The 72,089-nt window shown below is 37.5% G+C and overlaps 3 protein-coding genes across 5 annotated transcripts; 2 read left to right on the top strand and 1 right to left on the bottom strand.

Moving 5' to 3' along the window:
• Positions 1-29,412: 29,412 nt before the first annotated feature.
• Positions 29,413-40,984, top strand: lrrn1 (leucine rich repeat neuronal 1). 2 transcript variants are annotated; one of them, XM_067460178.1, is made up of 2 exons: positions 29,413-29,856; positions 37,801-40,984. In XM_067460178.1, exon 2 carries the CDS (start codon positions 38,032-38,034, stop codon positions 40,183-40,185), a length of 2,154 nt encoding a protein of 717 aa, XP_067316279.1. In that variant the 5' UTR covers positions 29,413-29,856; positions 37,801-38,031; the 3' UTR covers positions 40,186-40,984. The 2 variants fall into 2 exon arrangements, with proteins under 2 accessions (XP_067316279.1, XP_067316280.1); XM_067460179.1 differs by lacking the exon at positions 29,413-29,856 and adding an exon at positions 31,289-31,432.
• Positions 40,985-58,854: 17,870 nt separating this feature from the next.
• glyctk (glycerate kinase) lies at positions 58,855-65,559 on the top strand. 2 transcript variants are annotated; one of them, XM_067460174.1, is made up of 6 exons: positions 58,855-59,034; positions 59,159-59,209; positions 60,459-60,869; positions 61,990-62,141; positions 63,943-64,118; positions 64,457-65,559. In XM_067460174.1, the coding sequence occupies exons 3-6, from the start codon at positions 60,505-60,507 to the stop codon at positions 65,357-65,359; spliced, it is 1,596 nt and encodes a 531-aa protein (XP_067316275.1). In that variant the 5' UTR covers positions 58,855-59,034; positions 59,159-59,209; positions 60,459-60,504; the 3' UTR covers positions 65,360-65,559. The 2 variants fall into 2 exon arrangements, with proteins under 2 accessions (XP_067316275.1, XP_067316276.1); XM_067460175.1 differs by lacking the exons at positions 58,855-59,034; positions 59,159-59,209 and adding an exon at positions 59,258-59,548.
• On the bottom strand, positions 65,555-67,625 carry tcta (T cell leukemia translocation altered). Its single transcript, XM_067460177.1, has 3 exons — positions 67,242-67,625; positions 66,654-66,708; positions 65,555-66,070 (listed from the first exon to the last, which is right to left on the bottom strand). Exons 1-3 carry the CDS (start codon positions 67,450-67,452, stop codon positions 66,028-66,030), a joined length of 309 nt encoding a protein of 102 aa, XP_067316278.1. The 5' UTR covers positions 67,453-67,625; the 3' UTR covers positions 65,555-66,027.
• Positions 67,626-72,089: the final 4,464 nt, after the last annotated feature.

The following is a 72,089-nucleotide window of genomic DNA, read 5'->3' as shown; positions in this document are numbered from 1 at the left end:
CTTAAGTTTTTTGATCTTAAACTACATCATTCCTATCTTCTCTGAAAAAGTCATTCTCTTTTATTCATCATGTCTTGTTTTTAAATGTGTTCAGTGTTCTAGCAGTTGCGGTTGTTTAGTATTCTAAAGATCTAATCGCATTCACTCACAGTGGGAGGTCATATCATTGAGCTATGTCTATAGTCATTAATGCACAAAAACATGTTTATCATTACCATACTTCTGATGAATGGCAACATTTCATATTTCTCCCTGTAAAATCATTCAGATTGAAGTTGTTTTCCTGTTTAAAGCATGGAAACCTTTTTGGTGGCATATGAAACGAGAAACGGCATTTTAATTTCAAAGCACTGACACCAGAACCTGATATTGTCAAGGGTGGTTGAGTCCTCCTTTCTGACAAAAACCTTCAGAAGCTGTCATCACAGACGGGCGTGCTTTAGATGTGCCTTATTCTGAAGGTTTTGCAGAAGATCGTGCTAATCATAGAACGCTGAGAATGTTTCCATCACCATGACGACGCAGGTAAAGCCACTTCAGCAGTTTTTAGGTCATCTTTATGATTTTTAGCAATAGCACCAGGCATATTCTTTATAACAACAAGGCCTATTTTTTGATTTGCAATTTTGCGTGCTCATTACCTATGCATGCTTTACATATACATTATGTTTTATTCATGCACACATCATTTATTTGAATCCTTTGTGCCACAGGGAATCCAAAGATACAATGAAATGAGAGAAATGGTGATTGAACATGGTGATCTATGACCCTTCGATGTGCATCGACTGGTTGCCAACTTCGTTAAAAGATAATTAGCCATTTAATGTGGATCATCATGGCAAGATTTAGTAGCCTTTCTGTGGGAGTCGTCACCATAATACTAATAATAATTTTATAGAGAGATGCCAGACCTCATTCAGTCAGTAGAGCTTAATGGCTTTGATTTATCATCACCTCTTCAGTTTTTCTTAGTTGTATTCATATGTGCAAAATATATATAAATTAATGTTGTTAAAGAATGATAAACATTAACAAAAAGCAGGTACTGGAATAGAAAAATGATTGTCATCATAAAGTGTTATTGTCTTTAGAAGTATAGATGGTGAAATAGCAACACAATATTACACATTTTGTTTTGGCCAAAATATGCTAGTAGACAGTGTTGGTATGTTGTTGCTAAGGTGTTCTCTGAGTAGGGTATTGCTAGTTGTTCTAGCTGGTTTTCGTAGCACAACCAAGAATTGACAGTGAAAATATTAAGATTGCATGGTACGCTATCCACAGTATTATTTTAGAATTATTTAGTATTTATTTATACAGTAATTCTGTTTAAATTCATTTTAATTACTTTTCTTAATTTCTTATTTTCATTAAAAAAATATTAATTAGGATTAGTAATTTGTGCCATTGTCATTTGTATTAGTTTGTTTTGTAATATTTCTGTTTATCCTTAACTTATTTTTTACTACTTTATTACTTCTACTTATTTATTTCAGTTAGTTGCAGGGAACAATTCTAATATTTGTGTACTTTTATTTTCCCTGGAGTATCTGTTTACACAAAACTGCAAAGACCGCCTTGTTGGTTCCAGCATTTTTTGCTTGGGATTTCATAGAGTAAAATAATGTTGAAATTAAGTTTTATTTTATGTGTTTTTAAGCAAGATAAGAGACTTTTTTTGAGAACCATTTCAATTATTAAACCACTGAATTACCATTGTTAAGAAGAGTGGAGCATTTGCTTAGGTCAGAGGTCTTCAACCCTGCCCCTGGGGCAGGGGCGTGGGACTGGGGGGATAAAGGGTACTGAGTAACCAGGGCCCAAGGCAGGGAAGTCCGTTTTCTATACATACACATACATGGTACGGGGGCCCAGCAAGATGGTTTGTACCCAGGGCCCAAAATTTGGTGCTACGCCCCTGCCCTGGGGACCCACTGTCCTGCAAAGTTAATTTCTAACCTGCTTTAGCACACCTACCTGTGAATTTTCAACGGCTGCATCCGAAAACCTAGGCGGCTGACTGGTTGTCTTGCTGCCTTACGAGACCATGGCTTGTAAGGCAGCGTTTTGTGCATAAAGGTACCTAACTAAACTGATTTTGGACAGACTTCAAAGGCAGCTTTACAGTTTAATGATCTACAGCAAAATAGAAAGAGATTCGTTGAGAACTAAACAAATATTTAATTACTACATTAGTAATATCTTGCTAAAAATGACATGAGAAGTGCAAAATATACATTTATACACAAACTGACCAGCAAGCGCAACTTTCGGACGCCATCTTTTTCCCTCCAGCTCAACTGTCACTGAATGGAACGTACAGGATTGTGGGATATCAAAGGCAGCGAAGGATACATCAATGCTGCCTTCAAAAACTGATCAGATGAAAGTCTTTCAGGAGACAGGAAGTAAAGCAAACATTAGATTTGGGCATGGCTGGATGCCTTCCTGACTTGAAATATGACACACCAATTCGTATGCCATTTTGGTGTGCTATCAAGACGCATAATCGCTTTTTAGTGTGTTTATCAACGCTGTTTTATTCTATCCCCCTGTAGTGTTTTGTTAAGTCCAGGTTTATGTTCATGTTGATTCCATAATTCAAGCTTAGTTCATGTCAAGTTTGTTCATGTTTGTATTTAAATAAAACTGTACTTGAGTTCTCACTGCAAATAGCCTCGTGGATACATTACATCAGTGGTTTTCAAACCAGTCCTGGAGCACCCCCAACACTGCACATTTAGTCTCCCTCATCATACACGCACAATGATTCTCATCAGCTCATTAGTAGAGGCTGCAAGACCTAAAATGGGTGTGTCCGATTGGAGAGACACACAAAATGTGGAGCTTTAGGAGTGCTTTGAAAACCACTGCATTTCATGATTGAACAATTAAATTAAGACACAAATCATGTTATTTGTTCAAGCCAAGGCTATCAGATCAAAGCTATTTAAGGATGATATGCATGGGGCTGATAAAAATATAATTTTCCCTGACACCCATAACCCTCCATTCTGCCAGCTGATATAAATGTTGATCATTAGAGGACTGATTCAGATGTATGTGAGACTAGACCTCAGAATCCCACCCAGTAAAGCCTGACTGTAGCAGTGATGCATGATCAAGACCTCCATTTCACTCTGTGGCACAGACAGTGGAATCAATCTAGACTTCAATGACAGTGCAATAGATGATTTTTGCACCATTTCTCAGTCACATAAGCACACGCACACACTCAAGTTCATCATGTGAACGAGCTAATGCACACACAGAAGAACATGCTGTGGCTGTGACATTAAGTAGCCAACTGATGAGGGATCATGGCCCAATGAGGGGGAGGAGGAGAGGGGAGGAGGAGAGGGAAGGAGGGTTAGATTGCAGGTGAGTTTTCCTTTACAAGCAAATTCCTGTCAGCTCTTGTCTGGAGTTCCCTTTTCCTCGTGCTTTATCACCATCATCACCACCACAATCCTCCTGACAGCTTCTTACCAAAACACCTCTCCCCTTCTCTCCCTCTCTAAAGCTTTCATTATTCCCTTCAACGCTGTTGGAATGTCCTGATGCAAATTCAGTGTTGTAGTATCAGTGCTTTTCATTAATACAGAAAGTAATTTCAACTCATCCCTCAGTTTATAAAAATAAACAAAAACAAATATTTTATAGTGCAGACCTCCAATCAAAGTCTGGCATTTTAATTACAGTGTTTAATCATTCCAACTTGTGTTAATTGAGCTGGTTAATGGTGAACTTATGCTGATGATACAACATATGTTGTAATGCATGGCACTATTTCTACAATATACAGTGTATTTAAAGAAAGAATACAAATTTCCTGTATGCTACTTACTGAATATGTATGCCTGACTCATGGAGCTAAACGAATTGCACTGAGCAATAAACATGGCGAAGATAGCAAGATATTGTGCTGTTTCTGGTTGTGGAAGAACACAGTCCCTGCTTAAGCTTCCTTTGGATTCTAATTTTATGACTGTGTGGTTAATCTTTATTTTTAATGAAGTTCCAGCTCACGTGTAAGACATTACACTTTGTTTGCTTCATTTCACTGCAGAATCGTTTGTAAACAAGACACAGGTTGAATGTTTTTTGTAGGCCAATGTGATGTGAGGCCAATGAGTCTTGCATTGTTACAGATTGTTTTGCTTATGTGTACATGTCTAAAAAAACATACCTTAGCATGCTGTCACATGCTGGAGAATCCTTTATTTGCTGGTTTATTGTGATCCGGGATCAGACTCGGACATGCAACGTTATGGGCCAGGGCTCGCAAAGCCCAACGTCCCGTGGCTGTGTTTTTCAGACGGCTAGCAAAACGAAAGCCCGTCGGCAGGCCGGTGAATCTTAAATAGTGAAATAACATTCCTTTCTTGATCTGCGTTGTTCACTCTCTTGACTTGTATATTCAAAGGGCGCACACCTGCGTGCGTGTGGTGTGTGTGTGTGGTTAGTGCTTATATCCACTGATCGGGCAGGCCAAGTAATAAAAAACTAAAACTAAGAGATAAATCATTGTGTTTGATTGATAAAGATATTTTGTGAGCCCTGTGAGAGAATCATTCCTGTCGGTGTTTTCAAAACAATCCCTCCCTTGTGAACTGACAGGGGAGCAGAAGCTCAATAATTATGCAAATCTTATCCAATCCTATCCGTGGGCGTTTACTTCCAAATCTTCAGTGCAACACGCCCATCAAAATCGAGTGTTTCAATAGAGCCTCAAAACAAGTGTAGAAAATAGCCTATTACTTACAGTGCCCTGCGAAAGTATTCAGCCCCCTTGAACTTTGCAACCTTTTGCCACATTTCAGGCTTCAAACATAAACATATAGAACCGTAATTTTTTTGTGAAGAATAAACAACAAGTGGGATAATCATGAAGTGGAACGAAATTTATTGGATATTTCAAACTTTTTTAACAAATTAAAAACTGAAAAATTGGGCATGCAAAATTATTCAGCCCCCTTAAGTCAATACTTTGTAGCGCCACCTTTTGCTGCGATTACAGCTGTAAGTTGCTTGGGGTATGTCTCTATCAGTTTTGCACATCAAGAGACTGAAATTTAGTTTGAAACAGCTTCAGCTCAGTGAGGTTGGATGGAGAGCGTTTGTGAACAGCAGTTTTCAGTTCTTTCCACAGATTCTCGATTGGATTCAGGTCTGGACTTTGACTTGGCCATTCTAACACCTGGATATGTTTATTTTTGAACCATTCCATTGTAGATTTTGCTTTATGTTTTGGATCATTGTCTTGTTGGAAGACAAATCTCCGTCCCAGTCTCAGGTCTTTTGCAGACCCCATCAGGTTTTCTTCCAGAATGGTCCTGTATTTGGCTCCATCCATCTTTCCATCAATTTGAACAATCTTCCCTGTTCCTGCTGAAGAAAAGCAGGCCCAAACCATGATGCTGCCACCACCATGTTTGACAGTGGGGATGGTGTGTTCAGGGTGATGAGGTGTGTTGCTTTTACACCAAACATAACGTTTTGCATTGTTGCCAAAAGTTCAATTTTGGTTTCATCTGACCAGAGCACCTTCTTCCACATGTTTAGTGTGCCTCCCAGGTGGCTTGTGGCAATCTTTAAACTATACTTTTTATGGATATCTTTAAGAAATTGCTTTCTTCTTGCCACTCTTCCATAAAGGCCAGATTTGTGCAGTATACGACTGATTGTTGTCCTATGGACAGAGTCTCCCACCTCAGCTGTAGATCTCTGCAGTTCATCCAGAGTGATTATGGGCCTCTTGGCTGCATCTCAGTCTTCAGTCTTCTCCTTGTATGAGCTGAAAGTTTAGAGGGACGGCCAGGTCTTGGTAGATTTGCAGTGGTCTGATACTTCTTTCATTTCAATATTATTGCTTGCACAGTGTTCCTTGGGATGTTTAAAGCTTGGGAAATCTTTTTGTATCCAAATCCGGCTTTAAACTTCTCCACAACAGTATATCGGACCTGTCTGGTGTGTTCCTTGTTCTTCATGATGCTCTCTGCGCTTTAAACGGACCTCTGAGACTATCACAGTGCAGGTGCATTTATACGGAGACTTGATTACACACACGTGGATTCTATTTATCTTCATTAGTCATTTAGGTCAACATTGGATCATTCAGAGATCCTCACTGAACTTCTGGAGAGAGTTTGCGGCACTGAAAGTAATTCAAAGTTTTTGATTTGTTAAAAAAGTTTGAAATATCCAATAAATTTCATTCCACTTCATGATTGTGTCTCACTTGTTTTATATATTACAGTTTTATATCTTTATGTTTGAAGCCTGAAATGTGGCAAAAGGTCACAAAGATCAAGGGGGCCGAATACTTTAGCAAGGCACTGTATTAGTTATGATGTTTTTGAATGTTAAAAACCACGCAAACATCATAAGTTGACCTCAGACAACAGTATAAAAAATGTAAAAAGCCAGTTCATGACACATTTAAATATAATATAATACAGATACAAATGAAACAAAGTGCTTTAAAGCTGCAGTAGGGAGTTTTTAGAAAATGTTAACTTAGCCTAAATTTTTTTACAAGCAGAAGACACAGGTCACTCCCCCTCTCTCTCTGCTGCTACAGCCCTCCCTCCACAGCTCCTCCCCCATCACAACGGAGCCGGCCGTGAACGCGCTAGTAAGCAAACAGTTATGGCACATTCACTGGTACGGATGAAACATCAACAATATGATTTACATTAACTATGGCCTGCCCATACTTTGACTACAAACCTCAAAACATTATGCATATTACAAAAACATGTAATGTAACTATATGACGTTGCACTATTTCTATAAGTAATAAATATCTAGTAAGATAATATAACGGTAACTAATGTTACAGTATGCAAGTAATTATTCTATCAATATGTAATGCTAAATAAGGTTTGCTATTATTTCAGCAGCATGACAAGTCAGTGAATTAGTAGGTTTCAATAGTTGCTTTGCACACTCAAAGGGCGTGATATTTTATCTGTATGTTATGCAGCGATGAGTTTTGACACGGAATCACTGGGCTCCGACGAGGAATTCACACCCACAGCGACTTCGAGAAGCTAAAATAATAACATATCTTAGTTGTGTAGTTCTTAAAAAATTAAACAAATCAAGCAGGGATATTTGCTTGTCGGGCAGAAACAACTCTGCATCGTTTTTTTAATTCTTTCAGGACACATAAGTTAGCTCCCTCCACCTCGGTAAAGCTCCGATATTTACCCTCGTTTTATTTCGGGTTCTTTTTTTATCATCGTCATCTGTCTTTTTCCGTTTACCCGTCTTTATTTTATGAGCAGGTGCCACTCGAGAAATTGGAAGTTTGGATTGTTTGTCCGCCATAAGCAAAGCTGCGGCACACTGATAATTTGAACGCCTGTACACGCTGTGCGTGAGAGGGGTGTGATCAGCACACACAGGAGCTTGATTGACACTGCTAAGACACTCCTCCTGGCTCTGATTGGTTGTTTGCTACCGGGAGCGATGTATTTCTGCAAATAGCAATAGGACCACTGGCAGGAGCCAGAGGAGTTTGATTTAGTCACAGATTATTTGTCTCATATTCTACTGTCAGGACATAACGACAGGTTTAACAAATATGTACAAAATACATTTTTACAAAAGTTACCTACTGTAGATTTAAGTTTTTCAGGTAGGTCTAACAGCAGCATTAAATAATCAAATGTAAAATAACACTGCATAAAATGCATATTAATCTGAACAGTAAAAGGTACACAAGTTCATTAATCTATGTACCGATGCAAATTGCATACTGTGCATATCCTGCAGGTAGTAAGAATAGTATGCTATCCGGAACATAGCCAGAACCTGGATTACTACATCCCACAATGTTATGCACAAAACTTGACCTTCTATTCCCAGTGTGATGGATGAATGCTGTAATGGACAGCAGCACATCACAGATGTCAATAGATCTTAACTTGCATCAAACCCGTCTAATTCCTCTATGAAAGCTGGTTTTGCTGTGTAATGCAGTCTTTCTCTGCATCTTTCTGTCTCGGTTTCTCTCTCCTCAATTAAGTTGTATGTAATGAGAAAATGCTTAAAATTGCTCATGTAAATCTATTTTTTATCTCATGCAGTCAACTGGGAATTAAACCGTGTGTTTCTGTCACATACTTAATGGCCTGATATCAAATCTCATTTACTGCTAATTTGAATGACCTTTCTGTTCAGTCAGACATGCTTACATTAGTCATCTCACAAGCACAGGTGTCCAAGCCTACATCAAGCAAAGAAAAACACTTTTTGAAATATTAGTGTTTATGAAATATTTGCAGGCTTACAGTCTGTCCGTTGCTTGGCGACAGGCTTGATGCCTAGGCTTCTTTTGGAAGTATTTTCATGGTAGTGAAAAAAAAAAATGCAATGAATATCAGCATGGCTGTGATTCGACTGTATGCAGCTGATATTCACAAATGTAGCAACTTAATGTAATATTGCTTAAATGAAACGAGTCCATCAAAGCAAGAAGTGATGAAAGGTAATATTATCAACATTGAGTGGGATTTTATTTATATTCCTTCAAAGTTTTTTGCCCTTTCATAGCTCATTTAATTACAAACAGGTTTCATTTGAAAAACACACAATACACTTTGTTGTCATAAATAAGAGTATACATAAAATTAATGTGAATATCTTATTTGTTTCTAGACTAATTTGATGAGAAAAAGTTCACATTGAAATCTCTGGCTTTTGATTGTAGATCTGTAATCTGAGCAAAGTTTGAGAAATGAAATGGATTTAGAGATTTGAATAGAATTGAGAAAAAATATTCTAAACAGGCCAATGCACATGTCTCATGATTTTATTTCTAAACATCATGTTTACTATAAAGTGTATGTAAAACAGTCCTACTAACCAGTCTTAACATAACCTCTACAAGCAGATTGCATGCGTTTTTTGCCATTATTCCCTATTGCTATCCTTCCCATCCCCCCAACCCCCCTTCCATCAATACTGAGAACATGTGAGGAGATTGTAACCATGTCAACGCTAAGTCACCATAGATTGGCTTCTGGAGTTTGTGGCTATGACAACAATCTATTGAGTCCAAAAGACATAGGATACGGGTACATTGTGTATATGGGGGTGATAGATGTGGTAAAAATAGCTTCAGTAAAGTGGGATATGAGAAGGTGTGGCCTGGTCATGTGAAAAACATCAGTCTTATTGATTGGCAGGAGCTGCAGGTGGAAGTCTGGAAGCCCATCTGGCAGCACAAAAACACCAGAAAATATTCATCCATAAAGACTATACTTCTCTTCACGTGTGTGTGTGTGTGTGTGTGTGTGTGTGTGTGTGTGTGTGTGTGTGTGTGTGTGTGTGTGTGTGTGTCCTTGTTTATATTACATTATGGGGACCAGAGTTTTTTTGAGAAAGTAAAAATGCAGAATGTTTCCTGTCATGAGCAGGTTTAGGGGTAGGGGCAGTGTAGGGGGATAGAATGTACAACTTGTACGGTATAAAAACCATTACGTCTATGGAGAGTCTCCACAAAGATAGTGAACCAGACATGTGTGTGTGTGTGTGTGTGTGTGTGTGTTCCTTGTTTGGCAACACTTGTGAGGGCACAAATGTCCTCACTTTTATATAGTAAAATATGAAAACAACTCACTAGTGAGGACATTTGACTTGTCCTTACTAGTTAAAAAGGCTTATAAATTGGCCAAAACAAGTTTTTATTTAAATCTATTGTTTTGCACATGTTTCTGTGATGGGTTGGGTTAGAGGATAGAAACTAGCATTAGCCTGATATAAAATCAATGGTAGTCTATGTAATGTCCTCACTAATATAGTGAAACAAACATCAAAACAACAAAAACACCAGAAAATATTCATCCATAAAGACTATACTGTGTGTGTGTGTGTGTGTGTGTGTGTGTGTGTGTGTGTGTGTGTGTGTGTGTGTGTGTGTTTAGTTTACGACCACTAATGGATAAAACAGCAACCATAACTTGTATATTTAGATTAAATATGTATCAATTATCAAGTCCTGAAAGTGTATCTGTAGGAAAGGAATGCATTATATATCTGTACCATATTTCAGAAATCAAGTGTTTGTGTGTGTCATTTATCAGTATTGGCTGATAATCAAAATTTAATTGTGCAAGTCTATTTCTCCCTATTTTTACATTTAGATTACTTCACACTCATTTACTGTTAAGTCTTTAAAAACACAAATAATTTAACACATATCATTTAATATTTTTAGATAATTTAGACTAAATAGAATACATTTTAATATTTACATTTTAATTTCTGCATTGTATTGGTTATATTAGATTATTATATATTATAGTGGTTTATCGGCCATAACATGAAAATATTTTGAGAATAAAATGAAAAGATAAAATTAATAATACATTTAATAATAAGATTCAGTCTGGTTTTGATAGGGCTAACTGCTGACCAACTTGCAGTTGACTGGTCAACTGAATTTACTTTTATGTACAGAAAGTGGAACTAAGGTTAGTCTTGATAGATCAGCATTTCCCTGAGACACTGCTGAGGTAAAAGCCCTTGATCAGATGAAGTAGCGGGATACTTCCCCGGATTCACTGCGGGATGCTTGTGTCTCAGGGGACACTCAGTGCAGCAGAAGGCTGGCCTAATTTAAGGTCTGCTTAAGATCATCAACCCTAATACACCAACACCATTTGCTATTCCTTCATTTCTTTTAAGAAGTTTAGGATTTTTGTGCTTTTTGGTGCCATTTTCATTTTGTTAAATACCTGACATGCTTTCAGAATGTGCTTATCTGAGCTGCATGTGTATAGAGATTCATATTGCACTACAGATAAATGTTAAAAGCAACAATGGCATCATCAACAACAGCAACAATAAGAAACATGTCAACAACAGTAGCAGCTTTCTTGGAGGTTGCAGTAAGCACTTCTGGAGTGGATGTGTATAAATATTAAAGTGTGCTTGGCAAATGCTATTGCATTCTCTTCAAGGTGTGTATCAAAAGTGGCAATGTGCCAGTACTAATATGAATGTGAATGATGACGGGTGTGTGCATAGAAGAATAAAATCCAGGCTGAATGCATCAGGGACATTCTCTGTTATTCCAGAAAGCAGCAGTTTACTTAGAGGTGACCTCGAGAAATCCTGTCAGTGTTACGATTTTAAAAACTTTTTGATGAAAAGTGGCTTTGATGGGAAAAAAACAGACTGTCATATTTAATGGTGAAGTTTTTAGTACTTCAGCAAAGCAGAGTCTTTTAATGCTGACTAGCGCAAACGACTTTTTATTTTGCTGCTGCTTTGTCTCTATGGTTGAAAGAAAGTATTTTATTATGAAAAAAATGACCTTTAAGATGAGGTAAAAACTCAAAATGCTGCTATAAGTGAGTATGCCTTTTCTAATAATAGTATCCTTCTATTGATATTCATACTATATTGGAAGATGTTCGTATTTGCCTTCCATGAGTTAATTCTTTAAATTAATAATTACATGATGCTTCTGATCATATTTCTTCTCTACAACTTTTCACTGACAGGACGGACAGACAAATTGCAGTGAGAGACACAGTTTTAATCCTGTCACAACACATCACTGACGTTCTGTCCGTTGTCTGTTATTACTCACAATAAAGCGTCACAACTGACTGCAGAGCCAGATAATTCATTGTGAATGGTGTTGTCTCCTGAATGAGAGTCTTATTTGACATGACAAGTCAAATCATCTCATTTCCCATCCAAGACTACTTGTAAGTGCCATTTAATATAATTGTGGAGCAAACTAAGCTAGTCATGGTATAAGGAGTGGTGTAACAAAAGCAATATATTGGACATTTCATTGAATTTTATTATCATTATAAGATTGTAATATATAATTTTGAATCTTACACAGTACAGATTTCCCTTTCCTGCCATAGGTGGCCCAAAATCAATTGTGGATACTCAGAAGGACTGAAATAGGCTATGTAGAATAGCACTATGTTGAAAACCTTGCTTTGATTGCCCTTTTCACAGCATGACTTAAAACTTACCTGCTGTAGTGCAGCAGCAATCACATATTAACTCCCTGGGTACAGAATGCTTTCATTCCTGACAGTGTTTATTATTTTTATTTTTTACTTCACAGCCTCAACATTTACCTGTTGTGGAATATTGCGACATCCAGACCAGGATATAAAATAGACAGCCTTACAAGGTGATTGTAGCCTTATTTTCAACAAATTAATGTTAGCACACCTAAATGTATCTGCCCTTTATGAATTTTTATTCATCAGAGATAATTCAGTCATGTCGTTGTTTGAAGTAAAATAGTGAAAAGCATTTTCTCCACTTCACTCTGACTTGTTCCCTCTGTTAATATGTTTAGGCATAATGATTTTCTGGTAATTATATTCTAGATGAAACATGAGCTGGTGACAGCAGAATATTTACTATGTGGAAAAAGGTTGAGATGTTCCCTGTGGATGTCGCATGCTCTGGAGATTTGTTTTAAATTATTCAAAATAGCTTGGTCAGTTAATTAGTCAGCCAGCTCCCAGGAGAGTAAGGTTTCTAAATTGTCTTGATTTCAGCCAGGAGACCGAATGGTGTCCCATAATGCCTTTGAGAACTTGCCCAGCACACATTCAAGCAAATAGGCACATTTTAATATGCAGACACCTTTTACATTTGCAGGAACAAATTTGTGATATTTTTTTTTTTTTGTATTAATTTTTGTTCCATATTTTGTTGATATGGAAGATTGTTTCCGCCACATAATAAAAAAGATAATTAATGTGGACTTTTTATCTCACCATTTCTACATATATGTACTCAGAATTCCCTGATATAAAGTTGCAATTGTGAGAAAAAAGTCAGAACTGTGAGATATAAAGTCACACCTTTTATTTTTTATTACCAGATATTGTTGTATGCCATTAAAAGTAAAGTCAGAGTTGTGCATTTTATTTTTAGTTGCTATTATTCAGCACTGAAGTGGATCTAAGCACACTAGCACAACTCAAAATACGCTTTTGGTCTTTTTGGATAGAGAAAAGCTTGTTCATAGATGTTTTTCATAGTTCATACACTGTTAATTTATTCATAAGGCTTCTGTAACATTTCCGTTTTATGTTCTTGTTCAATTGTGCTAACAATGAAAGATGCAGTGAACAGATTTGTCCTTATTTCACTGTTACTCTGTTACTTTATTTCAGCCTGTCACCAGTTTCATCAATGAGATGCTTTATGCACCTCAAAGTGTTTTTTGTGTATGTGTGCTTGTTTTTGTGAAATGTCAGGACACAAATGTGTATAATGGCATAGGTATTAAAAGGAGAGGGTGAAATATGAGGACATTACCCATGTCCCCACTTTTCAGAGTTTTTTTGAGAAAGTAAAAATGCAGAGTGTTGCCTGTGATGTGGTTTAGGGACAGTGGCAGTGTAGCGGGATAGAAAATACGGTTTGCATACGGCATAAAAACCATTACGCCTATGGAATGTCCCCACATTTCACAAAAACAAGCGTGTGTGTGTGGTGTGAAGAACAATTATCAGAAATAAGTCAGTGATGGAGGAATACTATAATTCTTTATGATTTCTTTAGTGTTACACAAATTTCCAGTTAATCAATCAGAATCAAGAGCCAGGTTTGAGGAGTTACATCAAATTTAGAAGGAGTTTTTGAAAAGCTAAAGAAAGGGCTGTTTAAACTGAAATGATCAGTGTTTCCCACCATTTCCAACTATTTTTTTATATTTTGTAAAAAAAAAAAAAAAAAAAAAAAAAAAAAAAAAAATATATATATATATATATATATATATATATATATTAGCCTAATATATAAATAAATCTAAATTATATACATATTTTGAAATGATTTGTTAAAGTAATCAAAAAGTGACAGTAAAGACATTTATAATGTTTCATAAAAATTGTATTTTTAAAGAGATGCTGTTATTTTGAACTGTATTTATAATTCTGAAACCAAAAATCTAGCAGTTTAAAAAAAATGTAATCAGCGCAACTGTTTTCAACATAGATAAAATAAAAAACGTTTTACTATACATTGTATAATACAGCTTTACCATCACAGGAATAAATTACTTATAAATTATTTTAAAATATATTAAAATAAAAAAATGGTATAGTACACTCTAACAAAAACGGTGCTGTATAGTACTAAAAGTGGTTATTTGGCTTGTAATCATAGGGGAACCGCTTTAAGTGCTGAACAGCACCAAATCTTGGTGATTCAGTGGTTCTCCAGTGGTTCTTCACCAGTTCTTTGGGATGACTGAGGTGCTATATAGCACCATTACCATATACAGAACCTGTTAAAGGTCTCGTTCTTCGCGATTCCATCTTTCAAACTTTAGTTAGTGTGAAATGTTGCTGTTAGAGCATAAATAATACCTGTAAAATTATAAAGCTCAAAGTTCAATGCCAAGCGAGATATTTTATTTAACAGAAGTTCCCTTTCAAAGCCTACAGCAAACGGCCGGTTTGGGCTACAGCAGGAAGTGCAGGGATGTAATGACGTCACTAGAACCGTTTGTTGACTAACCCTCCGCCGACAAGAACACGCAAAATAGGGGGCGTGGTCTCGTTGCTCTCCCACGTGGAGAAGAGCGCGCATTGAGTGCTTGCTTCTCCCCGGTATGGTAAGAGGCGGGACCTTTCCGGGCAAAGAGCGTTAAGCTGCTGTCCAATCACATCACGGGAAGCGCTGGCCCAATCAGAACTCGTTACGTATTTCTGAAGGAGGGACGTAATAGAACAAGGAAATCCTCAGGCCGTTTTTAGGACAGAGGAAACAGCGCTGTACAGATAAGTACATTTGTTTGAAAAATACTGTGTTTTTTTACACGCGAAACATGAACTCATGTTAAATTGCACACTGTAAACATAATCAAAGCTTCCAAAACACGCGAAGAACAGGACCTTTAAGGCCCTGTATTGTTCTTCGGGGTTTTTGAGCAGTTCTTTTGGGGTAGTAAAGGTGCTATATACCCGAGAACCACTTTTTTTAGAGTGCAATATTTCATGGTGCTACTGTAAATTCAAATAAATGCAGCCTTTGTGAGGAAAAGAGACTTTTCACATAAAAAAAAAAACCTTTTAAATGGTATGTCTTCATTCACTAATAAAATTTGTTCACTCATTTTGAAATATATTGCATATCTTTGAGTTGATATTATACTGTGAGTAAAAAAAGACTGATTTGCTGAGACATTTGATGAGATAAAAATAGGAAAGAGCACTGTATTGTTGTGGAGATGAGAAGATCACTGTTGCGTGTCTGGAGTCTATATGTTCTATAACGTCGTTCACACAAATAGACAACTTAAATAATATCTTGTTTTCTTTACTTGACAAGTTAATTCCATTTTTTGTAAACATTGTAATCTTTTGATAGACCTATTATGAATTTATTTTAAAGCTGCCTTTTATAGTTGTTTTAGATAAAGCAAAATGTCAGACTTCTTTTATGGCACAACGGTAGCTCATTGCTTTATTTAGTTCATTCCTCTGTGGGGAAAGTACTGAAACTCTGTTTAAGCTCTGATTTCACCACTTAACACGCCAGTTTTCAAGGTTATGTCCTCTGTGCCATCCAGGCAGGTTCATCCACTTCATTATATGATGCATGTAACAATGACACTGTGCTCCCCTTTGCCCTATACGAGCACCCACTGGCGAGCACTTCGTGGTGCAAAAACAATGAAAGACGTATTTATGGCATGAGAGGGAGAGACATCCTTTCACATGGCAGTTCATTAAGATGACGTCTCCCACTAGGGGACCTCATAGTCACTGAGACTAATGTGTTTCCTGTAGCACACATAGGAAATACAAACCTGGGGTTGATGCTGCAGCATAGCCTGAAACCTTCCTAGTTTACTAATAAATGCTTTAGTGTGATCTCCAGGGTTTAGTCCTGGTCTTCATTAGGCAGGTCTGGCCTGGTTAGAAGCAACTGGACAGGACATCACATGAGGAAACTGTACTTCTGCTGTTCTATCCAGTGCCTGTGAATTATTTTTGGTTCACGCAACCTTCCTCACCGGTGTCATCTCAGTACTTGTGGGTGTGTTTTATTTTCTCAATGATTTATGGCTTTCATTATATACACTTGATGCAAATTAGCATGGACTTGTCTTAGTTTATGGCGTTGCATTCATTCATTTTGGCAGGAACATCATGGGTCATCTTTTCCCCACTTCTGTTATCGGAGAGGTTAATTGTCTCATTGTAAAGGATATTTTACTGCAGATTCTGGGAGTAAATCTGTCGTCCTCATAAAAACCAAGAGTGCAAAACATAGGGGTTTATTTGAATTTAACTGTTGTAATTCAGTGCAACCAATGCATTATTTCCCCCCATCAAACTCCAGTATTCATCTGCATAAAGGGTCTGTTGCTCTCAGAGTTACATTAGGGCTATTGGTGCATGTTTTGGCATAGCTTTGGTTAGGATCAAATAAATGAATGTTCCTCTGTCCAAATTGCAAGCTGTGGGACTGCTATTGCCTCGCTGCTCTCACAAACCTTCCAATTGATTATGCTGACCAAGACTCTCCATTGAGCTCTCACTGGTGTCACACTATTGTCTGCTTTTCCTTTTCTTCATTCATCAACTTAGGAAACCCCCATTACTGGGCAGATGTTCCATTCTCAACAGCGTTCCTTGAGAGCCCGAGTTTCGGAATGCAGATTTGAGGCGTGGGGGTGGCAAGAAGAGGCTTCTTCTCCATCTTTCCCAGCCTCGTCTATAATGGGCCTTTCCTGGGGTTGTGCAGCAGCCATGAGTGTCTCTATTGAACCCTCACAGAGCGCAGGGCAAGAGCCTGGCGTCAGGGTCAAGGTGACAGCGCTTAGGTCGATGAATATGGATGACGTTGCTCCATCTGCTCTCGCTGCAGTGTGTAAACAAACACAGGCGTGTGAATAAGAGGCAGACGGCGTGCTCCCACAAAGTGACTCTCGTGCAGCAAGTAATAGCAAAGAGACAACTTTCCCAGCCTTTGGTGGGTAAGTGTATGTGCAATGAAAAACATCGATGAAAGAAAGATGAGTCTGCTTTGCTTTAGAGGTGTTGTGAAATGTTATAAATAAAGATAAATTTATCAGGGCTGCAGACTAAAATGACTAAATTGTGACAACACAATCTTTGCTTTGTGTACATCCATATTTTTTCAGATATAATCTGTGGTTTTAGATAAATTCTATTTTTAGGTTTTTAGTATTGTGCATGCAAAAGCCAACACGAACAAATGACTTATTCTTGAGAATAAGGGGGCTTTCACACTGGGCACATTTGCTGCAGTCTGAGTCACAGGAGCTATTATGCACAGCAGAGTGAGCGACGCTTTGGTTTAATGTATGTGCGTCGCATGAAGGGGTCTTTCTGCATCAGCACTGCCATCTCTTACACATGTTGTCCTTTTATGGAGTGCCTATTAACACTAAGTGCAAATAGTGCGCCTTGTTGGCAAGTGCTATTAACACTAGTCGTCATCGGCTAAAATGCATGTACATACTACTTTCTTCCTGAACAAGTGCTTACCCGAGTACAAGTTGCTTTCCCATTCAAATAAATTGTGCCACAGTTCCAGTGCACCTAAACTCAGACCACCTCCTACAGGTAGTCTCGGCTTCGGTACTGCAGAACCCCTGGGTCTGCATGACAGCTTTCACACAGCCTTTTCATGCAAACTGTGCAATATTTTGAATTTAACTGCCAGTGTGAGCCAGCACCCTAAAATGATCTCTAACTGGTATTTTATTCTTATTTTCTAACTTAATCATGTTAATTATATTTTATATTGCCAGAAACATTTTTTTAGACTTTGTTTTAAGACAAAAATTTAATAGGTTATTCTTTCAGGAATTAATTCTCTTTAAGTTAGAATAACTGCCAACTTGTCTTAAATCCCCAAAGGTAAGATGTTTAATACATTTATTCTTGTTTAAGCAAGAATAAATTAAGCATTACAAAAAACCTGATATAATCAATATTTCAAGGGATATGCTCAAGAACTCCGAAGTGACACCAATGATGATCATGTAAAAAAAATGCTCATGATTATGACTTTTTGCTGAATTCAAATTCAGGAACTTGCTTATGAATATTCTTAGAAACATTTTTGTTTGTGATTCGAAATGAACCAGGAAACCATACTGTGATGTACAAGTTAGTGTGGGTTACATTTAGTATATTTAGTGAATTTAAAGATCCATAGTCATAGATTTTTTTAATACTATATTTGAATAAAATAATTTATTTGGCAATAAGACTGTTGGAAATGGTAAAACCATAAACAACAACAGTGATGTTTAATTTTTTTTTACATTTTGCTAAACAGAAATAAACAGATTTACACAATCAAAATTACCAGTGAGAGCTTCAAATTAGAGTCTGTTATCTACCCACAAATAAAACTGACAAAGTGCCTGAGAATGTGCTTATATTGTTTTACAGCTCTCAGGGGGAACTTGCGCCTGTCTGCAAATTTAATTTACTCATCTGATATGTCTACGGTTTTATCCTCTTTCATGTGTTACGCTGATAAGAGTCCCAGAGGAGTCTCACAGCGGACAGCAAATGTCACATTTGTATAAAGCCAGGTCATAATGGCCCTGTATGAAGATTGTGCTTGCATGATATTTTAGAACACAAAAGATAACCACAAAAACAGTGTGTTTGATAATCATAATAAATCAGTGAAGATCACTGAAAAAAGAACCCAAAAAGAAGCATTTGAGTCATATTAAGACCGAGATTGCAGATGGCACTTAATCAAGATTAAACAGGAGGCAAAATGGATTATAAACTAAAAAGTTGAGAAGAAGCCAATCACGGCACTGTTGTACAGGCGACCATTATAAGTATCTTAAGCTCTTTGCGGTGGGGGGTTTTAACATTGGCTGGTAGTTTGGTCTAGTGTTTGTAAGCCCCATGTGGTCCAACTTTAAGCTCCTTCTGTCTGAAATGCCAATCAGCTGTGCAAAGTGAATGCGTGCAGAATTCACGCATACTGAATGGCAGTATAGAGAGTTTAAAGAGGACTATTGTTCCCTGATTCTTTCTGCCTCAAACTAGCAGGTGTAATCCACAATATGCATGTAGTTTAGTTTGAATCATCTGAAACTAGGGAGTGTGTGCAAACAATAGCTAAGTGATGCCCATATGTCGGTATATTTTAAGAAACAAGACATCTTGATGGCACTAGGAGCCGTTTGATAATTATTAAATTTGCGTCATTTTGGTCATAGTTACTGCCACAAGTGTTGTTCTGTACCTTGTTTATGTATTGAAATCATAAGAAAATGTTGTTTGAAAAGATATTTTGTGTTTAGTATTATAAGAAGCAAATACATGTTAAATACATTTTGTTAACAATACTTGTGTACAGCAAACAGAGACTACCATCTGTTACAATTCTTAAAATCCTTATTTGATATTGGTTAGCTGCTTTGCACATGTTGAGAATTCTTCTCTTTGTGAATTACCTGAAATTTATTTAACATAGTTTTCCAGGCATTCACTCTTCTTTGGTGGCCTAGTTAACACAGCTGTGCTGGAGAAAATAAATAAATAATGGGAATCTCCAAACAGCTATGGCTTTGCGACAAGACGCCCCATATCTGCTGAAAGCTTGTGTTCCCAGTTTTAGCCCTATATTGTATTAACAAACACTAGGCACAGTGAGAGGAAGCGATAATGTGAGGGATCCAAGATAAACGATCGTCTGGATCTCAATCTGTGATAATTTAATTCTACATAGTGTACATGAGGAAAATGTCAATATTGAGCATTTAACGTTTCCTCATTCACACAAATTGAAATGACTGAGCTGCTTTCACATGGAGTGTTAAAGCCTGACCCAAATTATAAAAGCAGCACGGTAATGGAAGTTGAATAATCCTAATCATCGTTTACAACATGTATGCTTACTTCACTGAGCCCATTGTCTTTGCCTTAAAATATTACATTGCTCAATAATACAATGCTAGCTAACTGTGTGCTTTGTATATGTACATTTCTGAAATACATATTTGGTCACAGTCTCCTCTGATAACAAATCACTTTTAATTGTTTAGACACGTGCATTTTCTGTGAAGCTGCTTTGAAATCATATGTATTGCAAAAAAGCGCTATACAAATAAATGTGAATCAAACTGAAAAATGTGAATTGAAATTTTGTTTTATATATTTTTAAAGGATAAAACAAAGTGTTGAATTGTTTTTAAAATGTAATGGTTACTGGCTAAACAAGGCCAGTAAGTAAATCAATAAACACTTTTCAGTTTTGCTATTTTTGTAGCAGAGTTACATTGTCTTTGTGGCCTAAAGTGAGCCACAAGCACGCAATGTCAGCATTTCTGAGTGCCTTAAGGTGTATTGTAAAACATTTATCCAGAATGATTGTGTCATTTCATTTTAGGATAGGGAATAATACATAGTTTAGAAACTGGCAGCTGACTCTCTTCTGCCATGTTGAAAGGTAATAAAAAGATTCTTAATCCATGGACAGATTGTTTATTTAAAGCTACAGTAACTTTTTTTTTGGTTCAAAAATTATCCAAACTCAATTTTTGAGCAAGTATATAACCAGCCAGTCTCCTTATCTTAGCCTGATTCACAACGGTAAGCTTGTGATAATGTGTTATCATTTGAGTGACAAAGAGGCAACACTTACAAACTGCAGCTTTAATTAATAAAATGGAAAATAAGGAAGAAACAAACAAAAAAAAAATTTGTGCAGATGTCCTAAAAACCTGTAGTCCTTATACTGTGTTTTACTGATTTCATGCATTAGAATTGTAGTCAGTGGTTCTTCTCTTCTTATTTCTTTCTCCTTTTCCTTCATAAATATTCTTTATTATATTATTATATTGAGCAAAGAACAAAGGTCCTAGTTAAAATATGAAATGTAAGCCTCTATCCAAATATAATCTCTCAGTGCATTGGATTATACAGATTAACCTCATGTTTGTACATCAGTTTTGTGTTTTGCCAGGGGCAGTAGGGGATCAGTGGTTGAAAGTGGCACACAATCTGATTTGAAACCTATGAGAAAAGTTTGTAGGAAATGTTAACTTCTTCACTTTTTAACTCTCTTTTTTTTTCTTGCTGTCTTTCAAATTCACAGGGGCTTAGAGCTCTTCACAAAATGTTTTTATTACCACTATCCATGGTGCTGAAATCCCGAGGGATAAACTGCCTCCGATTTAGAGCACCAAAAAAAAAGGACAGTTAATGAATGCAGATACTGCAGATATAGATATCTGGTAAGGTTCTATATATTCATCTTACATATTCATACATATTTGCATTGCTTATCAAATAGCTTTAATTTCTTATTTAATAAATTATATTAAATTCTATCCATTTGCATAAGATGTTGTTCATTTCAAAGACTAGAGTGAAAAGGGGATTTTAAATCTCACTAAAAGATGAACCTCTTAGAACATTCTATAAAATATTCACTTTGACCTGAATTTGACTGGACTCTCTTGCAGCATATTCAGAGACAGAAATGTCCGTACTTTGAATAAACAGCTTGCAAAATATTTATTTGTAAAAAGTAGCAATTATAAAATATACTGAAAAAAAAGTTATATATATAATATATACTCACCTAAAGGATTATTAGGAACACCATACTAATACTGTGTTTGACCCCCTTTCGCCTTCTGAACTGCCTTAATTCTATGTTGCATTGATTCAACAAGGCGCTGAAAGCGTTCCTTAGAAATGTTGGCCCGTATTGATAGGATAGCATCTTGCAGTTGATGGAGATTTGTGTGATGCACATCCAGGGCATGAAGCTCCCGTTCCACCACATCCCAAAGATGCTCTATTGGGTTGAGATCTGGTGACTGTGGGGGCCATTTTAGTACAGTGAACTCATTGTCATGTTCAAGAAACCAATTTGAAATGATTCGAGCTTTGTGACATGGTGCATTATCCTGCTGGAAGTAGCCATCAGAGGATGGGTACATGGTGGTCATAAAGGGATGGACATGGTCAGAAACAATGCTCAGGTAGGCCGTGGCATTTAAACGATGCCCAATTGGCACTAAGGGGCCTAAAGTGTGCCAAAAAAACATCCCCCACACCATTACACCACCACCAGCAGCCTGCAGTGGTAACAAGGCATGATGGATCCATGCTCTCATTCTGTTTACGGCAAATTCTGACTCTACCATCTGAGTGTCTCAACAGAATTTGAGACTTATCAGACCAGGCAACATTTTTCCAGTCTTCAACTGTCCAATTTTGGTGAGCTTGTGCAAATTGTAGCCTCTTTTTCCTATTTGTAGTGGAGATGAGTGGTACCCTGTGGGGTCTTCTGCTGTTGTAGCCCATCCGCCTCAAGGTTGTGCGTGTTGTGGCTTCACAAATGCTTTGCTGCATACCTCGGTTGTAACGCATGGTTATTTCAGTCAAAGTTGCTCTTCTATCAGCTTGAATCAGTCGGTCCATTCTCCTCTGACCTCTAGCATCAACAAGGCATTTTCGCATACTAGATGTTTTTCCCTTTTCACTCCATTCTTTGTAAACCCTAGAAATGGTTGTGTGTGAAAATTCCAGTAACTGAGCAGATTGTAAAATATACAGACTGGCCCGTCTGGCACCCACAACCATGATACACTTAAAATTGCTTAAATCACCTTTCGTTCCCATTCTGACATTCAGTTTGGAGTTCAGGAGATTGTCTTGACCAGGACCACGCCCCTAAATGTATTGAAGCAACTGCCATATGATTGGTTGATTAGATAATGGCATTAATGAGAAATTGAACAGATGTTCCTAACAATTCTTTAGGCGAGTGTGTGATATAGATATGAAATTATTGCATTTCAATTTTAATATCAACATTTATACTTACGTTTATAATAAATTAATTTGTATGCATATATTTTGTTACCAGGCAGGGCTGCTTAATATTTAAACTACATGTGGGTCAAAGTTAATCGCCTCTTTGACGTGATGTGGCGAAGACACTGCTTCCGTTGTGAGAGGACTACATTTCAAGAGTTGGCTTTAAATTTTAAATGTGAGTCTATGGGAGTGTCTCTCAAATATTTAAGCTTTTTGCATCCATTAAAGCACATTAAAACAAAATTTGATTTCTACAAATCCCTTTTTGGTCTTGATTAATAGTACATTAGGCTCTTTGATATATTAAACAATTTGTTTTTGAAAAGCAAGACCATTAACTCTTGATCAATTCATCCAATTACTTTTTTTTTATTCTACTCAATCCACAAAATATGTCTTTTTGTGTTAGTCAGGCTGAAAAATCAAGTGTTTTGTTATTGCATTTTCCTGAATGGAGGAACAATGTCTGTAAGTGTGTGGATGTGATTTGTAGCTCTGCATTGCACCAATTGCACTAATTCATTTTGTACATTTATGATTATGGACCTGGACCTCCATTTTGAAGAAAGTAAGAGGAATAATTCTGTTTGTAATGGAGGAAATTGCAGTCTGACTTTGCATTTCATAAAAAGGAGAGAGGTACTTGACATGATGTGAACATGCTTTGCTATAGGGGATTAGATTCCACCATCAGAGGAAGAACTCATGCTAGCCAGTATCAAGGCATCCAATCTGCCTGGCAACCGTTGCCGTGCAAGCATGAGCTCTCTCTCTCTCTCTCTCTCTCTCTCTCTCTCTCTCTCTCTCTCTCTCTCTCTCTCTCTCTCTCTCTCTCTCTCTCTCTCTCTCTGCTGTATGTGGGAGAATTTCTTGCACTGAAAGGGCCGTTCCTATATCTCCTCCACCCTTTCTCTTGTTCTTATCCATTCTCTGTGCCAGGGGTCATAACCCTGACCCTAAACAAGGTCGGCATTGTGACCCGGAGACAAGAGATTTTGCCCTCAAGTCTCTCTCTCTTTGTTTTGTAGGAGGAGGGGCACATATGAAGGCACTGTCATCCATCTCTGAGTTTCATGAGACACAATGTCACGGTTTATCATTTTGAAATGCACCATGGTACGGAGTGTTTCTTCAAAAGTTTTTCAAAGAATACAATTTTTGCCATTTTTCTTTGTTAACATTGAATGATGCAACATTTGAGTTTTACTACTTCTACTTTGAGTACTTTACTACCTCACATTTGGGTATAAATCTTATTGCTATTAAACAATAAATCAGTCATAGTGTCAAAAGAAACCACTATAATCAATCATATAACCTTGTAGAGAAGAGACCACAGTAGTTCTGTCACCTCCCACCCATGAGAAAGAGCAATACAGCTGGTGCTCTCATGCTTTGGATTCAATCTGCTCCTTCACTGATTCTTGAGCCAACACATAATTCCCCATGACCATTAATCCCCTGGTTAAAGTTACTGATAGAACTGTATAAAAATGAAATGAGGGTGTTATTCATTCTCTTCTCCTAATCCACGCCTCATTCAAATGAGTCCTTATTTGCTCCTCTCTAATGTTACATTTTTCATCCCACACTCTAAAAAATGCTGGGTTAAAAACAACCCAAGTTGGGTTGAAACTGCACCAACCCAACAATTGGGTTGTTTTAACCCAATGGTTGAGTTGTTCTTACCCAGAAATTGGGTTGTCTTGAGCAACATTTAACCCAACCACTGGGTTAAAACAACTCAACCATTGGGTTAAAACAACCCAATTGTTGGGTTGGTGCATTTTCAACCCAACTTGGGTTGTTTTTAACCCAGCATTTTTTAGAGTGCACATTCACCTGAAAGTGTTGTTCCTGCATGAGCTCTTAACCAGGCTAGAACGGTAGGCATGGAGACTAGGCTATTGGCAGTGATGGTTCTCTGCATGTAGAGACTGAGAGGTGAGGTGTGGAAAAGAAATGCATTATGGAGGTGGTCTTGGAGTGGGCTGGAGAGATGAGAATGCCATAGAGAAAAACATTTCTTGTATTTGGAACATGCTGTCTGCTGTCCTGTCAGCTTTGGATCATGTAGCTCTGTGTATGAGTGGATGTGGAGGTTTTTGTTTAGGAGAGTGTGTGAGATTTTAAAAGCTGATCATTTGATCAGGGATGCACAAAATGAGCTGACATATTTACACTGAACCTATTATTTCCTATACTCACTGCTGATTGGAGGTTAACCCTTTAGCAGTGAACTTTAAATAAACCTGCATGCAGCGGCTTCTCAATTGTAACGATATTAAGAATATACATTATACAAACTCAGTCTGCAAAGGCAGGTCAGAGGAGCATATGAGTGTCTGTTTGAATATGGGGGTTTCTGGTCCTGTGAACTTAGTTATTTCTATAGTAATAAAACAAATATATATTAATAATTATTTTCATTAATTATAATAATAATAATAATCTCTGAACCAACAAATGTAATTTCCACCACTTTTTTGTTATTGTGGTGAAAATCACATTTAAATGGAATGGCTGGCTCTCATATCCTCATTTTATTTTTGGTCGTGATGGAAATGTCACAAGTGAAAGACAATCAAAATACATAATTTTTACACAAAACAACATTTACATTTTTTCCAACATTTTAAAAAAATGTTAAGATTATTTTACTCTTTATTTAGAACATTGTTGTTGTAAAAATGTATAATATTAACGCAATACTTTTTATGATGGATAAAGAATAAAGTCTGGGTTTGTGACAAGAGTAAACAAAAACACACTTTTTAAAGGTTTGGTTCACTTTTGTGAAACATTTCACAACCATTTACAAGCACTGAATGAATAGGGCCATGTACTCTTGTCTCTCTTCTACAGAACACCCAGGCTTTAATGTGGCCTTATTGATGGACTGACCTCTGCCAGCACCTCATATCCACAGGTCCCATCTGACTCAGTGCTACTTTGAACCCTCTCACAACAAATTCATGATTTTAAAACTCATTGTGGCAGATAAGACCAACCCCAGGCTCCGATTTAACTTCTGTTAACCTCTGTGTCAGTCTGAAGGAGATGGAGCCATTCTAAAGCCAGCAGTGCTGGTTCAGAGATCTTGATTTTACCCAAAAAGTAGGAAACTATTTGATAGCATCAACATTGCATTATATTCATGCATTTTCTATATTATAATGGTAACATGTGTAATGAGAATGTATTCATATTAATATATTATACAATTGTAAAGAGCTGTTAAGGGGTAGATATTTGTCTGACTGAACCTTGCTGTATTAAGCATGGTTTAGCATGCTGAGGGAATCCTCTAAAGCAGACATATCTTACTCTGTTTGCTGTCTGCCTTAATGGAATAAATCAATATTTTCAACCAATGAGTGTGACCTGAATATTCCTGCAACTGAAGCAAGAAGAAAAGCAAAAAAGTAAAAATGTGCAGTTGTTGGCTTGCACAGCGGTTTCTACCTACTCTTGAAATTGTATTTGTTGGTGTAACCTAATGTGGTCACATGCATTTAGTCATATGAGATAATATCTTTGATTTAAATGATACCACATATAGCGTTGCAGAAAAACAGTGTTGTTTTGCTAATTATTTAGTTTTTCCAAAAATATTCTAAGATAAAGATTTAGTTATGTGGTTGTGGGTGCATGTGTTTGATCATCACCTTCATACCACAGTACAAATCTAGCCAAAGCACCTGATTCTGTTTACCTGCAAGCTAAGGCCTTCAAGGCATCAGTGACCTCAAAAAGTTCCCCTGTTATCTGCACCCACCCACGCACATGCAAACACACTGACAGCACTCCATCTGTCTGTATCTTTCAGTGGGGATAAAGCATACCATGGGGGAGGCAATGCAGGAGCTGTATTCTCCACTTGCCTCCAGTTCTCTATAAAGGCCTATGTCTGAAGGTGACTCAGAGAGTGCCCACGCATTTATCCAGCCAGTGGTTTAAACTCATTGACTCTCTGGGTAATTGTTGTATCGTTCTATTATCTTTCTCTGAGTAATTGTTGTATCTATTCAGTAGAGATCAGTAGATGATGTTGAGTTACACATACTTTTGAATGAATCAGTGTTTTATTATTTTTGCCTATATTAAAGCTTATTTACATCAAGGATGATAATGATAACTATGAAGTTTTAATAATCTTTCTAATTATATGATAATAGGGAAGTTACACCATAACTATATTAGTGACGCAATGGAAGCACACTATATCATCAAAAGTTTTGGGATGCATGTCTATACATGAACTTTAATAACATCCCATTCTTAATCCGTAGTCTTTAATATGGAGTTGGCCCATCCTTTGCAGCTATAAGAGCTTCAACTCTTCTGGTAAGGCTTTCCACAAGATGTAGGAGGGTATTTGTGAAGTCAGGCACTGATGTTGGGCCTGGCTCACAGTCTCCACTCTAATTCATCACAAAGGTGTTCTATAAGGTTGAGGTGTGCAGTCATGTTGGAACAGGAAGGGGCCATCCCTAAACTGTTCTCACAAAGTTGGCAGCATGAAATTGTCCAAAATGTCTTGGTATGCTGAAGCATTACGAGTTCCTTTCATAGGAACTAAGGGGCCAAACCCCACCCCTGAAAACAACCCCGCACCATAAACCCCCCCTCCCCCCCTCCACCAAACTTTACACTCGGCACAATGTAGTCACCGCTCTCTTGGCAATCGCCAAACCCAGACTCATCCATCGGATTGCCAGGCAGAGAAGTGTGATTAGTCACTCCAGAGATCATGTCTCCACTGTTCTAGAGGCCAGTGGCCGTGTGCTTTACACAACTGCTTCTGATACATTGCATTTGGTGATGTAAGGCTTGGATGCAGCTGCTTGGCCATAGAAACCCATTCCATGAAGCTCTTTACACACTATTCTTGAGCTAATCTGAAGGCCACATAAAGTTTGGAGGTCTGTAGCAAGCAGGCCACACAAGTCCTGAAAAGCTGGCTGGATGCAGTATAGGTCATAAAGCCCATCCTCTCCATGAAATGTAATGGGACCTAGACAAACTAAACAATCAAATTATACTTAAAAAAAGTTTTTTTTTTTTTTTTCAAATATTGTTTCTGTCATTTTAGGCAGTTTTTATCACGCAGTTGTAAGTTCAAGTGTTTGTTCTTTAAGTAAGTCTGTTTTTAGTTAGTTATTTGATGCTATAATAATGGAGGTGTGACTTCTGAGATTGGCTGCTTCTTCAAGTAAAGTAGTCACTGAGGCACTAACAGACAACATCAAGAGGAGCTTTAATTTTAATTTCTACATTTCCATAACTGTACTTCACAAAAAGTTGTTAATTATGCGTGTGGGCGGGTCCTTGATATCACGGCTCAACTTAGCGCTCACTACTGCGCAGACTTGAGACCCAAGATGTCAGTGTCATTTGAAGACTGGAAGGTGAAGGCATGTTGTCCATCTTTTATACAGTGTGTGGTCTGTAGTTATTTACTCTGGAGAAGGTTGGAGATTTCTACGCCTCAGCATGCTTTGTGATTTTATGTGGAGTTGCTGTTTTTCCCAATTGCTTCCAATTTGTTATAATACCGCTAACAGTTTGCCATGGAATAGTAGTGAGGAAATTTCACAAAGGGACTTATTGCACAGGTGGCAACCTATCTGTGGTAATGGAAGTCATTGGAACACCTGGCTGAATTCAATGATTTGGAATTGCGTCCCTGTACTTTAGGCTATATAGTGTATATATATTTGAAATAACTTTCAGAACGATTTTTCCCAGCAAAATCAAGATCCAGCCGACTTTAAAGAGCTTGAAAATTTTAAGTCAAAAGACAAAACATGCAGCATATGATCATAATAATTTAAATGCATTTAAACGTTATTGTTAATATAGTTGTCCTTCTTTGTGTGAACCTGAGTTTGCTCATTGCTTTAGAACAATGTATAACAACCAAAAAATAAATTAATTAAATATAGTCTATTTCTACAACCTTTCAAAATAGAATTATGAAATGAATTACCCCAAATCACCCATGAATCCCCCCCTCCCCCCATATCAAGTGTCTGCTTATTGTGAGCAAACTAATTAACAGGCGAATAAATTAGCGAGGAAATGTTTTCATCCACCACGTCTCAGTAGATCTATTTATTTATTTATTTATTTATTTATGCATGTTATTTAGAGCGCAAAGTTGTATAACACCCTATTCTCTTTTTCCATAAACACATTTTTTTTTAAATAAGTTATTAACAAATGTAGGCTATTCTTTGTTCTAAAACAGGAAATTTTGTCTGAAAATGTCATCTTAGCCTATACAATGCACAAAGATATATGGATTAGGAAGAAAAACTTTCCTGAAAGTGAGGAACCGAACAAAGGGACATTGTCTCATTGTAAATCTTTGGTGAGTGGGACACCATGCAGAGTCCTCCATCACACGTCAAAGAGGAGGAGGGAATCAGTGGAAGACGTTCTCATAAGAGAATATCACCTCCTTAGCATTTCAGCTTCCACGCCCCGCGTTATCCCCACCGCGCTCCCCCATGCCCGCCTTTGTTCGCATCACAACAATCCCTGAACAGATGGTGCTCTGCTTGGGAATCGAATGACAGCCACCGGCTAGCAACCAATCGCCTGCTCGGGAATCAGCTGACTCGCCTGGACAGCGCCAGGTGCTGTCATCATATTTTCCTTGGCGACGCAGCACGGGTTCCACAGTAACACGGAGACACGGCGGATGAGAGCCAGTCAGCGGATTCCTGCAAGGATCCATGCAAAACCTGACCATGCGCTTGGCGAAGGGTGCACATGCATATTCGCGGACTGGATGTAACGAAACGATGCCGCTGTAATCGTTACGGAACTTATGAACGATGTGATGGTGTTAATTATCTATGGATTTTCTTTAAGTGCTCATTCTTCTGTTCACAAGGACATAGATACTGTATCTAAATACTGTAAGTGCATGAACCAGTAAGTGCGGAGGGAGGACTTCAATACCATTCGGAACCTGCAGCAAGCCAAAGAGGTACGTTCAGATATATTTTAAAGCATCCAACTTGATATTCCCATTGCATGCTAAACCAGAACGATAGGCAACTAAATGGGGTATATTCTGCGCTGTGTAATAATAATAATCATTTAAAAAAGAAAACAATATAGTGGCTTACACTTTATACTTATTCTGTAGCAATGAGCTATGGTAACTCAGCCCAATATGAGCTTCTTTCGGGTTAGATGAAATTAGATGGTATCTGTGTTGCTTCGCTTTTTAGGCTTCTCTTATGGGTTGGTTGTATGGCAAGCCGGCTAAGCATTTATTAATTTAACTACTGCTCTTTTTCATATAAACAGTGCTTACTTATGAATAACAGGCTACTTATTTATAAACAGTATAATAAGAAATAGTACAGATTTTTTTTTAAATTAGCCTAAGTAAACAATATAATTGGTTACTGTTATCTTTTTCAGTTTCATTTTTAACTATTATATACTTATTCATTATATACTAAAAACTTTTGCAATAGTTAAATATTTAATAGATACAATTAAGTTACAACATTTAGCAAATTGTTACAAACAATAGAATAGTTGCATGTTACTAGGATAGCTGGATAGTAATAAATACTAGTTTGTAGGGGATTCAATGTGCATTGAGTAGATACTAGTCAATATTGGATAATGCATTGGTAATTAAAATATAACTACTAAAAATAAGTAGGCTAATAGTAATATAAAAAATGTATAATAGTTTAAAGAAATTACTGTTTACATGGCTTGCCATACGGCGTGATTTACTGCATTTAATAGCAAGGGCGCATCGGCTGTTGCTTGAGATGTTCAAGGGTAAAACGTGTGATTCTTTTTTTTTTCTCTCCCATAAATTAAGGTTTGTTAATGAGTACACACAACCCATGCAGTATTTGTAAGAACATAGTCTGGTAAAAGATAATGCCACAACGTGTGCTATAGCAGAACGGGAAGGGAATGGGATGCGGTCGACTTTTTAAAAGCTTTGTGTCAAACATGCAGGCATGCAGTGCTAAAACAGCATTGACTGAATTCATGAAGCAGTCGGTTGCGTCTTGTAACACAGTTTTACCTCTAATTCTACTTGATTATTTTGCATTGCATTGTTTAAATTTGTCACAGTGATAGGTCTGGTCTGTTATATTTAGCCCCATGAGAGTGATTTTACACTGTAATTGTGTTGGAAATCGATCGCAAACTTTGATCTGATCACGTTATTGCTGGCTTAGCGCAGGCGCGGGCATGAGGTCTGGTTGGCGATGCAGAAATGTGATTTGCATCTCAATGTCCAGGCACTCTAGCAGATGTTTCGTTGCTTACTCATTCGAAATAAGACGCCACAACTTCCATAGGAAAAACAATAAACACGGGAAGACGTCTTTTAGTCAGGGAAGGATGTATAATGAGGTTTGAGGAGGGGGGGTTGTATTGTCCCTGGGGACGCCACCCCTTGTTGCAGCTGTTGCGTCTGTTGCAGAAGTTGTTTTCTCACATTTGAAGAGAAGCGTCCTCATAAGCAACAACAACGCAAGGGAAAATGTCGGGCATATTATGGGTGGTTACATCTTTAAGAGGTATGTGGGAAAATGTAATATTTTGTGGAATTATATATATATATATATATATATATATATAATTTAGATTTATTTATTTATTAGCCTAATATATATATATATATATATATATATATATATATATATATATATATATATATATATATATATATATATATATATATATATATATATATATATAATGTGTTTTTATATAGCACACTGTTTTTAATCGAAGATATAAAAACATTTGACACAATAAATGAGTATGTAAATATATATATATTTGGTAATGTAAAGTAAAGTATGTACGATTTTGTTTGCTTCTTGAAATATTGTCCTATGGTAAGAGGGTTAGGCATAATAAGTTTAGACTTCAGCCTAGACCCTTTCGGTCTTTGTCCTTGTCTTTCAAATGTTGAAGGATTATATAGTTTAATTTAAAATACTTTGTTCTTTTTAAATTTTGTATTGTTTTTGTTTTATGTTGTTTTGCTTTTTTCCCCCCTCCTCTTTGGATGAATGACCGAATAAACTAATAAACGAACTAACTAACTAACTAATATATATATTAGTTAGTTATATAATATATATATATAATATTTTAAACTGATGTATAGCAATATATAATGGGACCTTTTCTTTGACCTTTACAGTATATAATGAATTTTGGTCACTTCCACTACCTTTGCAGAGCCACAGTTTGCTCTTTTTTTTCTGTCAATCAAAAATACTACAAGTCTACTGGGTCTTACTGTGGTTTACCCTGACATTAGATAAGGTGGTCTGGAGCTGTAACAGGCCTGTTATGTGTTTTCCCTCTAAATGTGCATGTCATTTGGTTTCTATCAGTCTGTTGGGATTAGAAGCAACAGTAGTGGTGAGAAATAACAAGTCTGGCTTTTGTGTTGGTCGCATAGATAAAGAGTGGAATAGCCCAAGCAGCTGTTTGACTAATTCTGCAACCATAATCTGGTTAAGAAATCACTCTGCAAAGGATATGTTTGGACAGCAGGTGAAGGAGGAAAATACATTCCTTACTGCTTTTTAATGCATTTTTAATTATGCATTTAGGTATTTCTTTTAAACAGCATTAGTAATGTAAAGATATAAACTCTAAGGAACAAATTTTTAACCAATTATTATTTTATTATTACTTTTTAGGTAATATAAGGGTAAATCTCACAGAATAAATTATGCATCATCTGTTCAAGAAGATTAAAATGGTTTGTTCACATGCCATTATTCTACAGGCTGTTTGAGGTTTTGAGTTTGAGATTATATACATTCTGGGATCCACTTAGTAACATTTATAAGTGCAAATAGTTTGAAACTGAAATGGGACCTTTGGGGTTTTCTGTGCATTTATTCCTCTGCACTTATCCTTGTGCAGGGAACACAGAGACTCAATTTGATCAGCAATCAATGTTTTTATGTCATTCACAGTAGTCCCCATCTCTGCAGCACTGTACCGCCCATGCCATTACCCCACAGTTCAACCCTGGGCAAAGCTATGATTCACCATGCAATTAATAATACCCCTCAGATTAAGAGTTGGCAGGCGTAAAGAGTCTTGAATGTTGGATGTTAAAAGATCTGCTCTCTTGGCCCTTTGCAAACCCGTTTTGATCCAAGAATAAAATTAATTACTATTAATTTCTCACTCACTTTCTGTGAAGGTTTTTAGGAAGTGAGTCCCTCGGTAAGATTAGCAGTGAATTGACCATGAAGTTAGAGACAAGATGGTCTTTTTTTCTTTTCTTTTTTGGATGACGTAAGCCATTTTAGCAGGGCCTTTTGAGTTTCTCCACTTGTTTATTTAGACTTTCGTATTGTATGCTGGGAATGCATTTCCAGTGTTTCCTCTGCCGCCGCAGTAAACTGTGTGCATATAGAGAGTTAGAAAAGCAAATACAGTTTATTTTAAGTCATGTAGACTGTGAGAAACAGTAACAAAATCAGCCCTGTTCATATCTGTAGCACAAGAGTTTTTTTCTTTTCTGTTTTTATTCAGTAAGTGCCTTGATGAATCACTGAATCAAATCATGAACAACAAATGATGTGTTCTAATGTTTGTGTGGATCCTGGCCATTAGTAGCTCGGGCTTGCGTACCAATCCAAATACCCTTATTTTTTTATACAAGCATCAACCCATTAGTGTTGTTTGTAGTAGTTAGAATATTGATTTTCTGCTAGGGAATTAAAAACTGCATTTTACCGTGCTCAAGTTAAGAGTTTGAAACCATAGTGAGGTTGCTTAGGAGACTGTGTCTTCATTATCTAAAAATCTTTAGGGTTTGTTTTTACTACTATTTCAGTTTCATTGATTTTTGTGGTTGTAATCACCTCACTTAGGAATTTCAGTTTAGCTTTTACTGTATATACTTCAATTAAAACTGCAGGCTAAAAGAAAATATTTTCCTCAAACTTAAAAAAAAAAAAAAAAAAACTGTCAGACACTAGCAGTTTCAGTGACCCACAGATCAGACATGCCTTCAAAACAGAAGTCTTCAATCTCTGCAGAGAACAGATCTGCATCTGTCGGTGATCTGAAATGGCAGGTGTTTCAAATAGGCTCCCATTGAATTTCACAGCTGTCATTTGTTATCAAAAACGAGAGGAAGTTCGGGATGACGGGCTGGACAACAGGAAGCAAGCTGGCTGCAGAAGTTCACCTAATGAGGTTGGAATGGCGTAAATAGCCATTAATTTGCCTGCAGATTTGGATTCAGATCCTGTTTACTTATAAAAGAGTGAATATTTATGAGGATCATCAGGATGTTCTAATTGTGGTCCTTAGGCAAATAGTACTGTGAGAAACATTGTGTTACATCATGTTTCTTCCATTCATAATTGCAGCTTTTGCACACTTTTCCCCAAATACTGAAATGTGAAAAGAGTAATTGTCTGTTGTTTGTATTAACTTCCTTATGAGGTTTTCATTTTTAACCATCATATTATAATAACTAGGGCCAGATTTACTAAACAGGGCAAATTAGCGTGGGAGTGCAATTCTAAAAAAAGCGCAGATGAGGGTGGAATGTTCTACACGTAATCTACTGACAACGTGCAAATGAAAGAACACAGAAGCAGCCAGATCATTTCCATAATGAACAACACAATCTACCAGTTAGCGTCTGGTTTAAGACGTGGGTTTTTTTTGGGGGCGGTAAATAATGGTGCAAATACCAGTAATTTGATGGGCATAAACCTTAATAAATCACCTTGCATTTAAATGAATTGTATGTAAAAAATGTATTTCAATTAATCATAAAATGGCCCTGATATGTCACTAGACATTAAAAAATCATGTTAATTTCAAATACTTATGTCACTGACAACAGTAGTCCGGCCAGGATATTGTCATTTAAAAGTTGTTGTTGCAGCCCTACACTGATGTTGATGCTGACTTGTGTTTTGACCTGAAGCTCCGCCCTCCACCTATCAACCAATCATGAAGTCAGTAGTGTTTGGGCATCCAGGTTGCCAGCTCTGCTCTAGTTACAACAGCTGCATAGCTTCTATCTGGCAACCTTGAGTCAGGGGGAGGGGGAGAGGGAGACACCGCTCTACAGCCACTTGAAAATGATCACAGTACCAGTTTTGGCCACAATCTTACATACACTTCCTTTAAATATTCTACTCCCATAAATTTTGCATCTGAGAGGGAAACTACAAATGCATATGCAATAAGTTCAGCCGCAAAAATAACTGTGTAAACACCTTTCTAGCATGAATTTTTCACCGTGTCTTTTGTAAATCCTGACAGTTTAACGCCAAAAGAGGGTTTGCCCTGGTGCAAGCTGCTAGGAAATCTGGCCCCTGATATTGCAATTTATAAGGCCATTATTTAAAGAGAACATAAGGCCTCTGGGTAATTCTAAGCTTGTTTGAACCCCAAAACACTTTGCATCAATATTAGTTTTATTTGGGAACAAGTTTGGCTGCCGAAAGATCAAAAGAATTCTCAGAGCAGACTTAATGAAACTGAAGTGATGTCTCTGAACTACAGGCAGACAACTAGACCTTAATCTAAAATCATAGAGCTGAAATGGTGGCTTAATTTTAAGCCCCAGTATTCAGTCTTAAATGAAATTGTGATCACTGGATTACTTAATCCTACTTACTGGAAAGGTTTTGGCCTCCACTTTGGTAAATACTGCTATTAAGAGCTGAATCTGAGATTGACCTCAATATTAGTAAAAATGAAACGTAATTTGTGTGAAAATTGCAGGATATAAGGGCACATTTGACCCATTGTTTACTGATTTTAAACAATGGAAACATTGATAGTAATAGTGTATATTTCAACAGATTGAAAAGTGGCATCATTTACTCACCCTCGTGTCGTTTCTTATAACTTTATTTCTTCTGTGATAAGATAAATTTAAAAAAAAGGATGAAGTAATTTTCATTTTTGGGTGAACTATCCCTTTAAGAGATTGCTTAGACATGTTGCAAACTGAGTGTCATTAAAAATCATGGATCATGTTCTGGTAAAAAAAAAAAAAAAAAAGTAATTAGTTGCTATTCCTGGAAAGTGATGTAACACTTTAGTCTTTCTATTTTTCTTTCATTTCATTAATCTGCCACTTTTTAAATTTTACAGATAAGTTTAATCTTCCATCTTAATTACCTTATTAAGATATTTCACATGTCATTGTGTGATAAATTGCATTACAAGCTAGATAATTAGATAATGTATATTTTCATTGAATCATTTTTCTTGTCCAAACCTGCATGATCAACTGAATGTAATTAATTCTCCCTCTGATTTATCTTTGCAGTGTTAAAATAGTGAATTGCCCTCAAAGTATTTAGTTGGTTTCGCTCCCATCTTTATTAGTTTAGTTCCGCTTTTAGTGTGAAGTGTCATTTTGTATTGCATTACGAAACACTTTACAGATAGGGCTGATATCTTTGCTAACACAGGCCGGGTCCATCTGTGTACTGCACTCTTTTATGAGAATTGCTGATACCGGCAGTTACAGTCAGCTTTCAGTCTAAATTGCCCTGATGCTCTTTTGGCCACAGGGGGGAGATCAGGGCTCTTATTGATTTCCACTCACACATTAAAGGACTCATTTACACCAGCTGTACCATGTTTCCTTCATTCATTTTCTTGGAGAGTTTGAGATTTACAGTTGTTCAAGGTGTCCAAGCTTGTATTTGTTGGTGGATTCAGCGTTGTGAGGGATTCCAAAGCGCTGAAGTTAAGTTGGCATATTGCTGCCTCTTGTATATCTACATATATGGAGGAGTATATGCTTTTAATGTAGGTGGTATTTGGCATGGACTAAATCCCCCTGGCTTGCGGTTTGTGTGATTGAATCAGCATTATCACCATATGGGATAACAGATGTCCCGTTCAGTGCACTGTCAAAGGCACAATAACATGCCCCCTTTCTGTGCCTATTACTTGCGATGGATGCTTAATGTGCTTGGATATTTAATTCCAAACTTCAACAAAACCCCTTATAGTGTTAAATTAGCCTCAGTAATCTAGGACAACACATTTCCTGCAGAATCAAGCAATGCTTACCTTTTATGATTGATTTGAAAGGATTTACATTTGCATAATATCTTGTTTTTATGCATTATTTTACAAGAATGCTGTAAAGATGTAGTACTGTAGTTATTTAACTTAGATGGAAAAACCTTTTGAATCAGGATATGGTAATATCTTTACAGTAAAGACTGTGAGTGTCATTTCCACACCTCACTAATGTTTGATTTGGGTTTACAATAGCAATTGTTTGATCACCTGAGAAATAATATGTCCTTCCTTTTTGGTCACCCTTTCTTTCTTCTTTGAATCACCCCTTTAAACATATCAGATTGCAGTAAACAAAAGCCTCTGGTTTTCACTTATTACCTTTAAATAAGTAATTCATATTTTGTTTTATTATGTTGTATGAGGGGGAAAAAAATAAAAAAATTCTTTGAAATAAATTGAGAAAAAATATGCAGGTGCATGTGTAAAACAATCTGCCAGTGCAGTAAAACGAAATATATACTAAAGGTAAATTAATCTTGTTTTAAGAATGTGTGTGTGTGTGTGTGTTTATATATATATATATATATATATATATATATATATATATATATATATATATATATATATATATATATATATATATATATATATATATATATATATATAATTACCTTGCAAATGAGACATGAATGCTATTTTTTAAATGCAATATTTGCTTCAGTCATGTGCATTTGTGTATTTGACATTTTTCCCATTGTTTGAATCTATAATTTCTGCTTTCATCCCATATCTTTTAAGTGTTTATTTGAATATGCTTATATAACTTTTTGTGTGATGGAATTTTCCCATTGATTATTGTAACAGAATCTTTTCTGTTTGTTATTTTTCCTAGGCCAACTCTCCAGTCTGAGGATCACTGAGGAAGTTTCAAACCTATATGAGCCCACAGGAACTACACCCTTTTAAATCTTTCGGAAGCTCTTTGACTTCGCTGTTCGAGCTTGCTGAGGGATAAAAGGACTATTCTGCAACACTTCTATTGAATGAGAATCTCACCTCTCCATCTCTTTGGCGCTATAGGAATTCCAGCGCAGATCTGAGAGGATAAACACACACAGTCAAAATGGCAAGAGAGACTTTCTTTTTTGTTGTGCAGGGCCAGATTTGTTTCTTCCTGCTTCTGGCTTTACTTGGCCTCTCTTCAGTTCAAAGTACAGAATGTCCGCAGCTTTGTGTGTGTGAGATCCGGCCTTGGTTCACACCCCAGTCCACCTACAGAGAAGCAATTACCGTTGATTGCAATGACCTTCACCTTACACGTATCCCTGGGAACCTTTCCGCTGACACGCAGGTGTTGCTTCTGCAAAGTAACTACATTGCCAGAACTAGTGAGGAACTGGAGCAGTTACTGAATCTTACAGAACTCGACCTGTCCCAGAACAACTTCAGCAACATCCGTGATATCGGCCTGACCAACATGTCACAACTCACAACGCTTCACCTGGAGGAAAACCAAATTGTCGAGATGCCTGACTTCAGTTTGCAAGACCTCACCAATCTACAGGAGCTGTACATTAATCACAATCAGATCAGCTCCATTGCACCCAATGCCTTCGCCGGATTGCGTAACCTTTTGAGACTCCATCTGAACTCCAACAGACTCAAGGCCATTGACAGTCGTTGGTTTGAATCAACCCCCAACCTGGAGATCCTGATGATTGGGGAAAATCCCGTTGTCGGCATACTGGATTTGAACTTCAAACCCCTTACCAACTTGAGAAGCCTGGTCCTGGCAGGAATGGAGCTCACTGATATCCCAGGCAATGCATTTGTTGGACTTGACAACCTGGAGAGTCTCTCCTTCTATGATAATAAACTAGTTCGGGTGCCACAGACTGCTCTCCAGAAGCTTTCAAACCTTAAATTCCTGGATTTGAACAAGAATCCAATACATAAAATTCAAAAGGGGGACTTTAAGAACATGCTAAGGCTGAAAGAACTTGGCATTAACAACATGGGAGAACTTGTGTCCATTGATCGCTTTGCCCTGGATAACCTCCCAGAGTTGACCAAACTGGAAGCCACCAACAACCCCAAGTTTTCCTATGTGAGCCGTTTAGCGTTCCGTGACTTGCCGTCACTAGAGAGTCTAATGCTCAATAACAATGCTCTTAACTCCCTCTACCAGGATACGGCAGAGTCCCTGCCCAACCTGAGGGAGATCAGTATCCACAGCAACCCGCTGCGCTGTGACTGTGTGATTCAGTGGATGAGCTCAAACAAGACAACCATTCGATTTATGGAGCCTCTTTCCATGTTTTGCACAATGCCACTTGAGGTTAGAGGTCAGCGTCTGAGAGACGTGCTTTCTCATGAAACTTCAGGCCAGTGTCTGCCCATGATCTCTCACGACACATTCCCCAATCACCTCAACCTAGACATCGGGATGACGGTAGACCTTGATTGTCGTGCGATGGCTGAACCTGAACCGGAAATATACTGGGTGACTCCGTCTGGTAACAAAGTCATGATGGATACAGTGTCCGATAAATACCAACTCAGCAGTGCAGGAACTCTGCGCATATCCCATATTCAGGTGGACGACTCTGGCCACTACACCTGTGTGGCCCAAAATACAGAAGGAGCGGACACTCGGGTGACTGCCATTCGAGTCAATGGAACTCTTCTGGATAGCACCCAGCTTATGAAGATCTATGTGAAACAAACCGAGTCCCACTCTATTTTAGTGTCCTGGAAAGTGAACTCCAATGTCATGACGTCCAATTTAAAGTGGTCGTCTGCCACCATGAAAATTGACAACCCTCACATCACCTATACAGCTAAAGTTCCTGTCGATGTTCATGAGTACAACCTCACTCACCTTCAGCCAGCCACTGAGTATGAGGTCTGTCTCTCAGTCTCCAATATCCACCAGCAGACCCAAAAGTCATGTGTCAACGTCACAACCAAGCACGCCACGTTTGCGGTGGAAATCTCTGAGCAAGGCACCAATACGGCTCTGGCAGGTGTCATGGGCACAATACTGGCCATCATCAGCCTAGGCTCCATCACGTTGTACATTGCAAAGAGATGGAAGAGGAAGAACTACCATCATTCCTTAAAGAAGTACATGCAGAAAACCTCCTCCATTCCCCTAAACGAACTGTATCCTCCCCTCATTAACTTATGGGAGGCAGACAGCGAAAAGGACAAGGATGGTTCTTCAGACACTAAGCCGACACAGGTGGACACAACAAGAAGTTATTACATGTGGTGAAGCTTACCAGACTTTTTTCTTCTTTAAAGCACAAAGACACATCTTTACGTATTTGTGCGAAAAAAGACATGGGTTTCTTTTTTTCTGCTTTGCTTACCTATGAGCAACTATTCAGACTGATATCTCTGACTTTTTAGTAGAGTGTATTGCCTTTTCATCTTCTTTGACTTTCAATATGGCAGCTTTGTTTAGCTTCCGAGACATGTTAGTAGCTGTGCTTTTTCTTTTTGTTCATTATATTTTCATAGCACAGCATAGATAATGTCAAGGATTGACTTTGGGTCGATTGATGCTGTAGTACTGTATCTGATCCAATATTGATATGTCTTTGGCAGTATTCATAGAGAATGCATTGTTTCTTTCTCTCTTGCGTAAGACAGTTTAACTGTTGTGCACTGAAATATATTAACAAATTTGTCTTTGGACTCCGGTGTAAGCTGACAAGGTGAGTTTAGACTTGATACACTGTCTATTGAAAAATGTTAGCAATTGTTCTGTAATGTTGTATCAACTATAATTTGAACATTTTGGATTTTCTCAAAAGTAATTTTTGATTTAGAACTTAACTTTGCAGATTTAAGAATTGTAAACCAGCAATAGAAATGTGAATGTTAAATAATAGGTAGTAGAAAAAAGCTTTTTTTTAATTACTCAGATTCTTCTTCTTTTTAATTGGCTAGAATCTGTTAATCATTTAATTTTGTTGTAATTTACACATGCAAAATATGTTGCAAAGTTGCATATTACAGTGCAAACAAAAATAAAATACAGTTTTGTTCTGATATTTTTTATACAATGATTTTCAAGTTGAGTGTCATTATTCTAATTTTCTATTCTATCTATTGTAATTTTAATTTCATCTTAATTAAGCTTGGTTTTAATCAGCCAAATGCCAGGTCTCTTGCTAAAATCAAACATTCTCAGGCTTCAGTATGTGAATTACCTAAGGAGAGTCATAAATCCAAAGAATTCCCCAAAACAACATTAAAGGAGTATATTGAGCCTTTGAAATATTGCTCATGCCTGCAGTTTGATTGCCTCTTTGCGATTCAGTAGCTCTCCAATGGGAAATCATGACTGCATCCATTAATTTTAATATCTGTCTTTGAGAGAATCCTCCCATTGGTTTATCTCGTGCTACTTAAATCTCATGTCACAATTAATAGTAAAATGTTGCTGCATGTTTGTGCCATATTTGCTTAGATCAGCTAAAATGTCTTTTCATATACGCAATTTTAAGAAGACATACTATTATGGACATCTTTGATCTAACAAATTTGAAACCAGTATATAAATTACTGGTATTAAAATGAAAAAATTGACTATGTTAAATATGGGGGCAAACCCATTCACATATCTGGCCTAGAGTCTAGAAACAGATGCAGTCAGTTTTATGTACTTAATATAATTATTCAGATAAAAAATCCCTTAGTATTCTCTGACTGAGAAGGTAATTTCTAGAAACATCTTTAATCAATGAAATAAGACTCCCACATTTGGTGTCAAAGATCTTTGCTATATACATTGTATGACATGTGGGTTGAAGTGTGAATCATTTAGCAGGATCCCAGGGCATTCTCCCTCGACGTGAAGTTTATTTGTTTGTGTGTTTGTTTATTTTAGCAAAATGGCCTTTTGTGGTATCATCCATATGTGTTGATGACATAACTGCAATAAAGTAAAAGCCTAGTTAAGAATTACTTGTTACAGTTTTACAGAATTTACCAAATCAAAGTGCCATGATAGGTCAAACTAAAAATGGTCTTATACTGAAAATGTAAATGTACTGCCACCTCTTGGAATATCTGAAAGCCAGTTTTGTCCAAATATCTGTCATTATTAGCAGAACACATTTAACACATGGGGAAAAACAATTGTTTAGTCAATATTTCAAGAAGGTCCAGACTTTAAAGCCTTATGAAAAAGTAGTAATTGTTTAACTGTAGCATTTGTTTACAATAAAGATACAATCACACATAAGACCATTGATGGCTCCTCATTTGCATGTTATGTCCAATGTTAACCTTCTTTTTTTCTATAGCATTTGTTATGAAAAATAGCAGTCTACAAATTTAGAAATTACAGCTACAATATGCTTGTCTGGCTATCACCAGACCAGGCTCAATCTTTTAAGATTGAACATTGGTCTGGGGAGTCTGCTCTGTATTTTCTACTGCACAAGAGGCGTCAACGAGCATTCAACCATTCAAATGGCTCACACATGAAGCGCAGGCTTAAAGGTGTCATAAACTGGCTTTTTAATTTTTTTATACTGTTGCCTGAGGTCAGCTTATAACGTTTGCATGGTTTTTACATTCAAAAACACCATTACTAATAAGTAATAAGCTATTTTCTGCACTGGTTTTGAGGCTCTCTCTAAAACGCTCTGTTGTGATGTGTGTCTCAAACTAAAGACTTAGAAGTAAACGCCCACGGCTAGGATTGGATAAGATTAGCATATTTAATCAGCTTCTGCTCCCGTCAGTTCACGTGAGGTAGGGATTGTTTTGGAAGCGGCCGGAATAATTATTTGACGGGGCTCAGTCTCAAAACATTTTTATCAAACAAACACAATGATTTATCTCTCATACACCCATGATTTATTGATTTTTTTTATTTTTATTTCTTGGCCCATCCGATCGGCAGATATAAGCATGAACCACACACATACACATGTGTTTGCACGCTCTTCAAACACAATGCTGATCAAGAAATTACTGTTATTTCACTATTTAAGATTCACCGGCATGCCGACGTGCTTACGTTTTGGTAGTCCGTCTGGAAAACACATAGCCCATAGTAGCTGAAACACAATGAACCAACAAATTAGGGATTCTCCAGCCTGTGGCAGCACTGGTATGCTCTGTTAGACACATCACATACACATAATCAATACGTACGTGGAAGCCTGTACATACTTTTATCCTGCTTCTGTTACAATTTAACACAAAGACAGATGGATCGTTGGTCTGATTGTTTGAAGGACTATCCAATTCTGTTCAGAGTCATTTGAATCATGCTCATTGACCACGCTTCTTGTGCAGTAGAAAATACACAGCAGACTTCCCAGACCAAAAGATTGAGCTTTGTCTGTTCAAAGTTTTTCAGGCTAGCAATATGTGAATGAGCTTCTTACCCCAGATGGTGGATACCATTTAACAATATTTTTTAAAGAAAAACACTCAAAAAATCAATCAGTCAAATCATTCAGCTGTCTGGTAAAGTTAAGGCAAGTCAGGTAGTCTTAGTTTCTTGTAATTTCTTCCTGACCAAAGAAACTTTTATCAGCAATTACCAGTTCATTTCATCACAGAGAGAACATTACTTCTTTCTAATGAAGCTCTTTTGCCTCTTCAGGGACATAACCTATACCTCTTTCATGAGCCAAGACGAAAAGATTGCTAGAGACTCAATACGTTGAGCCAGGTGAAAATAACTCTGAGGAATAATTAAGAATCACCCACACAGAGCTAAGGATTTGCCAAAGAATTAAACTGGAGGAGGTTCCTCCTAGGGCTGTTCAGGTATTTAATTGCTTTCTGTCAGCTACCCTTGACTTCATGCCAAGTGTTCTCATACTGACAGGACGCAATAGTAAAACAAAAACAAAAAACACCTTAATTGGTAAAATACCCAACAATATTGGCCTAAGTGTGATACAAAGTCATCTAAAGTTGATATATGACTTTATATTTTGTTAATTTTTAAACAACAAATAATAATTCACATATAAATCTGCATTGCTTGGCTTGTAATAATGATAATAAAATGTCAAATGTTCTTTTCTTTAGAAATGATTTTTAAGTATAAATGTTTTGTACCTTTTAGTACCAAATTCAGGAGTGTAGCAGCATGGCTCTTGAAGTAAGTGTGACTAACATGTGGACTATTATCAGGTCTGGACAGAAAAGCTCCAACAGCTCATCCAGGCTGTTGACAAAAGGTGAAGATATTTCTTAAGCAGCTGAGGCTGTGAAATCTCCCCAGGGAATCCCATATCGATCTGACACAGCTGCATTGATTTTGTTTTAAAAAGGCCAATTTGAGGAAAGTCAAGTCAGCCAGTCAAGACACCTTTATTTATAAAGCGCTTTATACAATACAGATATAGCTTTACAGTGATAACAGGAAATAAAGTGAAGTCAGCTCAGTATTGATTCAGTTCCATTGTCAAGATTGTCCATTATTAAATTAGTTAATTTTATCTGGAAAGCAGTTCTGCAAAAAAAAAAAAAAAAAAAAAAAAAAGATGTCATCGTCCAGCTCAGTTCAGTCAGTGGGAATTCATCAACAATCATTGCTTGTTACTCCATTGGAAACACAAGATGAGCATTAATTTAACTGAATCCTGAATATTTTTTTTTTTTTGATTGCACTCATAATAATATACAATATATTATATATAATTATTATAATGATAAGGGTGTGCCGTTGGATCCGCACCAGCATCATGCTAATAGCTGTAGATCGTCATCACAGTCACAGGCTATGGAGCATAAGAGATGGTTCACTGGAGAAGGAATAAATTAAATGACCTTTCATGCTCCTCCAACAAGATTTTTCCATTAGGATAGCTCCATTTATTGTGCCCAGTCTGCTGTCTGGTGGGATCTCTTAAGTAAATTGGCTCATATAAATGAAGATATCTATTTGCTTGAGGTGGAGCTACATGCAAGTCTACATGACTGTAGATTGTAACCAGATTTGGGCCGGTTATGAGCTGGAAGGATGTAATATTATTTTGTTCATTTTAAAAGTGTCCATCCTGCCATTGATGTTGTTGACTTTTGAAAGGGTAGGAAAATATACTTGAAATGTCACTGAATGTCATGGATTGTTGTAGCAGGATTTAAGTCTTGATCTTCACAGGTGTGGGTCTGGGTAGCCTAATAAAATAAAGTCTATTAAATAAATAAAAATAATAATAAAAGTATTTGTTGCCATCACAGGCATCTGCCCGTAACCTGAGGTTTAGGGCTTTTCACACTTGAAATAGTTAACCCTGTCATCCCAAACCCTGGGTAAACTGAATCCTGGGTTATTGTGCTTCATATTTCACACTGCTCATAAGTTACCCGGATCACAATTAATCATGGGTATTCATAAACTGACTTTCTCTCTCATGGGTATTCAACTGATGTTGAATCCAACACAAAAGTGACTTAGATTGCAATTTATCGATTGAGCGCTAGAGACTGCCCATTTTCGGTTAACCGGGAGTGATGCCCGATGACACGCTACCAGGGCGACAGCGGGCTCCGCCAACTTTGGACTTCAAAAATTCTCTTCAGAAAACTACAGGTGACGTCACAGACACTATGTCCAATGTTTTATACAGTCTATGGATTATACATGTCCGTCTAGCACATGTTTACATAGAAAAACAAAGGAAAAATGCATTAGAATGGAAAAACAGCCCCTAACCCTGTGTTGTTTCACACTGTACAAGTTTGGCACGGCAAAGCCGGTTAAATACAAAAACGGTGCTAACCTCAATTCTAAATTACAAGTGTGAAACGTTCCTTTCCAAGGGTTAAAATTGGTGTTTAGAATGACTTTAACCCGGGATATGTGTATTTTAATTTTTCATCACATTTAAAATTTTGGTTGATTACTGAATTAATTTAATCAAAATGTTAGAAGCATATTTTAATCAGATGATCAGATCAACATTAAAATACAAATATCCTACAGTGATGACTGCAGTTGCTCTTTACAGTCAACCTTTATTCTGCAGACGAGCTGAAATTCAGTCTGCAGGAATCTGTCCCCTCCCGGCGGTCCTGTTTCTGCGGCAACCCGCCATTTCTCTACCTGCCAAAACTGGCAGTGGCGTCTGTGAGATGCCTCTAGGCACTCAGACTGAAATATCACTGACAAGGTCAACTCCCTGCAGGCAAAAAAGCTGCAAAAAACACCTTGTAGCCTCTCACAGAGGTGTAAAAAAAAGACTTCAGTGTGAAGCGACTGAATATTGATGGCAAATTAACCATGATAACATCTGCTGTAATCCTTTCTGCATGCATCCGAAGAAGAATCTGACAGGCACTGCGATGTTTTATGTGTAAATATTGTCAGTCTATGCAGAAGTATCATGCCTATTCAAACAAGCCTTGTGGGATTTAAATGCTTCCTGTCATGTTTTTTGGAATACACAATAAAGCCTCAAAACAATTCCTGGACTTTCTGAAGGAGTTGCAGACTGTTCTTGTACCCCCATAACCTGCAATGTAGATTTTTAGTTTCCTTTATCCTCTGAATGTTTCTAACCAACACCCACAAATCGCCTGAAAAAAAATTCTTAAGTAGGCTACAGCTGAAATCACATTACGGTTTCCATCATGCACAAATTAAAATCACTTAATAATGGTACTGTTCAATAAATTGCAACAAAGAGTTGACCGAGGTCAGATAAAGTTGAGTGAAGCTTTAGTGACCTCCCTTGTGCCATGGATCACCAACACTGCTCATCAAACTAGCCCATAGCCGCCACCTCTAGCTGTGAGAAATTAATCAAAATTTAATCTCCCCTCACAGTGTGTGGGAAGCCAAGCCTCTGTGCTTTGCCTGACATCTTCAGTTTGGCTTACAAAAACAAAAATACTCTTGAAAGCAGCCCTGAATCCACTTTAGACCTTTATAGAAACAGCTCATATGGGTAGAATTGCTGTGGCATAATGAATGCAGTTGGACCATGATCAGTGGAAACAGATACTGGAAACAGTGGAATCTGATAATATATTTTGTTTTGTTCAGTTTATTTGTTTAAATGATCTCAAGCAATGTCTTCAGAATAACCAGCTTTTGGAGGAATGTTTTAAATAGAATCTGTCTTTTTTCCAAATTTTGAAACTGTCCTACTTTGGAAAAAGGCTTGTTTACCAAGCCAATCACCCACATGGTCACAGCAGCCATTTTTAGATCTCAATTAATCTTTTCTGAGGCTTCTGAGTGGAGAAAAATATTGCACTTTCCGTTCCCTTTTAAGTCTACAGGTACTGCAGCCACTGCATTGTAAACCCTTTAGATGGGTTATTAGCGTTAAGTGCCATAAAGATAAACAGGAAGTGGTTTCATTTTGTGGCCTATTAAGTGAGCTTATATGTCTCTTTGCAGGACAGGAATAGTGTGCATAATAAAGTACAGAAGCTTTGTGCACTTAAAAGAAACATTAGCATAGAGTAAGTAATGATGTGAAGTGAGAACCCTTTTAGAAATCTTAGAATGATACATCGGTCAGGTATAACATTATGACCGGTGATACTGATTATCTCTTCATCACGGCACCTGTTAGTGGGTGGGATATATTAGGCAGCAAGTGAACATTTTGTCCTTAAAGTTGATGTGTTAGAAACTGAAAACATGGCCAAGCGTAAAGGTTTTATGGCACCAGGATGCACCATGGGAAGAAGGCAAGCCGGCTGAGGCAGTGTGATGCTTTGGGCAATGTTCTGCTGGGAAACCTTGGGTCCTGCCATCAATGTGGATGTTACAATGACACATACCACCAACCTAAGCATTATCGCAAACCTTAAACAGTATTCTCTGGTGGATGTGGCCTCTTTCAGCAGATAATGTGCCCTGTCACAAAGCAAAAATGGTTCAGGAATGGTTTGAGGAGCTCAACAATTAGTTTAAGGTATTGACTTGGCCTCCAAATTTCCCAGATCTCAATCTAATGGATGACCTGTGGGATGAGCTGAACAAACAAGTCTGATCCACGGAGGCCCTACCTCACAACTTACAAGACTTAAAGGATCTGCTGCTAACATCATGGTGCCAGATACCACAGCACACCTTCAGGGGTCTGCTGGAGTCCATGCCTTGATGGGTCAGGGCTGTTTTGGCAGTAAAAGGGGGACCAACACAATGTTAGGAATTGTGTTAGAATATTATCATAATGTTATGCCTGATCGGTGTATATTAGATACATAGATATATTAGAATGATTTCATGTAAGACTGTATTCCTAAAAATTAAAAACCTATTTTAGGCCACGAGTAGTGTTGTTTCCTTTCATAAATGTAATATTTTATCCTTTGATTGAAATTTATTTCGCTTTTTTTTCTGAGAGCTTCACTTTCAGCATCTGGGTATTTTTAAGGATCTTGACATTTCTATTTATTGTTGTTTAATACATCTTTTTTGAAAGAGAGATTGAGAAGAGAGAGATGGAGACAGTTACAGAGAGATGAAGCGAGGGAGTTCTCTAACCCATGTGTCAACGAATACGATGAAAGGGTGAGGATGAAAGGTTTGCTTTGGTATTACTCAACAGCGGACACTGACTGAGAGAGTTTCATCTTTACAGAGTGATGTTTATTCTGTTGCAGTGGGACTTCACACTCATACTGTGGACCTCCATGACTTCCTGCAGAGAGTGCACCTGTCCCCTCCCTCTCTGTCTTATGACAGTCCATCTGTGTTTTGTCCCTAACAGCGTCCTTTAACTGGGAGTATATTCACAGTACAGCACAGTCATGATTGCCTAGCTAACTGTTATTTATACGGATACAGGTATTTGTGGCATATATTAAACATTTTCTAAAAAGCTATATGTAATTATTATATATTTTTTATTTAAATATATTTACACTATATACCATTCACAGAGTAGGGGGTCAGTAAGGATTTTTTAAAATCTTTTTTATTATTATTAATGCAATACAGCAAGGATGCATTAAATTGATCAAAGTGACAGAAACGAATGTAGGCCTATATGATGTTACTAATAATATTTTTCAAATAAATTGTTGAGCACTATTAAATCAGCAATTGAGCATAATTAGAATGATTACTGAAGGATCATGTTAAACTAAAAGTACACTAAGAGCACTTAGTGCTGCTAATTAGGGCTGCTGAAAATTTAGCATTTTCCTGGATAAATACATTTTAGGCTACATTAAAAAAACATAATAAAGAGAGAGAGAGAGAGAGAGAGAGAGAGAGAGAGAGAGAGAGAGAGAGAGAGAGAGAGAGAGAGAGAGAGAGAGAGAGACCAATACAATTCTATTTTGTATTTTTACATTAACAACGTTATTAATGTTCTATTTTTAAAAAAGGCCTCATCACGCATTTTTACCTTTATTAAAAAATATATAACTAAATGCAGAAATAGGCTACTATTTAAAAATATATTTTATTTGTAAAACTTATGTTCAGCTGTTCTTGTTAAATAGTTTTAAAAAAATTACGAAATCCGATCAGAGCAGTCAGACTGAAAAGGATTTCCAGAAATTGCGATTTGAATAGGGTTTCAAACCACACAAGAATGTAGCTTGAAACGGATTTGTAAAAAAATCATGCGTTTCATGTATTTTTTTTAGCAGTTCACACTTACTAAATCTGATCGGATTTGGATTTGGACTGACGGTCTGTAGCCTTACCTTTCAGACTGAAGCAACACAGCCGAAACATAACGGAGGATTTATCGCACAAACTAATCATATCCAATCATGGAGCCATTGCCTCCTCTCACGTGACTTCACCCCCACCAAACCCACATTTTATTTGATGTTGTGTATGACAAGTTACAAATAAATAGGAGAAGCAAAAATCTACAGATTTTAAAAATATTCCAGCATTGTTAATTAGGCTATCTGATAAATGTGAACTGTGATTTTGCACTTGAGGAGATTTCTCTTAGGACCTAATTAACAGTTTCAATTGGCTTGCGGTGTGTTTTTAGTTTCCCAGCCAGTACTCTGAGATTAATCAGGCATTTGTCAGTAGGCTACTATATCCCGGTACATGTCAAGCCCATTTTTACATTTTGAATGAGAGAAAATAAACACTTTAGACTTTTTCAACCATGTTTATTTGATGTATTTTTGTGTGATTTAATCATGTCACAAGAGCTTTATTTAAAGTGATAGTTCACCCAAAAATAAAAATTCTGACCTAATTTACTCACCCTCAAGTTGTTCCAAACCTGTATGAATTGCTGTCTTCTGCTGAGCACAATAGAAGATAGTTTGAAAAATCTGGGTAACAAAACAGCTAATGGGCCCCTTAAAAAATGCTAGGTTATATGTAAGTCAGTGGGGCGCATTAGCAGTTTGGTTACTGACATTCTTCAAACTATCTTTTTTGTTCAGTAGAAGAAAGAAATTCATATAAATTTGGAACAACTTGAGGTTGAGTAGCTGATGAGCACTTTGGGGTGAAATATCCCTTTAAGCAAAATATGTTTTACCTGTAGCTCTGCACATAATGATTATCTTAAACAGATGCTCCATCACTTTCCCTCAGTACTGACATTTGAAGACAGTTCTGATTAAGGGGTGCAGCCCGTAAGAGCACAGATGATCTGACTTCACAGATTCCCACTTCCTGCTCAAATGGGACAATGATGTTCTTGTGTTATCTGTGGTGCAGCTTGATTATGGGATGAGGGGGACCTCTGGCCCATATCAGGTGTCCCTGGACAATAAAAATGCCAACGCACAGAGAAAAGCCATCCATCCTTACCTCTCACTTTCCAGTCATCCCTCTCCACCATGACTAGCTGTACCTCAATGCAGAATTTATGGGTTAAAGAACAGCATCAAAGGCAGCCCCACTCCGTGATATTTCTGTTGACCTAATTTCCGGGGAAATGGTGGTTATCTTTAATGTGATGGAGAAAGAGTTCTCTTACGGGCTTGATTCCTCTTTGAACATCTCTGGCTTCCTTTACCTTCATTTCATTTGTGTTTTACAGACAGAGAGTGAATGCAGCTGTCCATACCTGTGTTGCAGCACATGCTTCAGAGGAGGAAACATTTGCAGTATCAGCATTCCCTGACATCACTGTAAGCATGTATGTGACCTTATGTTGACTTTGACTATAGTCTCCCCCACAAACCCTAACTCCGCCCTGATTTAAAGAGATAGTTCACCCCCAAAATAAAAGTTCTGTCAGTCATTTATGATTTTCTTAATTCCTTGGAACTCAATCAAAACCAAATAGTTTTGTATGTGTTCCATAACCGAGCATAACATGGCAAGGTTGAATATGCCGAAGCACAAATTAGATTTTAGCGCATTACACTTACATTTCCTCATTTCCACACTTCACAAGATTTAGGATATAGTGCACACAATATTTCATGAGCTCCACAGCACACGTCCATTTATTTTCAGGAGCAGTGAGATTATAACTAATTTCTATGTTTTGGCAAATTGGTGGCTATAATTCATATGAATTTGTACGAATGAGATTGTGTTTACACCCCGGTGATGGGTATGTTTTGGGGTGATTCTTCATGATTACTTTTTTTTTGTATGAAATCACCAACTTGTAAAATAGGCCTATGTTTTTCAGTGAGATCGGGTTAAAGAGTCATATGAAATGAGGGTGAGTAAATGATTACAGAATTTAGGGTGAAATCATTCTTAAAATCAGGATCTAAAACATGAGCAAATTAAGCATTTATTCATAGTTACATTGTGCTATATTGTTATATTACATGGTTTGCCAATTATACAATTTGGTTGTAACAGGATGATATATGCTCTGTAATTTCTGCATCCTGCTGTTCTCATTGATGGAATCACATTAACTGAGGAAACACAGCTATGTTAATACACAACAGTGAGGGGAAAATAACCTTGCTGTCCTTTTCTTGTATTTTTTTCACTCATCTTGAAAAAAAAAAAACTTGGGAAAAAAACCCCCCTAAAGCTGCACAGAAACTGTTGCTCATAGCAATCCATTCTGTTTTGCATTTCTATTTTCTCTAATGTACTTCAGCTTAATGACGTGGTCTGGTAAATAAGATCCAGAAAATATTCAAATGCACAACCACTAAAAACCGCATGGCTATTCTGGGCTCTCCTAAATGTGCTACATTGACAGAAAAATCTTTAGGATTAATTCAGTAAGCCATTAGTCTTGTAGAAGAAGAAGAAGAAGAAGAAGAAGAAGAAGAAGAAGAAGAAGAAGAAGAAGAAGAAGAAGAAGAAGAAGAAGAAGAAGAAGAAGAAGAAGAAGAAGAAGAAGAAGAAGAAGGAGGAGGAGGAGGAGGGAAGAAATGTTTCAAGTTCTTTGTAGTTTTATCATGGTTAATCCTACAGTGTTATTCAAAGATGGAGGGGATAAAGCTGTGGAATCCTTGATATGTTCAGAATAATGAACACGATTTAAAAGGAACAGACAAGCAGTGAATGTTTTTACCAATGTTTTTCTGTACCCTACAGAGCGTGTGTGTGTGTGTGTGTGTGTGTGTTTGTGTGTGTTGCAGATTAATCTTTGTTTTCTGGCTGATTGTGCACCCCTGGGTTTGTGTCTCACACGTCCCAGAGAGGGGTCTCTGATAACAGTAATTATGCTGCCACAGCACTGGATCCCTCTGGTGAAGATGATGTTGAATTATTACCTCTGTCGGTAGGAAACATCCTTAAAAACCTAAAATGACCCATAAAGTAGTCCATATTTTCGAGAAAATACAATACTTGCTATGTTTTACGTCCTGTTGTCTCAAGAGCTCAATGAAATCCATTTTATTTATTTGGCTGAAACAGAAAACATCCAGTTGTTTAGTGACAATCCAGTTCAATCAAAAATCCATTCAGAGATACAGAATGTTAGATAATGCACCTGTAAATTATATTCTGCAGAGTTTTTTTTTTTTAATAGTGTTATGGTATAGTTAGAGTTACATTCACTTGCTACCGCTGTCACAATATATTAACACAGACATCATTTATATTATTTGTAAATACAAACGGGTGCTCTGGGGATACTTCCAGAGTGAATGGGATGCTCTTAAACGTCATTATGGCCTGAGTTATTTCAGTTTCTGTTTGCCTAGACATGATTTAGATCCCATTTAATCATTAAAAGACAGTAAAACTGTCAAAGAGGAGACAGTCTCTGAATAGAGCGGTACATGTGATTGGAGTAAGGAGTGCATGGGCTGATTTTCTATCCTGTTACTCAGGATAAGGTTAACTCAGCTCACGTTTTTATCTTCTCCAAAGGGCTGGAATCACTGCAACAGATTCCTTGCGATGAGAGAGTTATGCATTTGTCAAGCATCTTTTATAGCAGTGACAGGCCAAAAAGTCATTCTGATAATAGCATGGACTTTTCTTTTTTTGTTTACCTTGAAACCAGCAATCACCCTTGAACAAATTATGCATATAAATCAAATTAAATAATTTAACAGTTGCTGCTTCAGCACTTAGCTTCTAAAGGTCCATAAATGGGCAAGACTCTTCCTGCACAGGTAGCGTAATCGCTATACATCTCTGTTTCTGTCACTCAAATGTGCAGAGTAACGGAACTGTCCATTCTTAGAAGATACCGAGTGTTTCTAACTGAACAGGAAGCAGGATGTGGTTAGTGTTTAGAGGAACTACGCTGTCGTCATCAGCGATTCAAACCCATGCACACTAAAACCAAAGTTCCTGCATTTACAGTAAAAGTACAGCAGTCAACTAAATTATGTGCATATGCCTTGGGTTTAAAAGAAAGTACCTTCATTCATTTGAATTGTCCTTGCGTGTTTCCTAAACTTGTCCAACGAGTCATGAAAAAAAAAGAAAAGATTATTCAGACTGCTTGAATTCAATATATTTTTAATGTTACTGTTCAAAAGTTTGGGGTTAGTGAGATTTTTTAAAGAAATTAATACTTGGTAAGACTTTAGTTTAGGGTTAAATTCTCACTAGTTGCATATTACAAGAAAGTTGGCTTACAAAAAAATAAAGCCCATATTAATGCTTATTCTGCATTATCATATTCTACATCCCATAATCCTACCAACACATAAACGTAACAATTACCTTAAGTTAACTCTTAATAAGCAGAAATTAGGAAGATATTGAGGCAAAAGTCGTAGTTAATAGTTTTTGCATTTATTCTAGAATTTGACCCTAATCTAAAGTATGACCTAATAATTTTATTCAGCAAGGATGCATTCAATAGATCAAAACTGACCGTAAAGACATCCATAATGTCACAAAAGATTTATATTTCAAATAAATGTTTTATTTTAAAATCTTTCAAGAATCTTGAAAGAATAGTATATGTATATAAATTTAACTGAATAATAGTTTTTCTCTCGCAAAACCTTGTATGCTTCCTGGACACTTTCATGGCGGGCATCTCACTGTACCATTGCGTCATAATTTTGTATAATTTTTGTAATGTTTTACCATGGTTGCTATCCACTGCCATAATAGGAGGGAGCGCATGCAGAACTGTTTTTAAAATGACTGCTTTTGAGGTCCTACAGAGATAGAAGGACATAGGGCATTAAATCAACAGCAGGGTGAGTAAAAGATGGCTTTAATTTCATTTCAGGGTGAACTATCCCTTTAAGCAGCACAACTGTTTTCAGCATTGATAAAAATAAGAAATGTTGAGCACCAGTCAAAATGATTTTTGACGGATCAAGTTACACCGTGACTCCATGAATATATTAATATAGAAAGAAAAAAATCCTCAATATTAGTATTTTTTATTTAATAAATGCTGCCTTGGTGAGCATAATAACTTCTTTTCAAAAACAATACAAAATTAAAATAAATACAAATTCTTCAAAATCCCAGACTTTTGTTTATTTTATTTAGACCATAAAATAATAAATGTAACGATAATGATTTACAATCTAAAACGACATTCCAAAGTGATATAAAGACTCTCTTTATTACACAATACAGAAAGATTTATCTATTTTTAATTTTATTTTGTTCCCTCCTATTAACACATATCAATACCAGTGCCTGTCATTTTTAATGTAGGCTATTCATTTGGATGTTAAGGAACTGCGGAACCCAGACCAGGCTGAAGGAAATGAGGGATTCCTTTTGTCTGCATTAGCAGATTTAAGATAAAAAATACTGGGCACTTAGGGAGGAGCTGAACGTTCTGAATTTGTCCTAATTGCTTCAGGAGAAATGTTGTCATGTGAAGAGTCGCATAGTGGCCGAGCAGTTGCCTAGCAGCAGAGCACTGGAAGCTGCCCCATGGAGAATACACCGATTTACCTGCATCCTTTTGCCCAATCTATTCGTTACATTTCCTTCATAAAGATCTTTACCATACTATTTAAAGGTTATTCATGTAACTAAAATTTCAATTAGATCACCATTGTGATCGTTTTCGTTCCTTCTTCCTTCAGCATCTCCCGTTTCCAAATGATCCAAATATTTCTCTTTTGTCTCTGTCCATCTGTCTCTTTCATTACACAACACATGGATTCTTCTATTCAGTCTGTTTATAGTAAAAATTCTAAGCTGTCACTCCCCATGCTTCAGAGGCTGAAGGGTTGTTAGGAGAGTCACGGTAGGTGGCCTTTCTGAGAAGTTGGAATAATTGGCAAAGGCATAGTCACAATAATAATCAGTCTTTTAAGGTAATGAAGAGAGACAGGAAGTCTGTGAAATCTCTTTTGTTCTGGGAGGCCCTGCAAAAACAGCTAAAACAACAGCTCTTCCGGGCAGCAGGTTCATGTGCAATATGTTGACATATCCTCTCACCCAGACACCCTAGAAAAATTTAAGCCCTCAGATTTTTTGAGCCATGCAGATTTTGAAAGCAACTTCAAAAACAAAACAAAAAGAAAAGAAAAATATTATACAAAAGTGTTTGTGTTATGAATATATTATTTTAGGGGTAACGCATTAGAAATAATGTAAATTAGGTAATCAGATTACTTTTTACGTAGTAATGTATTACTTTTAAATTCACAACCAAATATCTCAGTTACTTTTTTAAATGAGTAACTCAAGTTACTTTCTTTTCCCATTTATAACAGCTCTCCTGTCTTCTCTCATTTTGAGGGAACGTGTGTTATGTGAAGAGGCATTGTGTGCAAAAAAAGACTTTAGATAAACATCAAATTTGTCAACATTTTGTTTTTAATTGCTGAAGTAACTGCCAACTTGGATCATGTGTGCCTTGATATGATAACCAATCACATTGCAGCCTTGACGTCATTGGATTTTTTTCAGAGTTGTGCAACTGTAAATCAATGTTTGTGGATACTATAGATATGGGCCCTTTCCCAAATGGCACCCTAAACACTTGTGTCTTTCTACGAGTCTGCAAATTCGTGACGAAATGCCGCTTTAACTGTTGGAAAGAAGTCTGCTGTGGAGCTCACTTCAGTGCCCAAGAGCACTCTTTTGAAACTTAAACTGACAAATGGGACACCCTTGTCTCATGGACTTAATGGACACGTGTATGCGACAGTGGTGCATATGAAGTGTGCTACTTGGGACCGGGCATGAGAAGTGCTGTAAACTGAATCCTACTGCAAGTGTTCCTGATTAAAACGACCAAAATTTGAAGTATCACAAAATTCTGAAATTATCGTACATGGGATTATTGATTGTACATTGATAATTATCGTATGTCTGGCAACACTGCTTGCATATTATACTTCTACATTCCAAAATGGCAGCACAGCTGAAAGGTTAGTTTTAGTAGCACCCTCTACTGGGCAATATTTGCATTTCCTTATATTTGCCAAAAAAGTAATGTAATACACTACTTTCTATGAAAAGTAACTAAGTAATGCAATTAGTTATTTTTTTAGGGAGTAGTGCAATATTGTAATGCATTACTTTTAAAAGTAACTTTTCCCTTCCCTTTCCCTATTTATTTATTCTAGGGATGTAAAAATCAGTTTGGTCTAATTGAGTTGCATATTCTGTGGATAGTTTGCTTTAAATCTGAAAATTCTCTGATCATCAACACACTATCATGTTGTTTGATTTTTTCCCCCCTGCTTTCACCCCCAGGTTTATTTGTTTTATATTTATCATGGTGAAATCTCTACCAAGCATGATGATTGTGTTCAGCATATGACTTCATGCACTGTTATTCAAATGAAAGTATTCCACAATCTGAACCCCAGATACAAAGCATCAAAGAACTGTGCTTCATGCAAATTCTGCATAATATATGAATGTAGATCACAGCCAGAGGCTGCAGGATATTTAAAGCACAAAGGCAATAAGATGGCCACTCACGAGCCAAATACGGTTATAAGAAAGAGTGATTTCTCTTTGTTTTTGTTGTAATGGAATAACAAGAACGATGGTGCAATCGGGGAAAAACCTTGGCGATGAATGTGCAACGGAATATGATAAACTATTCGGGCCTGCTAATTCTGTTTCCATCTTCTCCATTTACCATTATTCTCTATATTGGCTTTAATGAAAAAGTGAGAAGATCTAATTGCACACAGTAAAGTGATTCATCTTAGTCACTTACCGAAAGTGAGAGTTCAGCCACCTCAGAGAGTTAAGCTTGTCCCCTGCACTGATGCCAGATACCCTCTGGTCATGCAAATTATGCTCCTTATTGCTGAGTATTCATAAATTGCAGTCTCTCTTAGTATGCACTGAAAGTCACCTGCCAACTCTTTGCCATCATATCTGTACCGTTGTCACTCTAGTCCATCATCCTCTCATTGCATTCCTCTCAGGCTGAATAAGTGATCACTGATGGAAAACATCCAGTGGCTTGATACATTCCACCCTACACAGTAGCCAAATCAGAGCCATTTATAAAACAACAGAGCATATGATTGCCACAAGGATGGGAAAGACGAAGGGGATAGGGAGTGTACGCATAGAGGATGACAAAGGGTCACTTGTGCTGCAGAATGGAAATATCAGCCAGCAGAGTGACCTCTTCCCATCTGCTATCTGCAGCCACCTGAGAATTACATTGCCTTCTGTACATCAATTATCCATGACAACACAAAAAAGTGCAGCAATAGATGGTACAACCAACAAACATGACAGAACTGCAACACAAACTAAAGAGAACAGCACTTTTAACTAGACTTTTTGTCTGTGAGGCTTTAAATATGTCTGTTAAAATTTAGCTGCATATTTAAAAAACCAACAAAATGACAAATTATGACATGATAAATGTGGAAATTAGCCAAAACAATTCAAACTTATATTAATATTGTATTTTAAAGTAATTTCTTAAGTAATGACTGTTGTCTCTTAAAGTCTGCATGTAATGGATGTTGCGATAGTTTCTTCCCTTTTGTAATATCCGAGTGAAGTCTTCTCATGTAACGTTGACGTTAAAGCGATCCTTTCTGGCCCTTGGAAAACATTTGGCTCATATGAAAATGATAATTAAGTTGTTTTGTATTTGTAAATGAGGGCTTGTGTAGGGTCCTGTAGGCCTACTCTTCTCCTCATGGGTGTGAGTAACAGATGGAGCTGGGAGTCTCTGATAACAGGAAGGATGATGTCATACACAGTGTGATGCGGTCATCTCCGCTGTTTTGGTGACACAAAATATGCTTACTGCAGGCTTTGTGAAGTTTAATGTTTGTGCACACACTTGGCGTGCAATTCTCGTGTTATGTAGGATTATATAGTTTAGCTGATTTATTGAATAGGCCCTATACTGCCACCCTCTGAAGAAAATATGTCATTGTTTCATCAAAACAGATCAAGTCTTTACAGCGTGTGTTCAACTTGATTTTCCAACTTTTTAATAATGTGCAATAGGTCACGACATTAAACTCGAAAACACCGCTGTGTCACGCTCAAGCAATGTTTATTATCGTGTTTGTTCGTAAACGAATCATTTCAGCGAACGAATCGTTCTTGTGACTGACTCGTTAGCCAGTCTTTTAAGATTGCCTCTAGATCCAACCAATAGCATTCCAGTGTGGGCTGTGAAGGAGCATTTGGTTTGACCTACGAAAGAACTCGCCCCTTACTGAACGAGTGGACGTTTTTAATGATTTGTTCACACAAAAGATTCGTTCAAAATTTCGACTTGGAGCTGCACTGACCGAACAAGACATTTCGTTGGTGAACATGGGTCTTTTGATCGACTGAAGGGCTATGAAGGATTTAATTTCGTTAATTCATTTGGATGTGAGTCAGTGTTGTTCAAAACAAGGAGAGAAAGGGGCGGGAGAGTTATTAATCTGTAAACATGTCATGGAATTAAAATGACGTCAAGACGTTAGTTATTTACTTCTGTTCTCTTTTTGTTTAGGTTTTCTATAGCTAAAGTGACCAGAAGTTTAAATATGGAAAAGAAATTGAGGTAAAATATTTCCTTTGTTGTCATTTTTTGGGGGAAATGCACGCATTTTCAGCGCAGTCTGTATAGGGTGGTGCATCCGACGTGTAACACTGACCACCCACAGCATTTAAAAGGCAACAAGTGTCACAAGGCTATCGTCGTTCCTCCCCCTATACTGTTTTGGGATTGACCCTTGATGAAAATCCATAAACCTCTTGTTACTGACTAGCTCTGAAACTACTCTGCCCTATGGTCATCTATAGTCAATCATTACTCACTCAGTACACAGGCTCTAATGCAGTTCTCAAAAGTTTTGTCAGCTCATAAAAGAGCTTCACAATCCCCAGAGACAGTGTGCAGGTAAGTTCTCCCAAAATCATTAAAGGCTATTTTGATAGTGTTTGAAAGATTCATGTGAATTACAAGTAATTAAATTTTAATTTTACATTACAGAAAATATTATGTTTCTGGTTGACTAAAGTTGGTAACTTAGTTGTGGCTGTCTTGTTATAAGTGTTTTCAAACTTTTTTTGTTGTTATTGTGAGAATCATTTGCATTAGTTAGTTGATAACGGCCTGCTTGGTATTTGTACTAATTTACTCATTTGTAAATGAGTAAACATTGGGAAAAAAGTACACACACACAGACACAGCTATGCCACCAAATCCGACAAGGTAACATAAGATTTAGTGACCCTACTGTGTAGATATTCACATTCACATCAGTGCCATATGCTTTCTAATATTGTTTGAATATATGTTTGAAATGAGCGCGTAGTTAACCACTAATGCCAATTATAATTCAGTAACCACTAATACCTTGTTGGTGACACTGCATATGTTCACATAAGACAGGCTTTTAAGGATATGAAATAAGTTTAGACATCATCAGGATGATTTTTCATACATTCAAACCATTGTTGTGATATAGAGGGGGGATTTCAGTAACCTCTAATGCTACCTTGCCACATGTGGTAACCTGAGATGTTCACACCAGACTAAAATGGTTTTTGGGGTATGAAACAGGAGATTAGATTATGATCAGAGTGATTTTGGGTAGCATTAAAGACACTGTTTGAAATAAAAGAGAGTAACAGATTTCGGTAACCTCTAATGTGCTACCTTTAGACATTAACAGAGGGAATTTGGATAACATTAGAGTCATTGTGAGTGAAACAGAGGGGCTAATAAATAAGATACAAATCAATGCTAATTAAAATCGGTGTAATTGTTTATTAATCAGCCTGTTTTAATCTCGTTCTCCCCTCAGGTGTTAAGTGTCTCTCTTCTTCTGATGTGGGTACTGTGAGAGGTTTATGGCTCAGATTCTCGCTCTCTCACGTTCTCTTCACCTGCAGCACCCACTGCGGGTGGGCTTAGCGTCATTGTACTCTCGTAGTATGTCGTCATTAGACACGCGAGCCAGGGCTGTGTTTTCTGCTGCGGTTGAAGGTGTGCAGCCAGACATGGTGGTTCGCAGGGGTCTGGAACGACATGGAGACAAACTTCTTGTGGGTGGACAGAGTTTCACCCTTGCCAATAACCTTTATTTGGTGGGGTTTGGTAAGGCGGTGCTGGGCATGGCAGCAGAAGCAGAGAGGATTGTAGGGGACCATCTAATTAAAGGGGTGATCAGTGTGCCTCATGGTATCCAGAATACACTGCGAAATCATGGAAAAGCGTAAGTATTTAGTACTTTTTAAAAATACATATTTGAATGTGCCAGTGTTATTTTTAATAGCAATAAAAAAAAGAGTTTATAGCAATAAAATATATTTTCACTAATTACTAGTAACTTGCCATCAAAATGCTCAGTGGTTTGACAGAAATGCCCAGGTTATATTTAATTTAAGAACTGAAGGATACATTTAATAAAAGTAGACTACTGTTTGTGACAATTTCTCATTACTGTAATGTGAAAATAAATGATTTATTGTTTAAAATTTAAAGTACATTTTTAGTAATTGTTTTGCATAGCTTAATTTATGCAGATAAAAAATTGTCTAAATGATTTTCATTAAATGTATTGTATATTTTATGAAAAAAAAAGAAGAAACAATTGGTGGTTGGATTGCTTAAATGTCATGAAAATATCACAATGTAAAAAAAGTCCTCGTCCTACAAAAGGGTGTCATGCGAAATCATTAGTAAAAATAAAATAATTCCTTATTTTGGGGAATGAAATATGATGTGGACACTTTATACCTGTTTACTGTTGTAGCCTTGATATCAAACTGGCTTCCAGTTAACACAGAGGTGGACAAGTAATTTTATTTTTCAATTATATGTACTTTATCAGTGTTTTTCTTTGGAAACCGGTTACATTCCAAAACATAATATTGTACTTTTTACTGCACTATGTTTCCTATTCAATATCATTTAATACTTAACTACATAAAAAATGAAGAATTGTATACTTTTACTCAAGTAAAATAATACAAAATTTACTTGAGTACAAGTAAGAAAGTACTATATTTGGAATGTAATTAATGTTATATTGTATATTTGTAATTAATTAAGTATTAAAGGTAGAAAAATGACTTTTATTTATAAAATGTAGCAAAGTTAAAAGTATATTATAAATTATGCTTTGGAATGTAGTGAAGTAAGTTTTCCACAAAAACAAACCCCCCCCCCCCCCCCCGATAAAATATATACTTGAAAAATGTACTTAAGTAGAAAGTAAAAATACACTTCTGTACTGTCCACCTTGTAAGTTAACAGCTATTGATTTAATTTTGTGTTTAGCTGTGCACAGTATGGACTGTTACTGACAAACTCTTGTTTGTATGTCTGCTCAGGAAGATGCTGCTTGAGAATCACAGCAGAATAACAGTGATGGAAGGAGCAAAGCACAATTTACCAGATACAGGTGCCCTGAAGTCAGCAGAGTATATACGAGAACTGGCCAGTGGTCTGACTGAGAAAGATGTGCTGCTCGTGCTCATCTCTGGTACTGAGACATATTTTCTTCCTGTTTGCATGCAGCATACAACAAGTACTGTTCAAAAGTTTGGGGTCAATATAACGTTTTTTGAAAGACGTTTCTTATGCTTACCAGGGCTGCATTTATTTGATCCAAAATACAGCAAAAACAGTAAAAGTTGTGAAATTATTAAAGGTGCACTATGCAACTTTCCGTCCACTGGAGGGCGCCTATTCTAAACAAAGGTGTAGTTTGATGACGCCAAGTGTGAGCGCAGCATCTTGGGACATGTGGTCTTCACCTCACAGCCGGTGGAAAATAGGACTCGGGCAGAAATCATGTTCATGGATGCGGTTATTAACGTTACTGTAGTGTAAAGCAGAGCAGGACCGAGTGACGTGGAGCTGAGCACGGCCGCTGGAGCGATTTGTTATACAAACACACTGGTCGCGAACACCGGGACTTTTATTATGATGGGACGGGACACAGTCGCCAGGCGCCCGCACTTCTGCTTTTTTCGATCATGATTATTAGGTAAAGCAGCTCTGTTTATTATATTAGATATATATAAGTGTGTTTAAAATTATGTTATGACGTTACTCTGTGCGTTCGCTCGGCGCTGCTGTGACATGTTCACACTGCTAAGAGAAAAGCGCTTCTTCAGAATAAAACCAAGGGTAACGCAGATATGATGCAATTGACAGGCGACTCCCTCAAACGCTATGCTGACACGTCCCGGTTCCTTGGTTAAAATAGCAATTTTCTCACAATTTACAAATAGTTGGAAACATTTGGGATATTGTAAGTACTCAACTGAACAAAATATATAACACTGGCCTAGTAGTTTTTGCATATTTTACTGCAAAAATACTACATAGTGCACCTTTAATCTAGACATCAGTGTCACATGATTATTCTAATGTGGTGCTCAAGAAACTTTTTTTTTTTTATCAAAGTTGAAAACTGTTGAACTGCTTAATATTTTGTGGAAACTGATTTTTTTTTATATATTTTTTGAATTCTTTGACATATAGAAAGTTCAAAAGAACAGTGGCAGTCATCATGAGCGGGCTGGCAGGCTGCCGCTTTACTTTCGTGTTTTGTTTATTTTGATAATACATTTTACGTTGATCATTTACCGGTTCCTGCTTCGTTCCTCAGCACCAATTTAACAATGTTAAAGGCTTGATGAAGAAGGAGGCGGGAACTGGTAAATGATCAACGTAAATTTCAATATCAAAATAAACAAAATAACAATATGAAAGTAAAGCGGCAACCCTTCATGGACGACTGCCGCATACAAACCACAGACTGTAAAAAAAGATGGGCGACTTGAACACTTCAACGTCAGTGTGATTAAAAACTGCCTAAAATGACAGAAACTATTTTTGGTAAAAAATAATTTTAAGTGTAATTTGATTGTTCAGTTTGTCTATGTCCCATTACATTACATGCAGGGGTGGGGTTCATAACCTATACTGCATTAAGCCACTTGGGGGCGACACTTTTCAGGACTCGTGTAGCACGCTTGATATGAACATAATTAAACACAACAACGTAAAATCTAGGCCTGTTCCCTCTCACCCTTACTGTCAGTTTTGATCAATTTAATGCGTCCTTGCTGAAAAAAAAATCCTGCTCACTCCAAGTTGTTTTTAACGACTTAGTGATGGTAGATTTCAAAACTGCTTCATGATGCTCGGAAGCTTCATGAAGAACAACAGTTGTAACGTGTGTGTGTGTGTGTGTGTGAAATACAGACCTTTTTCTGTATTGGTTGTTTTTGTATTTGTTGAAATGTTTGTTTTTTACATGCATCTATGCACAGGTGGTGGTTCTGCTCTTCTACCTGCTCCAGCCCCACCCATGTCCTTGCAGGAGAAACAGGATGTAACACGAAAACTTGCAGCAGCAGGGGCAACAATTCAGGAGTTAAATACAGTGAGACGAGCTCTGTCATTGTTAAAGGGTGGAGGACTTGCCCATTGTGCCAACCCAGCCAAGGTAACACACTTACATAATCAAAACAATAAGTGTACAGTGCACATCAAAATCCCAGAATTGGGCTTCAGGTGCAGGACAAAAGAATAAGAATTAAAAAAAGAATAAATGTCCACACATCAAACTCCAGAAAAATCTCCAGAAAAATGATTAGTAAAATAAATAAATAAAAAAGCTCTATTACATAACAAAGCACAATTACATAGAAAATACCTTGTCAATAATATTTTTAAATAATCCATTCAGAATTGCTCATTACCTGTACGAAAAATGTATCTTGAGCAATGCCTTTCAATGTTAGTTAAGCATAATATTTGCTCTGACATCACATCCTCTTGTAGGTGGTGGCGCTGATTCTGTCAGATGTTATTGGAGATCCTTTGGATTTGATAGCCAGCGGTCCAACAGTCAGGAGTGACTCCCGGCCAGAGGAGGTCTGGGCTGTCTTCGATCGTTATAAGCTCTCCGACTCGCTTCCTTCCTCTGTGGAAGAGGTGCTTCGCAAAGCTAGGCCTCATGGGTTGCAGCAAGAACAGCCACAAGAAGTCAAAGACCATGTTTTAAACGTTGTAATTGGTTCAAACACCATTGCTCTTGAATGTGCAAGCCGTAAGGCCATTGAATTAGGACTTCGCCCCGTCATTCTTTCTCCAGGAGTATGTGGTGACGTTCGATCTGTTGCACGACTATACGGGCTTCTCTCAAGTTTCGCATGCTCCTCAGGAAAGGAACCTCCTCCAGAGCTTGCTCGAGAGATCCTTCAGCTAGGGCCAGATGTTGGAATAGAAAGCTGGGATTTATGTCGCACCATGAACGTGCTTGTAGAGGAGAGGAAAGAAGGCTGGGGTGCGACCTGTCTGCTGGCTGGAGGAGAACCCACTGTGCAACTGACAGGAAACGGCAGGGGAGGGAGGAACCAGGAGTTGGCTCTGCGGGTGGGACTTGAGCTCAGTGGGGGTGAAGTGAAGAGTGGTGCGGTGTTCCTCAGTGGAGGCACCGATGGACAGGACGGCCCCACTGAGGCAGCTGGTGCCATCACTGATGGGGAACTGATGGAAGAGGCTGCGTCTCAAGGTCTGGACATTGATGGCTTTCTCACCAATAATGATTCGTTCACATTTTTCTCACAGCTCTCTGAAGGACGACGGTTACTCATGCCTGGACTGACAGGAACCAATGTGATGGATGTGCATGTTATGCTGCTGCCATCATCACCCCAGAATCTCGCAACAATTTTAAGCTGATTTGTGTTTGAAAGCAACTGAATATTTTTTACCCCTCTAAGGTAGTCTGTTAGAAGTGCACTTTTTAAGATTTTTCACATTATCACCTATTTTAAACACTTTAAATGTTTTCTCTTCTTTTTTTTGGCTCATCCAATCCTGAACCAAAGCAATGGGTACTGCAATACATATGAAATAAATAACAGGAAATCAATACACAATATTAAGTACAAATTGTATTTATTATTTGCACTGCAAAAAGACAGCTGTAAGCTTTCGGACACCTGAAAGCATGGCAGAGGTACTCAATGTCTTATTTCTGTACAGTCAAGATTTCTACAACCAGACCAAATGACTATGAATGTCTGGGACTTGCATCTTCACTAGTATTCCTGTCAGTTTTTAGTTAAGTCTTATCTATTAACTTCAAGAATTCAATCCAAACAAACATCCTAAAACAGCCAGAGCTGCTCTATATGACAGTACCCTCTTTTAACGCTCCATTTCCAGTGCACAGCACCATTCAGTCATGTATTTTTAAGCACATATTCATAAGTTTGAACCACAGTCTATCACTGACTGCTTCAAAAGTTAAAATGATTTAATAGCATAAATTATGATGCATTTTAATGTTCTTGAAGGAATGCAATTTCTTCATCGTGTGTGTGCTTAGTCCAGTTGCAGGTACATCACTCACGGTGGGTTTTCTTGGCATCACCAGCTGCACTTTCCCTAGGAAAAATGGAAAATATTGGCCTTAACATTGAAACAGGATTGTTCATAAAAGGGTTATATGCAATAATCAGTGGTTTAGTATGTAGCCTACATACTAAACCACCGATGTTTAAAATATCAAGCTACTTTTTCTATAGTGTTTTTATGAATAGTGCTGTTTATTACAGGTTCATTGAAGCACTTCTCTGCCCATCAGTCTCATAATGCTAAACAGCTCACAGTTCATTATGAGAGACAAGAGACGCTTCCGCAAATAAAACGCTTGGAACAATTACAGATTCGTCATTGAATTGTTCAGTCCCATTTTATGAACCGGTTCCACTGATTTATTGGAACATCTGACTCTTTACTGACTTGATCTTTGAATTTTGATCAGCATAATGAACTAATCTAAATAATTTTGTTCATCCGAGGTAAAACATTTTTCAATATTCTGATTTCACACATGCAATTGTTAACCGTATTCTGAATTAGAATGAGGAAATCGTCATAATGCAGCCAAAGATAAATACAATTCAGAGTCTTTAGTTAATTTGTAAGATTATTTGTGAAGAGAACAACAGAAAGTTCGGTCACCTACCATCCGCTCAGGTGAGGCGCCGTGTCAGGGGTCCCGCCATTCTGTCCTCCAGTCCCTGAGAAATTATCATAAACATCTTTAGTCTAAGTACTACTTGGATTAGGCTCAAATTGTTTAAGAATGGTTTGGAGGGAGCATGAAGAATCATTTTCCCACATGAATTGGCACCTCTGCGTCCAGACCTTAAATTAATTGAAGGTATTTGGGATGTGCTGGATGAGACATTACAGAGTGCTTGACTCTTACATTGTCAATTCAAGATCTTGACTAAAAGATGATGCACCACTAGATGGAAATAACGTCATAACATTTATTTCCAGAGGTGCCAATTGTGAAATTGATTCTTCATGCTTCATCCCAACCATTCTTCCACAATTTGAGCCTGATGAATCTTGACATTGTCATCCTTGAATATTGCCATGATGTGTCTTCCAACATGGTTTATTAAGAAATGAAAAGCTACACACTCCATCAATTAGGGTTAGCCGAACTGTTGGCAAACATATAACATGCTAGAAACATACATACAATTAGACAGTAACGTTAGACTTCTTATGGATTACGTGGTGCACCACAGTGAATACTCACCCTGTCTATAGTACATATCGTTGACAGTGTTCCCGTACACTTTCCATGCAAAGTGGATGGCAACGAGACTAATGACAAGCCAGCTAAACAGGATTTTAAACACTGCAACTCTCATGTCGTTGGCCAGCCAATCGTCCACAAATTCGGACAGAAAGGACACCAGACTATCAACCATACGAGACAGGAATTCAAAATCCCACGATTCCTCCATGATGTATGTTTTTCTTTCTTTCTTTCTCTATCTTACATTATAATGTCTGATGTTGAAACAGACAGCCAGTGGTTTCAGAAGATATTTGTAATTGAACGTCCATCTTTAAAAGTAAACAAAGCAGAGCAGCTGTCTTCTTCGCATAGAAATGTCGCCATCAACTGGATGTTTGAAAACATTTGCGGTGTCATCATCGCCATCTGTCGGCCTGGAATGAGTGCTGCGCCGTCGGAAAAAAGCTGAGTTTCAGGTTGAAGTCCCCACCAGGCTAGAAAAACATGTACACACACACAAACAAAACGTGTTACAACTGTTGTTCTTCATGAAACTTCGGAGCATCATGAATCAGTTTTGAAGTCTATCACAATCTGCATAGATTGTTGCAGACATGCCATTGAAATGATGTTATTTTCACGCCAAGTGCACAAATTCGGCCTTCCTCGGGACACTGGACTTTGGGAGCAATGGATACAGTTTGTGTTTAATTCAGTTCCTGCTGATTACAATGCAAATTTAGCCATCTGTGTGGCACATTTCACTGAAGACCGCTTCAAGAATCTTCTTACGAGTTCAATACTGGATTTGCTCAAAGGCTCTAATACTAAAAGATGAAGCAGTTCCCACATTAAAGGCAGAAGCTGCTGTTTATGGGCCTAAACCTGTAAGTACATGTCTAGTATGCTAGGCAGTTAACTAAATAGTTTCATACCTCTCCAACAAACGGCCACGAACACCAACAATGTAATCACACCCGCGAACATCGTTTATTTATATAAAATATATTATATAAACAAGTTGTTCATGCTACAAAATACAATACCTTTACAAACAAGCTACTCAGTTGTGTATTCAGATACAGTTAAACTTTAACCAGGATATGAAAAGATAACTAACAGCAGGGACAGTGACACTATAAAAATACTTGAAATACAAAAATACTTACATTTACATTTTTACATTTAATCATTTAGCAGACGCTTTTATCCAAAGCGACTTACAAAAAAGGGGAGAGTAATAGAAGCAACGGAACAGACAAGGCCAAAAACCTGTAAGAGCTGTAAGAAATCTCAATTAATTAGCACAATACACAACAAATTTTTTTTTTTTTTTTTTAAAAGACAGACATCTACAACAAAAACTCACGTCCGCAAAGTGCCGAACACTGGAATTTGATAGCTATGATAACAACCCATTAGGACTAAGGCTGTTGCCCCAGCTGTTGTCGTTAATGCAGATTCAGTGGCCCAATGGGTTGGTTTTGTATTCTAAGCTAAACGCGCAGCAATAGCCATCTACAACAAAAACTCACGTACGCAATATACAGAACACTGGATTCTGATAGTTATGATAACTATGTAACATACCCGCCTGAAGGCACAAATCCGGATGAGAGACGTAGATATGATCCAGGAGTGTGCACTTTTGGTCGTTGCTGTGGTGATCAGTAAGTGCTATTCTGTATTGGTCAAGTGCAAATGGAAAAGATGTGTCTTAAGATGTTTTTTAAGAATGGCTACAGACTCGGCAGCACGAATTGAGATCGGCAGGTCATTCCACCAGGTGGGAACGGTCCAGGAAAATGTCCGTGAGAGCGATTTCATGCCTCTTTGGGATGGAACCACGAGGCGCTGCTCGCTCGCAGAACGCAAGCTTCTGGAGGGTGTGTAAGTCTGAGCAAGTGAATTTAGGTATATTGGTGCAGAGCCAGAGGTTGTTTTGTAGGCGATAACTAGTGCCTTGAATTTGATGCGAGCAGCCATTGGCAACCAGTGCAGTTTGATGAAGAGAGGTGTAACATGCGCTCTCTTCGGCTCATTAAAGACCATTCACTAACGTCCATTAAAAGCCTTGTGTGCAGAGGTTCTGCTTGACCTTCATCCACGCAATCTGGGTCTGATTCGGGCTTAAATTGGTATGGCAATATCGACGCCATTATTTACACAGCAGATTTGACTTCTGCCCGTAATGGTAAGGGGCGTGGCGTTTCCGGCAGCCTGTGCTTGGCACTTCAGCCAATAAAAATACATTAAAACTACATTTGGCCATCTAACCAATCTAAGACCATTGCGTTTTTCGGAGGGATGGGCTTCATAGAAGCAGGAAGCAAACGAGCCGTTTAAGGGACAGTGGAGACAGCGGTGTGGAATAAAGGTCAAATATAAGAAAAATACGGCGTTTAAAAAAGAAGAAGTATGAGGACATGTTATACTGCGCCCTATAAACACAACCTAGCCTAGAAAAACACCATGGAACCACCCCTTTAACAAAAATATCCACACATATGTTTTTATGCCACAAACACAACTGAGCACAAAGCGTGGATTTTGAAACATTTCCAGCGTCTAGACCTACACTCATACAAATCCACAAGGTAGACTCCACCCGCCGTCTACTAAAGCCAATGCTGACCAGAGCTATAGAGCTCTCAGCTCTATGCTTATAGGCATTAATTAACTGTTTCAGGTGTGTTTGATTGGGGTTGGAGCTAAACTCTGCAGGACAGTGGCCCTCCAGGACTGAGATTGGGGACCCCTGATCTAGATGCTAGAAATGTTTCAAAATCCACTGTGCTGCAAATTACAAATGTGCAAGAAGAGATCCATCAGTGCAGAGGAAGCCATCAACAAACGAAGCGATTCACAAATGAACGCAAGACAGAGTTTTGTTTGTGACAAAAAAATATGTTATTTTTGTAATTCACAAATGTCATTGTATTTATTTGTGAATCTAATTCATTTTTTGTGAAACTCTTTACAGTTATTTGTGGATAACAAACAATCTATTTGTTTGGAATAACGCAACAAATCTACCCCCATGTTAAACCCACAGGACCAAACATGCCCAAGAAACACATAACATTGATTTGTGTACTTCTCTGAATAGGGTTAATTAATTTGTTCAATCTTAGAAGCAGGTTTTATATAGATTCTTTTAGGTGCAACATTAATATGGAAACATTTGATCTTTTTTAACAAATGATTTTGTTTTAATTGAAATTTGATTACATCTTAGAAATATTGAAAGCATTATGCAATCATTTAAGACATGTCTCCTTGAGACTTTTTTTGGCCATTTTCCAATTATTGGGTAGCCTGACAAGCCAGACCCACATCAAGATGTTTGGTTTGGAAACTCACCATTGACAGGGCTCAATCCGTCTTTCAAACTCCCTCTGCACCCGATAGGATAGCGCTACACCAACCAGAGCAACGAAGGTGAAACAGAGCTTGTTGATAGATTAAACATTCGCCGTATCCGGTCGGCTAAACTCCGAACACATCTTCCCTTTTTAAGAATGACTTCAGTGCCGTTCTTTGTTCTTTTCTCAGAGAAAAGCTTAACTCCAAGTCTTCCAGAGTCGCGTTCAAAGGTGATTCGAAAGACCGCCGCCGTTCGCCAGTTTCTGTGTTTACTGGAAGCACGCAAACGCAACTCGGCTGTCGTCATTATGGCCCCGCCCGCCGACTCTATACATGATGTGATTGGCCCGTCCAGATTGTGAGGAATATAGCTCAGAAAGGTATTGAGAGTTCCTAGACGACACTTGCGGGCAGATTAAATTTGCTGCCGCTAGGGTGCGTCTAGATTTCTAGGCTAATTATTGGGGAGACATATCCCCCTCAGTGTTGGTCACGGCCCTGTACAGAACCGCTCTGAACCTTTTAATTAGTGGTATGGCATTTGATTGAAATTAGACATTTATCTCTTAAGTCAATCTGGTCTGATTCTAAAGAGGAGAATGTCTTGACATGCACCCTATAATGAAATGAAACATCATCATGGTATTAATCTTCTAGTATGTTTACACATTTTACAAGTTGAGAACGCTGTGTCAAACCTGTCAGCAGATGTGGCTGGTGGTGTATCGGAATTCAGAGAGGCATAAAATATAAATAGAGTTTAAAGTGCATTTCCTTTGTTAATATATAGACATTACATTTGCAGATGACTCTTGAAAGTTTGAGAGGATGTATGGCTGACAAATGGCACAAAAGAAGGGAAAAAGCTACCATATATACCCAGAATTGTCCATAAAGGAGCCTATAATGTTTTCAGTAATTCAATTTTAGTGCATTCCTAAAGGAAATTGTGAAAGTGCTGGTAAACATTATAGTAAAATATAACTATAGGTGTTATGCTGGGTTGTTGCAAGGTTTCACGCAACAAAGGCACTCTCAGAAAAAAAGGTACAGTGCTGTCACTGGGGTGGTACCCTAAGGTACCAAAGTGAAAAGGTACATCTTTGTATCTTACTCACCCCTAAATGGTATATATTAGAACCTTAAAAGGTACATATCAGTACTTAAGAGTGTAAATTAGTACCTTAAAGATACATAGTAGTACCTTTTCGGTTTTGTAACTTAGGGTACCTCCCCAGTGACAGCAACGTACCTTTTTTGTGACAGTGGGAGCAAAAGTAATTGTACTTTCGTATACTCAACAGATACATTAATACAAACACAGGGAACTTCAACAATTAAGGACAAAAACGAAGAAAACTGATGGCTTAAATACAAGGGGAGAAATGAAGATTCTAAGTAACCACAGGTGAATGAAATCATGGAACAAAATAGAGCATGAATGAGTATCAAGGAAACTGATAAGAACAGGCAAATAGGAACAGAGCAAACACACTA

This window comes from Pseudorasbora parva, chromosome 12 (genome assembly GCF_024679245.1).
Source record: "Pseudorasbora parva isolate DD20220531a chromosome 12, ASM2467924v1, whole genome shotgun sequence".
Lineage (NCBI taxonomy): Eukaryota > Metazoa > Chordata > Actinopteri > Cypriniformes > Gobionidae > Pseudorasbora > Pseudorasbora parva.
This window is presented reverse-complemented; position numbering and strand designations above follow the sequence as displayed.

Excerpts from the sequence above, each read along its gene's own strand:
- lrrn1 (XM_067460178.1), top strand. The coding sequence starts at position 38,032 with ATGGCAAGAGAGACTTTCTTTTTTGTTGTGCAGGGCCAGATTTGTTTC.
- glyctk (XM_067460174.1), top strand. The coding sequence starts at position 60,505 with ATGGCTCAGATTCTCGCTCTCTCACGTTCTCTTCACCTGCAGCACCCA. Across the intron at positions 60,870-61,989 it reads CTGCGAAATCATGGAAAAGC|GAAGATGCTGCTTGAGAATC; the intron begins GTAAGTATTTAG and ends ATGTCTGCTCAG. Across the intron at positions 62,142-63,942 it reads GCTGCTCGTGCTCATCTCTG|GTGGTGGTTCTGCTCTTCTA; the intron begins GTACTGAGACAT and ends ATCTATGCACAG.
- tcta (XM_067460177.1), bottom strand. The coding sequence starts at position 67,452 with ATGGAGGAATCGTGGGATTTTGAATTCCTGTCTCGTATGGTTGATAGT. Across the intron at positions 66,709-67,241 it reads CGATATGTACTATAGACAGG|GGACTGGAGGACAGAATGGC; the intron begins GTGAGTATTCAC and ends ATAATTTCTCAG. Across the intron at positions 66,071-66,653 it reads GCGCCTCACCTGAGCGGATG|GGAAAGTGCAGCTGGTGATG; the intron begins GTAGGTGACCGA and ends CATTTTTCCTAG.